This window comes from Paramormyrops kingsleyae, chromosome 2, assembly GCF_048594095.1.
Source record: "Paramormyrops kingsleyae isolate MSU_618 chromosome 2, PKINGS_0.4, whole genome shotgun sequence".
NCBI classification, from domain to species: Eukaryota; Metazoa; Chordata; class Actinopteri; order Osteoglossiformes; family Mormyridae; genus Paramormyrops; species Paramormyrops kingsleyae.
The window spans coordinates 33,933,924-34,006,012 of record NC_132798.1 but is presented as its reverse complement, the minus strand read 5'-3'; positions in this window follow the sequence as shown (position 1 = coordinate 34,006,012).

Sequence of the window (72,089 nt, the reverse complement as noted above, 5' to 3'; positions counted from 1 at the left end):
AGATGACGGGTCTGATAGTTAGCACAGTTCCTGGGTCATAGAGTCACTTCCAGTTCTGGCTTTACATGCATGCGGTGAGCTATGTTCCCCATTTCTGTATAGGCTTTGCCTGTGCCTGGATTACGTGGTTAGGGTGTGAGAAGGTTTTTGCCTTCTAGGGGACTGGTATTCCTGGGGGTCGTCCTTCAGACACCATCCCAGCTAGGTGGTTACGGAAAACGGATGGCAGAGAGTGTCAATGATGTGTCAGCATAGGGCCTCCAGTGGCTGCAAATGAATCTGCGAGACAGAATGGATAAGCGATTCTGAGCTAATCGCAAGGCACAATGTCTCATCCAACATGACTGCTAGCGGCCAATCTGCCTGGAGCAGTGGTGTGAAAAACAGGCCCAATCAAGCCAACAAACGCTCCCATCCATCTGACTGACTCAATTTTATTCCTTTTCTGAAAAATAACCTTTGAATAAAAGTCTGAATAGGATCCATTCGGACAAAAAGACTTACTCTATACAAACTGGCTATCTTCAGATCCTTTACCATGCATTAATTTCGATAGCAGAAATGTTACACCAATATGAATACCAATTAGCTTTTGTTAAATTTCTTTTCATCAATATGAGATTTAAACAGAGCAAGGCAGAGGTGTTATGTTAATATATACATGGATATTAATTCTCTTAAATATCTCTCCATTTCCGCTTACAAGATCTCCCCCTAATGCAGGGCTAATCCTTGGAGACATTGGGTGTCAAACAGGATACCACACTGGAGGGGATAAGAGAGTGAGGTACTGCAGTCACAAGCTAAACTGCTGGCTGGGAATAAAGCACACTCAACATAGTCACACACACTCACACCCAGTATAAATGCTTACGTTAGCTCAATAGGCAACATCCTGCTGACAATAAGAGCATCACATCAGCTCTGTCAAAGGTCCCTATATAACCGTGTTGTGTTATTATTTTTGCATGACTATTTCTCATTAGCAACAAAAGACGAGCCTCTACGAGGGTCATAGGTGACTCTGTAGCTGCCAGCCTTGCCGCAGGTCACAATCACAGAGTTAAAAAGAAAAAAGAAAAGAATATTTAACTTTCACCGTGGGTCACCCTAAGGATGGATTCGACACCTGCAAGTGTGTCTGGTGACTGGAAAAGAAAAAAATAAATGAAACAACATTTTTGCATTTAATTAAAGCCAGAGTAATGAAACATACGTTTCAGATCAATTACGCTACATTTTCCAGATGTGAAGATAATGAAATCATGTGCAGATGGCTAACTCTTATTCTCATAAAATAATATTTTTTAAAAAGAAAGCGTGATGTCAAAGGGTAAGCATAAAAAAGGATAATCTGTTACATAAAGAAAACACAATTAATTTGAGAAGGTGGTCAGTCCTGTGGTCTCAGAGCCAGCACTATGATTCAGTGCACATTACATAACCTGTCATCTGCTTGTTGGTATTAATTATCGCAGATTTATGAGGCCTGCCATAGCACTCCATATCTGGGCTATGATTCTGTATAAGTAGGTGATTAAAATAATGAGATTTGTAATCTGTTACTTAACTTGTGTTTCACTTCGTGTAAAATATTTTAAATGGCTTAAAATATTTAAAACAAAATGTGTTCATTTCTTAAAATTCTAATGTGCAGTTTTATGATTGCTTTTTGCATTCAGTTTGAATGAATTCATTTGCACCCGGCACTTCTGCTCATGGCCAGTGTCCATACTGGGTCTTAGCCCCCTGGTTTAAGAGAAGCTTCTAGTCCAACTGGCCTATTGTCACTGTATATATTCACAATTGATATCCACCCATTGTTACGTTACGCGGAGCAGGCGAGCAGGCGAGTTGAGCCGGACCGACAGGTAAACGGGTTTATTGGCAACATAAGGGCAGACATCCACAAACTTTACAACAATACAATGACTAATCTGGGAAGACTAACTCAGACGCGGACTAAATACACAGGACAATCCAAGAGGAACAGGTAACAGGTGATGACAATCGGGAATTAACACGAGGTAACGAGGTGGGCGTGGCACACACGAGGATCGGACGAGCTGGGTGTAACACCCATAATCAATGCATAAAATAAACTGCCAAAGAATGTTTTGACAAGCCATTTTCCACTGTGTCTGGGCAATATTTTTCAGATTCTACTAGTGTTTTAAATTCAAGACGTTTGGGCTTAGGCCAAAACAAACAACCAAACAAATAAATCACTGGAAAGCTGATGCAATTTAAAACAAATGTGTCTTTGCATTTTACAGGCAGATTATTGGTGTTGAAGGCTTTATGTGGATTTGCATGGATATTGTTTGGTTCCAAGTTTTCATTGTCACTGAACATATTGTTCTCCCTTGGAAAAAGACAGGAGCATTAACATGAATGCAATCAAATGCAGCAGATTCTGCAGTTAAGGCAATAAATGAAAACTGCCACTATCTCCTCTGCACTCATAGTTTGGCTGCTGTACCACATTTATAATTGAATGGTAATGTTATTGCAAAATCTGAGTTTCTTGGCTTCACTTTTTTTTATTATTTATTTATTTTTATTTATTTTTTTTGGGGGGTGATTTCCATGAAATATCTTCAAAATCCCTAAAAGGTTTTCCCATGTCATTCCATAACTTCCTGCTGGAATGTCTAAATTCAAAAGAAGAATTCAATTGACATGCTCGTGAATATTGTAACAAAGTTCATTCCAAATGAAAGTTTACAAACCCAATGTCTTATTTGACCCTTCAAGGTCCTTGCAACATTCATCCCTGCATAGATCCATCCATCCATCCATCCATCCATCCTCTAGAACTACTTTTCCATTTGGTTGTGGTGAGCTGGAGCCTATAACATTGATACTGGAATCAAAACGTAACATTCAGATTTTTAAAAACACTACAAGCATTAAATGTTTTCTTTGATGCTAATTTCCATCTGCTTTCATCATTTTGTGGTGGGATGCTGCCCACTCACAGCATTACTGGCACGCAGCCCACAGCAGTTCAGGAAATATACAACACTCACTGCCTTGGAAATGCAGACTGCATCATAAAGGATGCCTGTCACCCTAAGGAGTCACGTTTCACTCACTTCACTTGTGGTACAGTATGCAGTAATAGGAATTTGGACCACAACTTTCTGGCACAATTTTGACCCACAAGAAACTGCTAGAAACCGCTAATTGCATTCCAAACAATTAGCACACTGACGCTACTTTACATTTTCGATTCACAATCCTAAATGGGTTTAAATCCTGCTGATGAAATCCTTTGCTTCTGATCCCAGAATGGCTATACGAGAAAGGAAGGCTACAAGTACCAGATGCTTGGAATTCTGCAGGTGATTTGCCACCTGGGAATCCACTAGAAAATGAGTGTGAATCTGTTTCCTTTTCCAGTTTTGCTGCTCTCATATCATTCTTCAGATAAATACAGACAAATGTTCCATGTCCAGAGGCATTTTTCTAAGTAATGCTTTGCATTACCCTCTTTATTGACATACTGTGTACTGTTTTGCAAGCAATCAGAACAGAGGTAAATTGTTGACAGATCATCACCTACGTTAACTAAACCCTTATAGACTATAAATAACCTTTTTATGGGACATATATATCATACAGAAAGTAATGCATGACCATATAGGTTGTAAATACAACTCCCAGAAGAGCACCTACCTTTTTACTTGTAGGGTAGTGGAAGATAGATTAATCAAAAGCACTGAAGCTTCTGCAGAAATGTACAGTGTGAGGTTTGTAAGTGTAGTCACTTGGAACAAAAGTTCCTGCAAAGAAACCAGGCGATTTTCAATCCACAATAAATGACTTGAGGATATTCCAACGGAGTAAAGCCCTTTTCAAAGGCTGTGCCCCCTGTTTTGTAGAATATCTTTACGGATGGTTGAACATTAAAGAACTCTTGACAGGGAAGTCTTTTACTCTTCTTACAATTTCATCAGCAGTCCTTCCAGCTACTACACCACTCCAATTAATTGGACATCCTTTCTGCTGGCTCAAGAAAGGGCTGTAAAATATGGGGTTATTGACCATGGTGGACAGCAGGAAGATGGGATTTATGTAAAGGATGTGGAAGGCTGGACTGAACTTGTGGTTTTTATTTGTTTTTCCTTCTTAAATGTCTCCAGCTCAAAGTATCATTGATGGACATCAATGGCCGGAGTCTATGAAGAAAAATCTTCAGTTGTAACTCAGTTGTGTCTCAGGATGGCCTGTCTAATGTATTTGGGACTCTTGAAAGTCTTAGATGTCTTTGGTAGATTATGAGCTTTATTTGGTCCTTCGGAGGTTGATGAGGAATAATTTAAAGAGAATCTAGCTCTTCAAGGTTTACCTTCTCATCTTTTCTCATACTCTTTCTCTCTTTCTGACCAGCAAACGAAATGACCTTGCCTCAGCTGAACTACCTCTTCTGTGGTGGCAGGGGACGGCAGTTTTAGCATACCAAAGTTTTTGCTTTCATCAAATTCTTTATTTTTTATTCACCTACTTGGACGTAATGATGACAGTGTTCAACCAGCTTAAAACTAGCTTTGATCTCGCCTAGTCTGAATTGGCTGCCTACCTGCAGTTGGGGGTTGTCATTGTCATTTGGTCTTTGAATGTAGTAAAGATTATTGTGTGCGATGCCTGTAAAGGACCCTTTTCATGACAACACTTTTGAACATACATCTCAGCATCTGACATTTGTATTATGCAGACATAATACAATAATACATAAGTATATACTGTATGTATATCAATTAGAGTAGCGGAATTATCTTGCCTATTATTTTGAAAGGTTGAAACAAAGTTTAGGCTGTATACCACATGCCTGCACATTATTATTTTGTAATATATCCTCATAGTATATTTGCTCATCATTTCAGCACATTTTTAATGTGATGACAAACCTGCTGTGGATCATTAAGAGAATAAATGCAGATTCATTATATATATAAATAAGGCATAGTTATCCCTTAATTTCAATTGATTTTTAAAATTTTATTTTATTATTTTATTTTGCTACCCCAGCTTTTTTGAAGGGTCTCTGCCGTTTAAAATGAAGTAAAGTAAATGTAAGGTGATACAGTACCTTCAGGGAATAGTCGGCCATATTGAAATCTCATCTTGTAAAAACTCACCATTCCTAACACTGGGTATCGTACAGAATTATGTAGCGGAATAGTCAATGGCCTCTAAGTTAAAGCTAGCAAAAAACTGAACTGCAATTGAATTTGATCAAGCAGAGTGGGAAACAAAGTGGGAAATAAAATCTAGACTGAAAGGCCTAGACTAAAAGGCCTAGACTGAAAGCTCCAGAAAAAAAGACTCAGGATAACTAGGAAAAATTCCACCCATAGCAGTCCGACATGCTCATGGAGACATGAAAGTTTACCTCGCCGTGGGGACCCATAAGCAGGGTGGCTGCTGAAGCACTCACAAACATTCTGATATTCTTCTGTTAGTGGGAACAAGTAGCCACATATGGACGGTGTAACACAGGCCAAATGGAATACATGAGAACTCAAGAGTGCCAGATTAGGGGATCCAACTGAAAACAAAGCCAGAGTATTCTCAGGGAGCCTAAGGGAGCTGTAGATATGGCATCCTATCAATGAGGTCACAGGCAAAGCCTGATATTGTTAAGTGACTGCTTTACTGGTTTGGCATAGCAGTTAAAATACATTTTCCATACATAATCCAAACCCCTAACCTGGTCCCCAGCAAACAATATGACGTTGAAATGACGTCTTTTAGACGTCTTGGCCTACCGTAGAAAAGACGTCTTCAGAGGGTGCAGAATGAAAGTTTTTATGACGTCTTTTTTAGACGTCCTCTGGATGTTCAGTTATGACAACTATAAGACGTCTGTATAAGGTGAAAAAACAGTCCGGAAATGGTCGGTGTAGACGTCGTTTTAACGTCACACATAGACTTACTTTAGACGTAATTTATGTATTTACAGCTTTATTCATTACAAAATAATCCCCACTATATATTCTAATACCATATTATGTTTCACCCCAATAACCTAGTATCACTAAGCAAATTCAGTACAAAAAGTCTCACACAGCATTCTTAATACATTTTTATTGGGAGTATCAGATCAGATGATAACACACCTCCCCCTCTCCTTGTGTCTTACAACATCACAGCAAAAATAAATACATTTAAACCAAAAACTAAGTGAATTTAAACATCAATAATTCACTCAATACACATAGTTACTGTGATGTTGCGCTGCTTTATTTGGTTTAATCGTCCAGTCTGAGAAGGCATTCAAGTAAGAATTGTATTGTACTGAGTACATGACAATAGTAACTTTGAATCCTTGAAATACATGTATTTGATAATTTTCCTGGCAGCTATCTTTTTACACAGAGCCACAATACACAATAATTTTATTATTAATTTCACTGCTAACAGTTTGTATCAGGAGTTGGTTATTGTAAAAGAAGTAATGTGCGTGCAGGTGATTTTTGTATAGATTTATCTACACCCTTCTGGTAGTGCTGCCATTGCAGTCAGGTCTCGCAGACTACGAGGAGTATAAGTAGTCCGACTTGGCTGCAGTCAGTTTATATTCCACCCTTGCAGCCGCCGGCAGATCGCGTTCCACGTCGCGTCAGCTGCAGACAGACCTAAGCCCAAGTAGAATGCACCCATTGATTATTTTTTGGCTGTTTTGCTAGCGTTCAGTAAACCTCTGCTCGATAGGCCATCAAGTTGTCTGTCTCAGCGCATTCTATAAAACGGAGCCAACTTGGTTGATCGAGTTTTATAGTCTGTGTGTATCATCGTGATCATCCTCATTTTTTTATCGATAAAAAAAATCGAGATCGTTTTATCGCCTAGCACTACTTCTTATTGTGAAATATGTATATATATTTTTTCAAAATCAGTATTTATTTCATAATGCTGTTTTTCATCATTTCATGATGCCTTATTTCATCATTTCATGACGCTGAATGATGAAATACTTTACTTTTCCCGCTTTACTGCAAAATGGAAGTCGTTCTGTGCTCACAAGAGCGCTAAAAATATATGAAATCATATTTCACAATAAGTAAATTTATATAACAGAATGCAATATATTTCACAATAATGAGCTGTATTTCATAATACTTTTGAACACTTTGGAGTTCCATATGTACAGATGTGTCTTACCTTCAGATTAATTATGTGGACATATTGGTTTGCAAAAAAGTCAGCAATGCGATTATTAAACAATGTACACAACTAAACAATGCTAAATACTACTTACCTTAAACTTTAAACTTGTCCACAACGACGTGCAGTTTCTCACAACCGTTTTACTGCAAAAGACGGTGTCGGCTTTTTTTAAAAAAATTTTTAGCGCTACGGCAACAAAACTTGGCCAAACCACACACCGGACGTGCATCGGCAAATTGTGATTATGGGATTTGCTTACGTGTAGCAGTTTATTTTTGGACATTTTAAAACATTAAAATTACAACAGCATGAGCTACAATAGGCACCAGAATTGACGCTGACAATGTTTACATGGAATTGACGATCTGTCTACAAATTTCCAAAAGTCGCCTACCTAGACGTTCAGCTTGAACTACATATCTACGCCCAAGAGGGGTCAGAGTTAGACGTGCAGATACTGCACCTGATTTGCACGTTGTGTAGACGTCCAGATATGGTTCTGGACCGACCGACTCCATCTAGACATGATCTGCACGTCTGATGGACGTCTCATGTTTGGTGGGTCAGGGTTGGGGAGCTGGAGCCAATCCCAGCCCGCACAGGTTACAGTGCAGAGGTACACCCAGGATGGGATGGCAGTCCATGACAAGAAGCTTACACACAAATCATACTATATAGCCACACCAATTAGCTTCATGTCTTTGTATTGCAGGAGGAAACCCACATGACTTGGGGAGATTATGAAAACTTGACATAAACATTGGAGTATTCCAACCATGGAGGTGTGATGCAACAGTTATACGCAATGAGCCACTGTGCTGCTTCATGTAGCCCTCAGAGCTACACTGGGTTATCTCTATCCCTCAACAGAAACGAAAGATGTCAACTCTAGGTAAAATTTCTACAGCAGAGAACATACCTTTTTAACTGCTTTCAATATGTTGAAGCATTTAAGTCTCTAATGCTTTTTAAGCCAGGAACAATGGAAACAACTGCAGAATTTGTGCTAATGTGTAGAAACCTCCATAGAAACATGGGTGGCATCGGTGGTGTTGTGGAGAAAGGCAGAGAGAAGCTGACTCACCTTTGGGGTTTACATGTTATCTGGGCATACAACTCATTCACTAAACTCTCTTAAGCCAAACAAGTCTAAATAACCCAGAAATTGAATCATATCGATACCACACCTATTAGCAAGCATGTGGGCATATGACCAAAAATACAGTATTTCTTTTAAGAACTGAACCTGGGAAAGGTGCCACACAGACAATCTATGACCACACATGTGTTTTGTGGTCTGCAATAACATAGAAAACAAGCAACGAATTATCAGTCAATACTCTTCCCAAATTAAACCTAATTCTTCAACAATGTATCATTTAAACAACTTCTTTGATTATAACTACTCCTGGGAAAATTAGCCAATTTAAACTACTGGTGAGGAATATGTAAAACAAAAAGATTCTCACCTCATGGACAAGGACTGAGGTCGAAGGCAGGCGTGGGGAAAACCAAAGGGAGGTTTATTATCTGAAAAGACAGGTCAGGGCCAAAGGAAAATGAACCATGAGAGGGCAAAATGGGGTAGGGAAGATCAGGCGAGGGCACAGGACACAGGGCAAACTGGGGCGGGGGGGGGGAGGGAACGAATGAACACACACAGCAACATCAATGACTGGACTGGGGAGTTTGAGACACGGAGGCACTATATACATCACTGACGAGGGAGCAGACGAGAGACACCTGGGGTGATCCAGGTGAGGGCTGTAATGAGAGGAAGGATGAAACAAGTAAACAGAGCCATACAACGGAGAGAATGAGGGGAAAGGAATGCAGGGCGTGACACTCATTTCTGTTTGCCCTGTACAAAGTTAGCTTTCTGCATACCTCCAGATGGGAAAAATTGTCCAAATAATGTAAATTAATATTGTGATACTTTGCTAATAGATTAGAAACTTCGTAACTGAGAGGCACTATCAAATATGTTTAAAAACTTGAATGTAATTCTAAGGATTTGAATGAATACACACTCTTAGCTAGAGTGAACATTTATTTTATTGATAGGAGATAGCCGACAACTTTGAATGATCAACAAAGCCCTCAGAGACATTTCATAACCCCCTAATAAATTTTGTGTTTCTTTTTTTCATCTCTCGCACATCTTTTTGTTTTTGACAGACAGCAGATGCCAGAAATGTCCTTCCGGTTTGGTTTTCTGTCAGAATCAGTCAGGCTGGCTGGCGTGTGGTGAGTGCTCCGCTGAACCAGTCACAGACCCTTCGTATTAAATAACTCCTCGACAGACAGGCCAAGCATTAGGTCCCCGCAGAGCGGGAACGCTCCTGTTGGCAGTGGAACATTGCCGCTGAGAACCTGGCTGAAAGGAATGACTCCTCTCCTTTGAGGCGAGGAAATTGATTCCCCTCTACAGTACCAAACAGAGAAATAGAGGTGCAGATGGTTTGGAGGTGAGATGCTGTAAATGGATCAGATTTTTACTCTCTGGATGGCTGAGAATGAGGTCTTAAACTTCCATTCTGGAACTGAACTGAAAGTTCACATTGTACCGGTGATCTTTGCTCTTCTCGTTCTGCCATATTTCTGTAAATCTTGGTGCCACATGTAGTGATCAAATTGCAGCAGTTTGCTGACTTGTAATGTTTAATGCATTAGTATTTTAATTTTATGTTGCCAGTTTGTTGTGGTTTTATGGGACGCACTGTGGCCTCACATCTCCAAGTTCAGTGATTTGATTCCAGCCCCCAGCTATGGGTTTCCTCTGGTGCTGGCAATTGAAATCATTTTGTTCATTCATTAGCGCGAAACACCTGACGCCAACAGTTTCAAATTTGAATATCAAGAGAAATGCCAACTTGCTTCTGGAAAGACAGAATTGAAAAAGGATTATGTTTGGCACAAGACTATTTAAAAATATGTAAAAGTGACAAGTGGGGAGAGACAGATGCACTGTGGCCCAGTGATCCTGGTCCCTCCCTCGCTCTTTAAACAGGAGTCACTGCTATTACTATTGCTATTGCTATTATCTTTGCTGATTCTGATTCTGATTCTCTGATTCTGACATAGGGTGGACCCATCTGGAAGCAACGTGACTCTGAATCACACTCCCTGAATCAAAACGGATGTGGACTTCTGCGGGTTGTATACCTCCTGTTGTACTACTGTGAGTGTGCCATTTTGAGCTTAAACAGTTCTCTGAATATACTGTAATCTCAGTCATTTGATGTTCTCTTGAATCAATATTTGTCTGCAAGGAAAGTCACCAGGCAAGAAAATGTGAATGTAGAAATTCTATTGAAAAACAGAAAGAGACCTCTGTTGATCGCATCACTTTAGGAATGTTAACCTGGTATGGGTTTGATAGATCTGTGGCCCTTGACCAGAGCCACCACTGATGGTAATTGCAGCCCATGGAAAAACATTGGTAGAGATTAATGAGGCAGCTCAGGCTGCTGAGAGCAATCGATCTTCGCTGAGAACCCTGCCTTTGTCAATGGCCCTCTACTTACAAGAAAGAACCCTACTAATGTATTCAGCTCTGTCCAAAGAACCTGCTGTTCTGTCTTTTACCTAGAAGAACCTAAACACCATAATCTGCTACTTATTAAAGGATGTAATATATTTGTAAAAGATTCATTTTACTGTAATTTAATATGCTGCTGGGCAGCTATTAAATTTAAAGTGCTGTACAAGATTCATATTTTTTACATTTTGGAAAGGGATCTTTAATTTTGGAAAAAGGTGTCTATTTCCAGGAAGCTGAGTTGCTTATGCGACAAAACAGAGCCCATACAATAAGTGAAAATAGAAAGAGAATGTTTTTTTTCTTGTGATGTTTGTGTGACTCTGTCTATGGATGCAGGGGTGGATGGAGGAATTGATGGGAGAATGATACTTGGAGACACACATAATGGGCTTCCGCCAGGGAGACAGCACTGAATCCGCATTAACTGTGGTCTATCCCTCCATCCATTTTCTGAAACCACTTGACTTATTAAGGGTCGCGGGGGGTCTGGAGCCTATCCCAGAGGGTACAGGGTTAAGGCAGGGAACAACCCAGGATGGGGCGCCAACCCATCGCAGGACACGCTCACACACCATTCACACCTACAGACAACTTGGCAACTCCAATTCACCTCAGTATGTTTTTGGACTGTGATGGGAAACCGGAGTACCTGGAGGAAACCCCACGATGAGATGCTGACAGTGCTGTGCTAATCATTTTGGACCTTACCACAGCCTTTGACACGATTGACCATTTTACTCTACTACAAAGTCCTAAATTTGATGTCAGGTTGTGTGGAATAGTGTTGAGGTGGTTTAAATCCTATGTCACTAATCGATATCAATGTGTTCAAGTGGCGAATAACTGTCCCCTGGTGTCAATGTCACCTGTCAAATATGGAGTACCACAGGGATCAGTTCTTGGTCCATTATTGTTTTCTCTCTACATGCTGTCATTAGGTAACATAAAGAGAAAATATAATTTTAATTATCACTCATATGCCGACGATACCCAAATATTCATTGTAGTTACACCTAATGACACTGAATCTATTGTCACTTTAGATAATTGCTTTAATGATGTAAAGACCTGGGATGGCTGAAAACTTTTTTCATTAAATACTCAGAAAACTGAGGTCCTGTTGTTTGGAGGCAAATCAGTGGATAGGAATGCTATAATCTCCGCATTCAACTCCGAGGGGCTGAACTTTTCCCTCAGCAGGTCCGCCAGTAACCTAATTATCAACTTTTCAGTATTACTCACTCTAATGATGTTGTAATGTAAAGTGCCTTGGGACGACTGTTGTGGAAGGCTCTATATAGAAATTAACTGAATAGAATTGATTCCTTACTTTTCAAGACACTGGGAAATTAATACATGTCATAGTATATAGTAGGTTAGATTACCAGGAGCAGGAAGTTTGATCACATAGCCCCTGCTCTTAGTTCCCTGCATTGGCTTCCTGTTAGGTTCAGGACTGTTCTTCTACTTACATACAAGGTACTTGAAGGTCTAGCACCTGCCTATCTAACAGAATTTCTTCAAGTTTACAAGCTGCACAGAACATAGGTTTCCTTGTCGTTCCACATATAAATAAAATGACAGATCGTGGTAAAGCATTCTGCTACAGGCCTCTATATTGTGGAACAGTTTGCCAACTCATGTTTGGGATGCCAGTCTCAGCCTTTAAATCTCGACTGAAGACCTGTTACTTCAGTTTAACTTACTTGCAACTTAACACATAACACACCATAACTAAGGCTGCTGGTGCTGCTCTACATGCCAGTTTTATCTACTCTGCTTGTCCAGTGTCTCTGTCTATGCATGTTCTGACCATCCATGCTCCAGATGGTACCCTGGGTGGGCGCCACCTGAGGTGGAGTCCTACTTCGGTTCCATGGAAGGGTGACATTGTGGATGTGACCTTCGAACTGTAACATTGTGGATGCTGCCTTCAATCTGCCACCCTACACAGGTCATCAAGGAGAAATGACTCATTAATGGGACACTGGCTTTCACTTGGACCAAAGTCTGCACCTTGCTTTTAGAAACAAGCCCACTCTTTCTTTTTCTGTAATGTTAGCATGGCCAGGGGTAGTTTGGCAGCCAGTTGACGTTGGATCCCCAGAGTTTTTCTTTTTCTCCCTACTTGGGAGTTTTTGGTTCCTCTCCTCCGTTTAATCTGGCTCTCTTTCATTAATTTCTTTGTCCTCCCTTTTCCCTGTTTTTGTATTATTCTGTCTTAATTATGCTGTAATGTATCACATCACACATGTAAAGTGCCTTGGGTTGACTCTGTTGCGAAATGCGCTATATAAAAACGAATTGAATTGAATGGTGGCTGAAGGGATGGATGAAGACTCTTCTGCTTCTTGGGGCTGTTGGCTGCTGTGACTTTCATGTTACCAAGGGCCAAAGAAACAGCCTAATTCATACACTTAAGAGGGACTACAGGGCATGCAGAATTAATAGTGGAATTAATGGTAATGTTATGTCAATTGACTCCTCCCCAACAAACACACACAAAAATAAGACACATAATGGACTGTAACTGTCGAAAAAAATCCCCCAAACATAACAAACACAACATGATGTAATTGACAGAAATGTACTACAACTGAAATGAATCACAGAGCCCCAAAAGAAATTGAGCACTGAAAACATTCTAAATTTAAAGCCAAATTAAACTAACTACCCCGATTAAAAAGTCTTTCTGGTACAAAGTGGAGTGTAATTCCTCATGAGCTGCAAGGTTCTTGACAAAATTAAAACTCGTAATGTGAAAAATGGTCATCATAGTTCTTCTTTATTGCTGAATCTCCCCACAGTATTTGTTCCTCTAAGACACCATGAGCACAGTGTGAGTTTTCGGCCAAAGGAACGGCAGCAAAGAGCCAGGGAAACGGCTAGAGAGACGACTTGCCTGCGGCAAACAGGCACTTTAGAAAGGAATGGCATTTTGCTTGCTTCTGATGAAAGATGTTCGTTTAACAAGAAAGGCAAATAGAAACCACTTATAAATGCGCAATCTGTGCAGGCGCTCAGTGTTTATCAGAGGCACTGTGTCAACATGATGCCTCAAGCTAATTGTGGCTTTGAATATGTCAATTTCGTCATTTGAAACTCAAATCACAAGATCCCCAGCTTCAGTTGGTCACCCAGATGTACATTGTAATATGTGTTACTGATGTCATCTGTTTGATTGAGACAACTAAGACATGTTGCACTCCATCCCTTATTTGCCACCTACAAAAGATGGATGAATGGATGGATAAAATAGACATGGATTCTACATTATATATCTGCACCAGCAATCTTATCATGAGTAAACTAGGCCATACTTTCTTAAGGATTATTTGGACAGTGTTTCATTACAGTGAGGGCACCTAAATCCTCTCCCCCCAGACAGTTGTATCTTACATGGTACCCACTCTTCACTTAAATTTGCTACTCTCCACAGAGTCAAAGAAGTGAAACAAGGACAACCTGACAACAGCGCAGGAACCTAAGGAGAACATGTCATACACTTAAGGCCTTTCTCCCTTTCTCTTCCAGAGAGGCGTTACTGTGCCCCCCACTGTAACTCACCGAAGAGAAGTATTCTCCTCCAGGGGCTAATCTAGGCAAATTCCATCTCTATGTCCTCCTGTCCTCATTAGCTATTTCTGTCAGTAACATGGGCCCCAGTGCCAACGATTCACCTAAAAGCAACAAGTAAAAGAGAAGTGAGACAAAACCTCAAACAGACCATTTTCACAGAATGAAACCCTCTTCAGTTCTGAAAAATGTAAATGCACTGATTCTGTTTTCATTTACACGTAGTGACCTGAATAACAGTAGGTTTTATAGAGATAGAGTGGGATAGCAGACTGGACCAAACTCATTACATGAGTCCATATATGAAAATCAAAGATTATCCACATTTCTGTCTGCAAATACAAAAAAATTTAAATGGTTTCTGGTTAAATTTTAGTCTTTAGTAGGACATTGTAAAACGTCTCTTCTAAATCGTTTAACATTTTTATAGTAGCACCGAACTGTTCCCTGCTTCATGCCCTCTGCCGAGGTAACCCTGCACTACAAAAATGGCTGGAAGACCGATGGGTGAATGGATGTATGGATTAAAAAACAAGTAATTAATCTTCATGTTTCTGTCAATGTAACATGATCTTACACTTCAACTAATAAGGCGCCATAATGAGATACCTTATTATATTATCAGGTTTTAGTTGTTTCAATATTATTCTTGTCCACTGTGCACATATTAAAATATTCATTATGATTTATATTAAGCTGCACATTTGAAAGCTTATGAATTCTTCTTACAGTCCTGCTGCTTGGCACGGCCTCCAATCATTTCAGTCACTTCAGTCACTATTACGGACAGTCGCAAATGCTGTCATGTGTAATGCATTCGTGAATATCACTTTAGATGTTTAGTCCACACATTTCTGAAGCTATTATTCATATTCTTATTTTCATTTCCTCACACATTGCTGTTAGACACATCTTCAGTTGTTCGATTTGATTTTAGTGATGAATGTTTTCTGTATATAGAAATACATCATTTCATAATGACGAGTCCTGTTTGTAGAAATTCATTTAAAAACTGAAATAAGCCATCAGATTGCTAACTGAGAATGGTGGCTTTGGCTTAGCACCTCCAGCACTGGGCGTTCAATTCCTGCCCCACCTGTGACACTGTGGAGTTTGGAAGTTCTCCGCATGTCTAGGTAGTGTTCCTTTGATTGCTCTGACTCTCCATTCCATGGTCCAAACATATGGTCCCAAACTCTGGAACTCTCTATTAGAAACCCTGAGAGCTAATGAATGTCTTAGTACTTCCAAAACAAGGCTAAAAAAGCATCTTCCCATTGCATATAATCACTTTATTTATTTATTTTATGCATGTGTTTTATTATTTCTTTTGTACTTATTTTAATTTCTTGTGTTTCTATTTTTTTTCCTTTTAAAATGTCTGTAAAGCACTCTGTAAACCATGTGGTGCTATACAAATAAAGACTAGTTGATTGATGGATTGATTGATGAATGGCTTACATGGATGGACACATATTGTGTGTTTGTCCTTGGACAGATTCAGACATCTTGCCCAGGGTCATCCCTGCTTCATGGCCAGTTTCTCCTTGTAAAAGAGGGATTGATAAACAAATATATCACAGATCATAACAACCATTAACAATGTCTTGAAATTCTCTGCAGTATGTTTATTAGTTGACACTCTAAAAGTGGTTGATTTTAATATTCATATTATTTCACCTTCACATAATGGATTATTTATTGGTGTTGTATGATGCTAGTCTTTTAGATATACATTTTTACTCTTTGTAATAGATTTCTGAAACACCATTTCAAACACAAATTCAGAGCAGTTGATTAAACACGGGTCACCGCGCTGGTTTTCCTTCCAACAGATAGGTTTAAATTGCTGATGCATCATTTAAAGAGCGGCTTTCTGTGCCCATGCACTCTGGGGACCCGTATTCGTACTCGGTCGTGGAGCATCAGCTCACAAGTCATGTAATCTTAACACGTACCCTGTCACACTTCCGTGTGAGGTGTTAAATCCATGGCTATGTCTTCCTGTCAAAACTTCTTGAGAGGGAAACTCGCATGGGAGGTGATTGATGAGGAACCCATGCATCGGTGAAGAACGTAACTTAAACTATAATGCTCTGAGGTGGGCCGCTGCCTTTTCAACGTGCCTTACTACGCATGGCACAATACGGCATATTGGCTTTGGAAAGCTGAGGGAATCTTTATTGAAATGCTGAAAAGCACCTCTTGTATTTCTACAATGAATAGAGTTGCTAAACAATGGGACAGAGGAATGTTTACATTTTTCACAAATCTGCCAGTAGATGTGTATTTATTCATTGCTATAATTCTTTCTCAGCTCTTGCTGTAAAATCAGTTCAACTTATCTCCTTGAATTTGAATTGCTAAGTTGATATTCGTAAAAAAACAGCAGTTAGTTAAAGTTTAAGTATCAGACCTTTTAAATACAGCAAAAAACAGCATGTTGAATCACTTGACACCTAGACATCCCAAGTCACCATGCTTAAGTTTTGCGAATGATCGGTGTACTGAACCCCCCCAGGAAGTCCACTGGATGGTTCCCTCCTGACCTTCTCAGTCAACCTTGAAATGATATACAACAAAGAAACCAAATTTCCCCAAATTTTGTGGCACTGCTTTACTGTGCATAAGTGTGTATAAGATATAAGAAATTGTATGCAAAGAACATATCGGAGAAAGAATGTCAGCAGCAAATGGCAATGCATATGTTATTTTATATGCACAGATTCAGTATATGTTGTTTTATTTGCATAGATTTTACTGGAGTCAAAAATTTTAGGGAAATATAAGATCAATGTTTAAAATTAGCATGGCTAACAGTAGTCATGCATGCTAAAGCCATGGGTCCGGCACAACCAAAGCAACATCAGCGTTACAGGCTACAGAATACACCTGAAAAAATGCTTCTCTTTTTAGATCTACGTTCTCATTCATTTCACAGAAGTTGTTGTCTGTGATTAGTGTATTTGAAGATGTTACCAACATAAAAACAATTATTAAAAAGTCATTAAAGTTCTTCATCCAACATGCTCCTCTGGCACAGATTGACTTTTTCTGTTACATGAAAATGCAGCGTTTTAATAAAAATGAATTTCAGATTAATTCAAAATTTCTTACCACAAATTGGATCCTAAAGCATAAGCAGTCATTTTCTGAAATGACACCAGGACTTGCTGAGACCAAGTGACCAAATGGGGGTGGAGGGTATCATGATCAGGTGGGATCTGAAGCTCAAACCTCAGCTTGTCAAGCAGGACATGTGCGATTGGACAGCACTTCACTGAGGGATCTTCTTGCCAAACAGCTTTTGGATATAGTCACTGAAGCCATGGATCCCATCAATTTTTTTCAGATGGTGTATTTGGGAAAAAAAAAGATGAAGCACGTAATAACATTTCTCTTACCAAAAATGGCTTAATACAGTGAAATATCAGAGGATTCTCATAAGAGAACTTAAGAGAACTCATACATTTTGAGAAGACAAGTGTGAGCCAATTACCAAACCTGAAAGCCTTAAAGTGGTTTTATACATTGCCATTCAGACCCTGCACAGAGACCTCCAGCCTTCAAGGTCAAAAGAAGCTGTCCATACTGACCTGTCCAGTTAGGAGGGGTCGTTTCATACAGCTACATTGCTCTATGAACAAGACCTGCCATGAAAATGAATCATTCCTCAGAAAGAGCTAAGACACGTACAAAACCCTTGACTTAACATTAAATTAATTCTAGCATAGGATAGTCTTTATCATCTGGATGCTTGGCTAGAAATAGTACTATTAACTGTAAAACATATACATTTGTATCAGTCTCATTTGTCAAAGAGCTACATTAATATATTTTTCTGTGTCTCTTTAAAGAACATGAATGAAGTTTGTTTTTGTTTTACTAGTGCATGCAGGTCTGGTGCCATTATTCACATTATTTTTTATTTTGTGAAAGCACAAAAAGAAGCTAAATTTACTAAATAATTATTATTACCATAATTGTTGTTATTTTAGTCCTTGCACAGCACTATTTCTGAATGCATTCAGGTGTGCATTAATAAACATGCATGCTGTTAGTTTAGGGACAGAGGTGAGGCTGTCTGTTCTGCGCTGGTCTTCATCTGGTTGTCTGGTAACATTAAGCGGGATCATTAGCAGAACAGATTACTCACTACCTCCTCTTTTACTCTTCATTACTTCTAATTACTTTGAGTTTACTTCTGATATCTGCTGCTACTGCTTCAGTCCAGTGGAGGTGCTGTTAACTCCTTTTGAGTGAACAAAGGGTTAACGGTCATCCAAGTCGGCTGGTTCCTCTAAATCATGGGCGTCATTAGGTCCGATTAGTATTTTAAGCCTAGGCCCAAGTATTTTACCATTGATGCCACTCTTCCTTCAAAAAAAGGTCAAACCCCAGGTGAGCTTGACTTAGCCTGATTTGTTTCAATAGCTAGAAATGCCTCTGCTCTAAATATACTGACATCCATATTTATCAAACAATGTGTCTTAATAAAAAGTATAATGGATATATCAAGTATCAAAAAACAATACTCAAACATTTTTTTAATCATATATCTTGATCAGTTAGTGTTAAAGCATTATCTAATGGGCTCTTTTGGCATGTGTTGTAAATTCTTTCACATCAGGAGCAGAAAATATATAGCATTTACAACGAAACAAACAGAGGATATGTACAAACACATATAGAAGTTATGTGAGAGGGCTGGCAGTTTCAAGTTTGACATTCGCATGTTGTGCACCAATGCACTATAAAAATGCCATGATTTTCGGTTCACCTCCTCCCCCCCAAGGTGTGTAAAAATCCCTGTCCCATTTCTAAAGCACACCAGGTAAAAGTCGGAAATGTGTACAGTAATATATTACATGGCTCAGGGAATGGAATCATGTGACACAGGGATTGTCAAAGGAGCAGTTTTATTTTCACAGTTGCCCTTTTCAGGGATAGCCTTTGGGGGGAGGAGGTGGGGGAGGTCGGGGGGGGGCGCAGGACAACTGGAGACTGCTGGGTTCTTAGAAATTGCTGTTTCGATGGAGAGAGAAAAGAAGAAGAAGAAGAAAAAACGTGAACGATTTGCTGTTGTGGCAATCTGTGCCCATAACAAATGAGGCTCCGCTTTGGGTTTGGTGCCAGACAATAAAAGCACACGCAACAAAATAAACAGAGAGCAGCATGGGGGGGGGGGGTTTGTAAGGGAAGGCAGGGGGGCATCGCCTTACTAACTCCCCTCAGCATAACAATTTATACAATTTTATTAATTTCAATAACCACACATTTCTATAAATACTCAGCAAGATTAACACCTTGCTCAGCACTGTGACCCAATATGGTGACATTGTGACTATTTTTGACATCATTTGGACAGTGTTTCAAAGGCTGAACTGAGCAAAAAAAATCGCAGATTTAATGACATACATTTCAGCAAAAATGCTCTCCCTACTGAGAGCAAGTCATGGCCCAGAATCATTTCACAATAGAGTGTTTCCACTTTGTAAACCTTAAATCTTAGTCTTCTTCTCTTCTTTTTAAATGATTTTATTTCATTACTAACTGCATGACACATAAGTCACTGTCATAACTCTTGACCTTAAATGAATGCCTGCTATAGGTTCTTACCTAACCAAAAGAACCTGAATTAAGTTTGAAAGAGTTTCTTCTTCTCAAAAGCAAATTTGTCTTCCATTCAAGCATGTTCTAATAGGTTATGTTCATAAATGAAAATACTTTCTTTCTTATAAGGATTTATAAACTAGTGAACTAAAGACTTGAAGGTTTCTACAGATCCATAAAATCTGCATCCATGTGTTTCTTTTATATATAAAGATTATCACTATAAAATGTGCCAAGCCAAGGGAAAACAATTAATATAATTTTTCTCCTACCTTTTTCACATATATAAAAGAAAACTAATTTTGCCAGCTGTGAATTAACGGTCACAGCTAATGATAATGGCAGCCCTCTGGACAGAGCTAAATAATGGAAACTCGGTAGTGGAGTTAATTTCACTTCGTTTAAAGCCTGCCATGTAGGTGGACGCCAAAGCCCTTTATTTTTTTAACGCACCAAAGAAAGAGGCTTTAAAGCGAGTCATCGCACTGCTGACGCCTCTCACTTGCGTATCCTACCCTGTGTCTTTATAAAGAGTTAGGAAAATGTTAATGGACTTGTTGAGTTCATGATGATGCTGATTCTACAATCAGCTCTGACAGTTTTATGTTCTGCCCTTTTCAGGAGGCATTAAAACACATTGGCCCAAGCAGGCTTACGGACCCCATACTGCCTGCCACCATATACAGCTGATCACAAATTGTCGACCTGCTTCAGTGTAACCAGATGGGGGGCGTCCATTTTCAGGAAGTAGCCTCCTAGCTCCAGTGATTTATTGTGTAGCACAGGGGTCTCCAACTCCAGTCCTGGAGAGCTACTATCCAGTAGGTTTTCTATCCTACCTGGCTTCTGATGAGCCACACCTGCTCCTGGTATTTACCTGAGAACAGGTGTGGCTCATCAGAAGCCGGGTAGGATAGAAAACCTACTGGACGGTAGCTCTCCAGGACCGGAGTTGGAGACCCCTGGTGTAGCACAATCATGTGATCATGGAAAAAAGGGAAAACACAATACTTTTAAAGGCTTGAATCAAAGAAGATGGCGGCTGATTCATTTAGAACAAGGAAAGGTGTACTGGTTGGAGGATTTAACTGATGTATTTCCTGATTAAACGGTCAAAGGCTAACATGACAGACGTAACTTGATGTAACAATAAAAATTTCATATATTGTGGACACATTTTAATTTATTGTGGAAATGACAATGAACAATATATCAAAACATGGCCACATTTTACTAATTTGTTCTCTTCTTTTAATTAAATAATGGCCACTTTTATTCCTGGAACGAATCAATAAAACTTGGCCATGATTTAACTAAAACGAGGGAACAAGCTAATAAAATATTCCCACAATTTAACTAAGACAAGGGAACAAATTAGTAAAATGTGCCCACGATTTAATATATTGTGGGAACAAAAATGTGGCCACGATATATGTTATAATTTTTATCCCTATGTCATGACTGCATAAACCAAACCATAGACCAGAGTCCTGCATGGGTCTGATTTTGACAAACTGAACCCGCCCGTACCTGTCATACTTAAACCCGCATACGAACCGTTATCCGACAGAAATAAAATAAAATTCCACACCTGATCCGACCCACTATAATTAAATACCGACACCCGACCCACACCCGAATGAAAATCAGTCAGAGAGCCAAAATTAAAGACAAAAGTTTATTGCCACAACAAATGACCAGTGACATGTGCAACTTCAGTTGAAAAGGCATAGCCAAACGAAAACGCTGCTTAATAACTAACCCTAACCCTAAAAATAAGGAAAACAAACGGTAGCAGCCTACCTGTAATCTCAAATAATGTTTGATATTGCCATGCCCACACATAGCCTTACCAGCTTACAATCAAATGTGTTATTACAACTAAAATTATATAAAATGTACATTAGGCTACCCTGCACATTATTAGGTCTTACAGGCTACCTACGTGCACTGTCCATTTCCCTTTGATTACCCGATTGGAATTCCTAGACTAGTGTTTGGTTTGGTGCTTTATATTACTGTGTAAAAAAAGGATATTGTCCACAGTTCATGGCCTCAGTTGACTCCCTCGCTCCTGGATGACATATCCGGCGCATGAGAAATCTCACTCACTTGTAGCGCTGGATGCCGGGAAAGCGAGAATACAGTAGATATCGCAATATGAGCAATATTGGGAAACAAATGCTCATACTCTCTCCACCAAGACAAGATGTCAAAAGAGTCATCTTGAGGTGTTTTGTAATCCATATAAGCAGCCACTTACTCCTGATACTGCAGGGCCTCATCATTGGAATCTTCCACGTCTGACAATGTGTCAGCTGTCACTCAAGCTCGCTTCTCGGGTGGGGGGGTGGTGGTGGCACTGCTCAGGACTTCCACGCTTATCCTTGAGATCTGTGATGAATGCAAAATGAAATAAAATTATTTTGTGTTATGTAACACGTGCCTATGTGTTATAGAATGGACTGCGTTTCACCATACTAACCTTTCACAAGGCGCCGCATCTCATTACACACGTTTGCCACTTCACTACTGTCCACGAGTAACTTCATGCTTTTCAGTTTGGGGTGTAGGAACATTGCAAGTCTGTGTAATGGATGGATGTCGAATTTCTCCTGCAGAATGCTGAGGCGTATCTCCTTCGCTGAGGAAATGGTCATGCTATCAGTAGAGGAGGGTTGCAAGTGGCATCTGATGCACTCATACCAAACAATTGTTAGATGGAGGGTTGGGGTTTTCGATGCCTCCAAAGCTTTGGTGGCCTCCTTAAATCGATCCAGGAATGTGACAATGTCAGAGAGGGCCTCGTCATCTAAGTTGGTCATGCGGCCGACCTCACCTCGCTCCTCCAGAAGTCTGCGGATGTCTTCATATTGACTGGTATATCGACTCTACCATTGTGTGTAGGGAATTCCAGCAAGTCTCTACAGAGGCTTTGAGAGTCTTTTTCAGGCGAGCCTGGAGGTTGGTCTGCTTGAAATATGTCACTAGCAGCTTGGCCGAGTCAATCAGAGTGGCTAGCTCCTCTCCATACATATCCTCCTGGGGTAGTTTGGTGAAGCTAGTGGACAGAACAGTGTTTAATATGTGGGTAGCACAGCTCAGTCTTCTCACAGCACGCAGGGCTGCAACTATATTTGCGCCCCAGTCTGTCACGTTTGGAGTAGAATTCATCAATGCCAAATCTACGCAACACACTGTTGATGACAGGTTTAATATTGTCTGCAGTTTTACGCAGTGGACTGTCCCACTCTGAAGTACAGAGCACTCGTTCAATTAGTTCCCACTTCTTGTCAATGTACTGTAGTTCAGAGTGACACAGAGATAGCCGATTTTCCTATAGTCATCCGTCCACATGTCCAAGGTAACTGCCCCATTGTTTTGAGTGCCGGGATTGTTTGTTGACGAATCTCCTCCGCATATCTGGTCACTCCACAAGAAACTGTGGTAGGATCAGGCAGCAGTTGCTTAGCATCCGCACGCCCAGCCTGAGCACCAACATCTATCAACCCCTGTGCTAATGCAAAAAATCCCTCACCATGTACTGCTTCAAAAGGTCGAATATCGTTGCATACAAAATTCACACAGTCTGTTTATGGTGTCCTTGTCCTCTTTGTTTTCTTTTCAACTCCTCAGCATCCATTTCGAACAACTGCAGGAGATCGCATGCGTTTTTTGAAAGTGAAAGCGGGAGAGATTTCCGGGAATGCGCGTGCAGGCATAAACTGATATGGAATTTACGTTTTACCATCTTGAAAGCAGGGATTTTTTGTGTGTCACTAAAATACAGCCTTAGGGTATTTTTTGTCGGCACATGATGTTTTGAAAACCGCAACTTAGACTCACGCTCTCCTGCGTCCGACCCGAACCCGTATCTGACACAGTAGAATATTTTTCACCCATTTCATCAAAATTTGCGGGTCACCCATCGGGTACCCGAGCCCATGCAGGACTCTGCCATAGACCAACCTCTTGGCCATTGGGGGAGGTGTATGTGTGTGTGTGCTTGTGTGTTCATGTGTGTATTACTGTATATTTACATTACATTGCAGGGACCAAATGGTTCCCAAAATGTGATAAAAACCAATCTGTTATTTTAACATCGTGGGTACCACTTCCCAGGTCCCTACAAAGTTCTGTGAATGCGATCAAAACACTAAAAATGCCAAAAGTCTCGTATTTTGTTTGTTTACTTATGGTTAAGGTTAGGGCTGGGTAGGGGTTATGATCATCATGCTGGGCTTACAGTTTCCCCCATAGAATTTAATGGAGAGTCCCCCCAAAGATATAATTACAAACCTGTGTGTGTGTGGATTATGTTTATATTACTCAAATGTCCCACACAAGGAAATGAAAAACCTATTATTTTGACATTGTGGGGACAATTTTTCAGGTCCCCACAAAGATCTGTGAATGCAATCAAAAGACTAAAAATGCCAGAAGTCTCATATTTTGTTTGGTTTGGGCTGGGTAGGGGTTAAGATCGTCATGTTGGGATTAGAGTTTTCCCCATAGAAATGAATGGAGAGTCCCTACAAAGATATAATTACAAACCTGTGTATGTGTATGTGTGTGTGTGTGTGTGTGTGTGTGTTACACTGGACCCATAAGCAGCTTTCTAGAGTGTGGCCTGCTCCCGGGCTCCAGGCTCTTATTTATCATCCTTCCCTGGCTAGTTGCAGGAATGCATGAATCAATCACCTTCCCTGCAAAGGGCAGAAGGAGGCGCTAGTCCTTCCATGGAATCCCACATTATTTGGGATTGCCTACCTCATTTACACAGAATAATGATGATGATGATGATGATAATAATAATACAGTAATAGATATAGTTGAGTAAGTGATGATACTGGACATTCATCCCCAGATACCTGAAATGTCTCCCAACTGTTTTTAAATGTAACAATACTCATAGTTTTAACAATGCACATACAGTATGATTATACAATGATACTTCAGTTACTTCCTGACACTCGTTAAACTAGAAAACCTGGCCGAAAATTGGACTGTTTGGTCTGCATAGGGCTGATTGATCAGTCACACACATAGAAAAACCCAAAATGAGTTACGGTACTGCATTTTACAGTACTGCATTATGATTTTAATCGGAAGTGACACAAACATGAAAGGTCTGTATTTTAAACACAATAAATATATTACAAAATGGGCTACTTTGGAAAAAGAAGATCTTTTTGGAAATCTTGATTAAGATAATGGAAAAATGGGTGAGTGAATAGTGAATGAATTACAGACACAGATAATCATAGATAATTTTACAAAAAAATCCAAGTGCTTTCTTCAGCCTTCCAATGAGTATGAACAGATTTCTTTCTTCCTGTGAATCAGAGGAGGTGATCTCTAGTTTAAAGACCTAGTGTGTGATTCATATCTCATACGTTTTCATCTGTGTTTAATGCCGAATGATACATTTAAGCAAGTGTTATACAGCATGAGTGCTAGCGGGATTTCCTGAACTACAAAAGATCGCATTTTATTATTTTTTATTATTATGTGGGTGGATTTAATTAAGGCAACTGTGTTCGGCGATTAACAAATCTATTTCTGTGTAGAGTAGATGGCAAGAATTTATGTAATAATAAACTGGGGAAAAAATTAAAACTGCAAGACAAAAATCAGGAATGTCACCATTTGCAGGGTTGCTGTTTGCTTTTTTTGGACCCACAGCAGAAACATGGGTGGTGAGTCATATTAAACTGGGAATCTTCCCAATAACGCAAGAAGGCAGTATACAGCATTTGAAGCCACCATATTCAGAAGGATTAACTTGCTCTAAATGCTTTGTATGACCTTCCCTCATACTCATTTTCTCTAAACTTTACTGCCATTGGATACATAATAGAATGTTATTGAAGTCAAACTGTGTCCAGAAAATAGTTTTTTTTTATCATCCATCCATCATCCATCCATTCATACATACATACATACATACATACATACACATCTTCTAGCCACTTTTCCTAGAGTGGTGCAGTGGTACTTAAGGAACATACTTATTTAATATGCATGAGACATATAATGAAATCCAGCATTTGCCTTATTTAGTCTGATTATGTGAAAATGTCTTGATTGGAGACAGAAAAAAAATCATGTCACCCAAAGCTTGGCCAATGAATGCCAGGGCAGGGTTTTATCTGTTTAGGGATCTGGGTGGGGGTTAGGGTTATGGTAGGGCTAGGACAGACAAAACAATAAGAGTAACTCGGAAAAATGTATAGCAGGGATGCGGGTAGGGGTGGGACAGATAAGACAATAAGAGTAACTCGGAAAAATGCATAGCAGGCCTGGAGTTCAGGTCACTTGTCTGGGGCAGATTTACGGGAAGTCATCCAGAAAACAGGCAGGTTAACTAAGTCATCACCAAATTTCACCACCAAATATTCTCTACAAAGAATCACATAAAATTGTTAATATACTGTAGCTGGTACATGAAAATAATAATAAAAAACCTTGTAAAATCAAGTGATTAAGTTTCATTTCATAATTTTCTAGGAGAATATGTGTAAGAGTGTCTAGCCCATCTATCTATGTTTTTTTTATTTGTATTTTTTTTTTTGGGGGGGGGGGGGGGGGGTCTATGATTCTGAGGAATATTGACTAGGAGTGAAAAAAAGTATCTTTATCTACCCACCAGGGTTCTGTCTAAGGCATTAAAATGATTCATTTTACTGGATGATGTATTTTGGAATTTATGTCATTATTTATTTATACTTGTTAAAATTGTTATGCTTGCTGTGTTTTGTTTTTTCCTGTGTCATATTCTGCCAACAAAGGCTCAATGTCCCTTGGCGAGACCTTGAGAAGCTTTGTAACTCTTTTGTGTCTGTCTGCCAGGCAGAGATTGTATGGCTGAGGCCCTGTCATAATCTAGTGAGAGGCAGAACGGGGACCAGGGTGTGGATTCACGCATACCCCATTACGGATGCCCCGTCACTTTCATTTGTTTAACACCAGCAGGGGGGGCACTTGAAACAAACTTACTGACCTGGGTGGGGAGACCTGGACAGCAGCCAGATGCAGAGGACAGAGTCTCCTTCATGCTGGGGACTGAATCTCTGTCAGCGTGACAAAGATTCGGTTTCATTTACTTTCCACTTCAGTGTTTCAACTACAGACTTGATTCCTCAGTTATTTTCCTCGGTATCGCTCTTTCAGTTTATCTTTCTTAAAAGGCTATAGACCCATTCAGCCTTCTCCATAAAGACTTTTATAAATATAAAACAGTCACACGCTATATATGCATGCTTAACGGAACAAGTGATGTTGTTATATCAAACATAAGAAAACACAAAATTACATACAGCATTACATGTAATAGTAGTTTCCCCGGAATCACATTTACTGTATATACCCATATTATTAACCCTTTAATTGAGTGAGCTAATGGTTTTAGTTCCATAGTTGACAGGATTTGTTATTTTTCTTGCGGTTTGAACATGGTGTACAAGACCCCACCTACGGATAACGAGCCTCGTAGCAGCAACAGAACATCTCTGTGAAGCAGCAGTCCCTGTTCTGCTCCAGACAGCGCTTCAGTACCTCAGCGTGAGATTCGTCCGCCAGGCTGGAGCTCTTGTCAGTGAAATTGTGGTTTTGATCTGCGATGTGGCAGCATTTTCAGATCAGGAACTCGGGGAAATGTGTCACTGATTAAGGGAGGCTGTGACGTGACCGTTTGAGGGCAATGGCTCGTTTCTGACATAGTGCGTTAAGAGAGTATGACAGGGAGCAGAATGGCTGATTGCCCTCTGCAAATCCTCCGCGATTAAAATCAATCTTCTTCAATTTCAGGTCACCACAAGTCACAGCCTTCCACAGTAACAGATCCAAAACTCATCGGAGTCTTTTTTTTCTTTTTCTGTCTCTTTTGCTTGGTCAAATAATAAAGACAGTGGTATTGTGGTCTGACACTTTCAAAGTTAGCGAGCATTGAGCAGATTCCTGCCCCCTCTGTGTCTGGGGGGGGGGGGGTTTGCATTATCTCCCGCTTTGTACCTTTTCCTCCAGGTATTCTTGTTTCCTCCCCCAGCCCAGAAACATGCATTTTAGGTCAGTGTTTCCCAACCCGGTCCTCGGGGTCCTCAAGACAGCCAACGTTTTTGCTTCCGAGGGCCAGGATGGGAAGCACTGCTTTTGGTGCCCTGGTGCTTTTAAATTGCCCCATAGTGTCCCTCTCTCTCTCTCTCTCTCTCTCTCTCTCTCTGTGGTATACCTGACGCTGTGGGAACCAAATCTCACATTGTGATAAAAACCTGTTATTTTGTGTGGGGACCAGAAAAATTTTATCCCATAAGCATAACCTCAATTTTATTCAAATTTGTGACTGCAATCAAAAAACTAGAAATGCCAAAAGACTCGTATTTTTGGTTACTTATGGTGATTATGGGTAGGGGTTAAGGTCATAATTTTTGGATCTTGGTGAATGGAAGGTCTCTACAAATATATGAGTACAGGTTTATGTGTGTGTATGTGTGTGCGTGTGTGCGTGCGTGTGGATTGTTTATATTACATTGTGGGGACCATTTTTCAGGTCCCTACAAAGACCTGTGAATGCAATCGAAAAACTAAAAACGCCAGAAGTCTCATATTTTGTTTCGTTACTTATGGTTAAAGTTGGGTAGAGGTTAAGGTTGTCATGTTGGGATTAGAGTATTCCCCATAGAAATTAATGGAGAGTCCCCACAAACATATAATTACAAACCTATGTGTGTGCATGTGTCTGTGCGCCCTGCAATTAACTGGCATCCCATCCAAAGTGTCCCCAGCCTCATGCCATGTGCTTCCTGGGATAAATTCCAGGCTCACCATGACTCTGAATGAAAATAATAGCAGATGAACATGATTAGCGAAAAAGAAAAGAATATTTAGCAAATTTCTAAAACAGTAATAAGCAGCACAGAAGACATTATGAATCATTATATACCACAGCACTGTTAAATTCTCAAATCTGATTGGTTATAAGGGTGTTGATTAATTTTCTATGACCACACACATAGTGCCAACCCAATGAATCATAATAGTAAATCAATGTGCTATCCTAATCTTTAATTCTAAGTAGTGGATAATGCACAACAAGCCATCCATTATGCATTCTTAAGCACATGGCTACGGAGGGAAAGAAACACCTGATTGCACTGGAGTATGTGTAAAAATGTATAATGCACGGCTTGAAATGCATTAACCCTTACTTAGTGATGTACATTTTTATCTCAGTGGGGTCTTAGTGATGTCATAACTATGGTTGCATTGCAGTATGTCTTACTCCCCTCTGAGAAGCAATAGAGCTAGGGGCATTAATAGCGAACATACAGAATATCCAGGCTCCAACTAAATTAATTCAGTCCTTGTTTCTATACTGGAAGGGCTCGCAATGGTAAATGAAGACACATACTGGGAGTAAGTGGGACTGGAAGATGTCATTGAGGCTTTACTGTGGTGTTAAAAGAAGCCAAAACAGCAGCCAGCCAGTGGCTTAATGTGTTAAGTAGCAGCTTATACCCTAGAAGCTGTGGATTAAAATTCTGGGAGTGACTCTACTTTGATAGCCAAATGTGAGGGTCTTAACCTGGAGCCCAGAACTCAGCAATTGTGCCTATTGTTTTTGGTTTAATGTTATCATCCCTAGTTTGTTCAAATGCTAACATTTCACTTATGACACCTACTCAGTGGCTGTGGTCATGTTCGGAGCATGCAGACACACAGACACTGTCTCCTGACTCTTACGGACACGGAAAACAGGTATTTTTTGTGGGTTTCCTCAGCTCAGAAAGTCTAGCGAAACACGAGTGCCGGTCAGCCCAGTGCTCCTCTTCTAAAAGGCACAAGTGACAGAAGATCAGTGCCTAATCCGCCACCGGTGTGAATAACCCAGTTTCTGACCATATGCTGATGTCGTTGCTTTCAGCTATTCGGCATGAACATCCTTTAAATAGGATTTCTCTCAGGGGGTGCCCTCTAAAAAAGGGCAATTAAAAACAGGAGAAAGAAATGCTTTTCTGCATGCTGTTTCAAAACATGTAAAACGTGTGCGTCTTATGATGGCTGACATTAATTTATCTTGACAAGCTGTACTGTAGTGGAATATAAATTAAATCTTTGTTGAAACACACTGTGGATTGTGGTCATATGACTGTGTTTAGGACAATCGTTCCAAGGTGTATGAATGGATTATTAAGACAAGAGATGTCGACGGCGAGTGTCCCGGGGAGACGGCTCCCTTGTCGGGGGGGGGGGGGGGGGAGCTGGGCCATTCGCATCTCTGTTATGACGTGACACCCGATCCTGGCTATTAACTGCAAATCAAGGCTTTTATTAGTTAAATCAGGTGTGATGGTTGGGGAACATAACTCATTTGCTGAGTGACTGGGGCATGTCTGAGGAGAGGGTTGTGTGAAGTTAATTCCGAGAGCAGCTGTGGCGAACGCCAAGCATGAAACGTTCAATTTGTGCACAGCGCAGTGGGGGCTATCGACCATTTTTCTTCTTTACTTTTGACATTCGCACTTGGATATCAGTAGCTATTCCGGGGCCTCGGTGTGGGTCCCGGCTTCCTTTATGAACAAATCCTAATGCACTTGGTTGTTCCATGCTTGTGATTGGAAGGTTATGGGTTCGAATACTGGGACTGGCAGACTAATGCCACTGTCTGGCCCTTGAGCAAGGCCCTTAACCCCCAGCTCCGGGAACACGGTACACTGGCCAATCCTGAAACTCCCTCCGCCTGTACAAAGCAGTTTTAGCAATAGCAGCTTCATATGGATTCTTTATCTCTCCCCTTGTAAATGCAGCACTTCATACACCAGAAACTACTAAGGTTCAGTTTAATGCAGCAAAATGTAAATAGCATTGAAAACGGGTGGAATTGTGGCTCAGTGATTTAACACTCACTCATGCAGGGTTAGTGTAGGCGTTGGAGTCCCTGCCCCCACTCTGTGTGTGGAGTTGCTCCTCCCTTTACACAGGTTTCCTTCCACAGTCTAAGAATAAGCAGTTAGATGAAGTGTTATCTCAAATTGCCTTCAGCGTGTGATTGTGCATGTACCCTGCGCACAGCACCCTCTTCAGGGATATGCACTTAAGTGTTAAAAATAGTTTTGTTTCCTAGTTTTATTGTCACTGCCAAAAGACATTGTAAATAATTCACAATTTTCATGCGAATCTTATACACTGAAAATGTGTAATACACATGAATATAGATAAGGGCAGGTTAAACTCTGTGCTAAAAGGACTTATTTGTATCTGCAAAATTGCATTTTTTTCCCAAGACACTCAGAGACATGCATAGATTGGTAGATGCATCTGTATTTTAAGCTTAATTTAATTGCATCAACAAATATGATAAGATTAGTAAAAAAAATAAAAACAGTCCAATACATCTCCCGTTGTTTTCTTATAAAATGATTTTTTTCAGGGTCATGCAAGCAAGGCTAGATTTGCACATCAAAGGTATAGTCATATTGTATGTTCAGGCAGTCGGATAAATAAACAGTACTGACGTGACATGTTGTCTCATGAAGTTTCTTCTTTATTTCTAGTACAAGCATCAGCTTAAGCCCAGTCTGCTGGTTATCAGACTGGAGTGTCCTGACAGATGTTTGCGTCGTACTGCAGTGTAATCTTTCATTTTCTAAATAAACATTCTTCTCACTTTCCAGGTCACTGCGAGGCTCTATCCCACAATGCACTGCTCTATTCCCCAATAAGGAGGTAACAAGCAGAACTGAAACACCTCTGGTTAAATTATTGGCCTTTAAATGTCTTCAGGTTATTTACTGGTAAATCTGTCTGGGATCTTGTAAAACCTGGTAGGTTGCTAGGGCAAACACTAATAAATAAACCGACCTCTTTATTTGACTCTGAAACGTGAGGGAATTACCGCAACACAGTCATTCATGTCCACAAAGCAGTTATTTGCAACATATATTAAGTAATGGTTACTCATTCACAGTGCTAGAGTCAAAAGGGTTGAAACTCTGTGCTGAAACATTTCCCATTTTCTGAAAGTAATGGCTTGAGTGTCTGAGGAATCATATAAATTAACAATAAATAAAGGCTCCTCGATCTTCTTTCTGCCTTGAACGGTGTAAAATGCTTCATTAATGGCTTAATGAATCATACTATAAAAGCTTTGCCACTTTGCATCCGAAGCTCTACATGTGGATGTCACTTTTATCGATTTGCATGACCAGGTTTTGATGTATGGGCCCCATGTAATTGCGCTCAGTGAGAATTTTATGACATTTCCTGGGAAAGGCATTTTTTTTAGAGGATGAATTAGATACAGCCATGTTACCACCAGTCACATGTTTCCAGATGTCGTGGCCCTTGGGCCACAAAAATTAATGGTTTGGTATAAATAAATGACCTAGTTAATTAATTATCATATTGATTGTTTAATTGCTGGATCGTTTGATGAATTAGCAAGATGTAAATTAGCAACTAATTAGAAGCTGAAAGTTTTCTGTCTGTCCTTCCTTTCTGTACTGTCCTTCTTGAGTTTCCTGCTGTTTATTGATCTTTGACAGGGATTTGTACCCATTGAACATTAATAGGTAGTTGAAGGCATGACGTTTTGAGAAGAATTGTCTAATTCTTCATACACCAGACGTTAACATTAGTATGTTAATATTAGATAACAACAGAGCAAACACTGCATTTGCCAGATTTGAGTCGGTCAGTTTTGTGTCATGACACCCACACCGTACCTGTGCGCTGGTGTGTCTGTGTCACTCAACAATTACACCACCAAAACACTAGGTGTTACATAGTTTTGGATAATGCTTTTTTTGTCTTCCCATCCTATAATATATTCAATTGTTGAATCACACAATTTAAACAAAAAAAGAAATATACAAATTTGATAAAGTCCTGCTTATATTTGTACTTCTTCAAACTTCCCATAGACAAATTTGGAAAAATGCTGAGCTGTAAGTCACTTTTATAAATTTTTCCTTCTACAATTAGTATCTATTTAAGCAATAACAAAAGAGAAGGAGTGCAGTTGTATTCCAATATATCACAGCTGTGACATAGTCGTAGGCTTGAGGCCACATGCTGAGTGCCGAAGATAATCACAGCCATCACTGACTCCCAAGGGTTAAGTTTAAGTAACGGTTTTAGATTACAACTATAAAGCAGTATGATACGTCTGGTGTGAAATGTCTGAGTGCAGTTATACTCCGATAACAGCACTCACAGAACACCTCTTGTCCAATCGGATTTCTTGGTTGGAACTAACTAATATACATCAGCCTTTATACTGACTTTTAATGTCTTTAAACTGACTTTAAGTGAGTACTTTTAACATGGAAATGGAACAACTCATTTACAATTGCTGCTGGTGGTAATCCAGCAAAAGCCTTCAAATGTGTTTATTGATTTGTTTACATTTTATTGTTTTCTGAAGTAAAATCACCATATGTTGAACGGTGGGCAAAAATAAACATTGCACTTCACAAACCTTCAATATTTCTATCATGGGAACAGATTGCAGATTATACCTGTGCTGCTATCTATCAACCCTCCAGCTGCTAATCCAGCTCAGGGTCTAGGAGAGGGATCTGTCCAGGGTCTGTCCTGGTAAGCATAGGGCACAAGGCAGGGGGCACAGTAGTCATACCAAGTCTGGGCACAAATTCGCTAAATCACTGGAGGAATCTGAGACAATTAAAGGGAACACATGCAAACTCCACATACACACACATACACAGTTGTAGGAATTATTAGCTCAGGTAATTTTTAATATCTCCACCAATATGTTTGAAATTAATTGAAGTTTAATTAATTATTATTTAATGCTGATTATTAACCAATCGTTATGCCGAATGGTCGGCTCCTCCAAACTCAATTGCGGTATCCCTGTGAGTCTGTTAATGTAAGACTCAAGTGGGATTCACTAATTACCAGTATCGCTTGGTAACCTGGGTTAGAAGGCTCGTCCAGCGAGCTGCATCACCAGGTAATGTACACGATTGGTAGCGAAGCTCCCCTCACGGCCGATGAGAGAGAGTCTCGCGATGTTTCAGGCGAGTTTGAGGTTCAGAGCATGTAGCAAGATCGCACAGAGGCAGGAACTTAGTGTGAGTACTCAATGACGGAGGCTGACGTTGTGTAAAAGACATGCATTTATTCCTAGCTAACACTACAACTAACATAAGACAGACATTACACCTAACACAAACATCAAACACGAAATAACGGAATAAAACAAACGATGTAATTATGAAAATGCAATGACCGGATTTTAAATGAGTAACCTTAAATGGGAAATACTGTTCTGCAAAGCAAACACAGTTTGTGGAAACACGACCCTAAAGTCTTATAGCAGGTTAAACAGAACAGCTTAAGTTGTTAGAATGAAAGGAAGTTGGTTTACTTGGTTGAAGAGTGGGGGGGGGGGGGGGGGGGGTCTTGGCAGTTGATGGCAGAGCTGTCGAGCTGATGGCACTCAGGAAGGCGCGGCGTTTGGAGCAGTGGAGTGGAGTCCCTTTAGATTCTCTCTCCTGGTGAAGCTTTGTCTTGGGTGCTGTTCTCTGTTCAGCTGGGCCTTCACCGGAGGGCTTCTTGTGGGCTTCTCTTCTCCCGGGCTGATGGTCTTTCCTCGGGCTGATGGTTGTTCTCTGCGCTTGATGATCTGTTTGCCCCGGCTGATGTTGTTTTCTGCGCACCTTTGTTCTGAGGTCCTAGATTTTTATGGTCTAAAGTTCATGAATAGGGATGACCAGGAATTCGACTCCTGGCCCAATGGCTGGCCATCCATTTGGCGGGCTTTCGGAAGGGGGTCTGTATCAGTCCTTTTGGGATTTATAGCCCGACTGATTCTCCCTTTACTGATGATTTTCATTAAGCTGTTATAACTTTTGATACATCATCCACTTTTATGGTAATCACTGACCAGATTTGGAATCAGGGGTGATTAACAATCAGTTTGACACCAAACATGCCATACCAGCTTCACAGGTACATACCTCATACCATCTGTATTAATTGATTAAACAATTAATTATTGTATCTATGTGACTGATTCACATCAGTATGGGATACAGGTGTTTTGGGTTGCACCTCAACAGATGTTACACTTTGTGCAGACATTACATCAAATATTCATATTACAAACAGCACATCTTATCCATAGATAGGCGTGGTCATTAGTTTGTGGTAATATCAATATAAGTTGCACATCTGGGCACAACATATTTTGGTTGGTGTGGCTTATTCTAATTGATCTTCTCCAAAATGGAAAATGTACACCTTAATTCAACTCTTTTAACATAGTATGTTAGAACAACGAAACTTGGTAACGGTCCACCAAGATCAGATAAGGACCGCAAAGGAATGTTGGAAGAGAAGGGGGGGTTTTAACAAAGAAGACTCTCTAAAAGTTACGACACATTGGTTACACTAATTCTCCAGATTCTTCTGGTATACCATGAGAACATTTATACAATGGTAGCTCTACCTATCTATTTATTTAAATTTATATGTGTTTAAGTGCAAAGGGGTAAAATAGGTGATACTCCGTGAACATGGTTATAAGGGTGGCACACAAAACACTAAGATTGTCTAAGGACACATACAAACATAACCTATCTGTATATTGAGACTAGTAGTCGTGAGTAGATCAATATACAGGGTATACAAAAGCCAAACTTAAATGAAATTTCTTTTAGGGTGTTCATCTGTTGGGTGAGTGATATGTAAGGCAGAGTGTATGGGGAGGGGGTTGTGTGCCAAGTCGAGGGACCCCTGTCCATTAGGTCCACTCTGCTTGTCTGTAGGTCCCTAAATCTTTGGGCAATAAAAGTTGGAGTGCTAGCCTCCCTTGTTATCTGTGTGTGTGTGTTTGTGTGTGTAACCCCCCTTTGGTGCCTCTCGTACCAGGCTTGGCCTTGTCTCAGGCCACCTGGAATTTAGGCCCTGTGATATGTGCATGTGTGATCCTACACAGTCGTGTAATCATATCTTTTTGGGGACCGCTCATTCTAATGCTAACTATGACAACCTTAACGCCTACCCAGCCCTAACCATAACCATAGTTAACCAAACAAAATACAGGAAACTGGTCCCCATAAGGTAAAAGAAAGAATAAAAAAAAAAAACGGGTATTCATCACGTTCTGGGGACATTTGATCCCCACAAGGTAAGGTACACCTGGACCACACACACAGACAAACACTCAAATTAAGCGCATGATTCACTCTGTTAACCTTGGAGATTTGAGGCATCAGTGTTACTCATGAAGCAACCATGCTCCCTGACAGACAAGTTAATCAGTCAAAAACATCATACAGTATAAATCACTCTTAAGGCCTAAGGCATATAATAAAATTAATATTTGTTTTAACAATTTGCCTGTTCACCTATATCACCTTATTATCTCCTTGAAGAACAACACTCATATTACCTGTATCAGCTACTGTAAAAGTAAGGGTATATAGACAACTAATGCAACTTTGCCTCTAGATTTCTTATTTAGCTTTTTTCCTACAATAATTCCCAGGTGTCTGATATCCTTCCATATCGGCATTTTAACTATCAAACATTTTTGAGAACTGGACTGAACCAAGCCCAGATTCACAGGTATCTTTCAGTGTCTCTCAGTGTCTTGCTCATACCAGACTAACCACAACCACACCCAGCTTCTCCTGAACCACCCTGCCTACAACAATATCATCTTCCTTGGAGTTTTGAACAGCTGTGAGTGATTCTGCCTAATTACTGAATTAATTCAAAACGGCTGCACTCTTTGAGGGATATTGTTTGGTCCAGCTGCCTTGCTTGGGTTGAGTCTGCGTAGGATTTTCCTCACGTCGGCTAAGGTCAGACAAAGCAACTGGTTACTGGGCTGGGATGATCTTCCTCATCGACCTGCCGTTCTGCTATTCAAACCAAAACGTAAAAGTTGTTCAGCACATCTGGAAGGGAGGCATCACTATCACAGGCAGGTAGCGCTGTCCTGTAGCTGGTGACAGTCTGGATCCCCTGCCACATGCGGCGTGAGTCACCACTGTCCTGGAAGTAGCTGTGGATTTTCTGGGGGTGTGTGCACTTTGCTGGCTCAGGACAGTCTGGCCCTTGCTGTATTTAAGATATCCTTGTTGCCTGATTTATGTGCAGTATTCCCGGTCACCATCAGCGCACGCGGCTCCGTAGAAAACCACGGCTTCTGGTGAGGCTGTACGGCGGTACCTTGGAGACACTAACATCCTCAAAACACCTGCCCATGTAGCTGACCACTGGTGCTGTGTGCTCCTCTGGGTTGATGTGGTCGTCTATCAGTTGCAGCTTCTCTGAACATTTCCCAGTCAGTGCAATCAAAGCAGTCCTGGTGAGCAGAGGTGGGTCCTTCTGGCCACATTTTGACTTGCTTCTGAACCGGTTTGGTACATCTGACAAGCGGTCTGTATGCTGAAGTTAGCATAACAGACATGTGGTCTGAGTAGCCAAATGGGGGGTGGGACTGAGCCAGGAATGTTAGTGTAAACAAGATCCAGTGTGTTCTCCCCTCTCATTCCACATACTGGTGAAATTTAGCAAACACTGTCTTGAGATTTGCATGGTTAAAATCTCTGGCAGCAATACACAGTCCATCTGGGTGTTTATGCTGCAGTTCACTTATAGCTCCGTACAGTTTACAGAGCGCTTCTTTAGCATTAGCGCTGGGAGGGATGTATATTCTGTACTGAAAACAGTGTTCAATTCCCATGGCAAATGAAAATGTTTACAAGGTAAACACACACACCACCACCGCGAGTCTTACCGCACAGGGCTGCATTTTTGTCAGCCCAGAATGAGTCAAGCCTGTCTAGCTGAATGGCGGTGTCCGGTACTGTGTTCCTGAGCCATGTTTCAGTGAAAACAAAAACGCAGCAGTCTCTCAACTCACGCTGTGTAGTTTGCTGGAGTCGGATACAATCCAATTTATTGTTCAGGGAGCAGACGTTGGAGAGGAAGAGTGAAGGGACAGCAGGATGGCAAGGCTTTTTGCTTTTAGCCTAGCACGGATATCTGCTCTTTTGCCACGTTTCTGCTTCCAGACTGCCTGTGATGGTACCTCCTACCTGGTCAGAGGTGTCAGGTAATGCCGAGGACTGAGGGCCTGCTCCACACAGCAGTTCAAGGTCGTGCAGCACTTCATGCAGCTCATCTTTAATGTTGGTTTCTGGATGGTATCTGTACTGCAGGAATGTCTGATGATGATAAATATGCACACCGGTTGTTCCGACGTCCATGTACCGAGAAAAGTAGTGCAGAGAAAAAGAAACACACAGAAAGCACCGTTTAGGTCTCCAAGTGGCCACTGCATGGCTCACACCCACGCCGCCATCTTAGCTAAGAGCTCTAGTTCTTGGTGTTGCCTTCTCCTCGTGGCCTTGTGATAGTAGTATTTCCCCGGCTGTTGAAACACAATCCTGTCATTTCATGAGCCATGGGAGAGTTAGCAACTTGAGGTAAAAAGTGTTGGAAGGAGTGCCTGTCTGTTCCCTGTAAGGCAACTCAGATTGAGAGTCCTCCAGTCCTGAATGCGCCCTTGATTCCAGCTGAGTATATGCCTCTCCAAGACATGTTTAGTCTCACGCAAACCTTCTGTCTTCCACTCCATCAGACAAGGGACTGTGCCGTTGACTTCAAAAGGAAGGATCTACCCCTTACAGTATCTATCCTGGAAAGCAAAGCCATTGAGCAATATATATAAAGGATGGCCTCACTTTAGGCATAATCAGACCCTCAACCTCTCCAGGGTTTAGATATCCGGGGGGAGGGGGTCCAGATGGAAGATGGCAAGAACCAGGTGCTGCAAGATTAGCTGACCCCCGCCAAGTTAAAGAACTCCAGTGGTTCCTAGGGTTTGCTAATTTCAATAGAGAGTTTATTTAAAACTTAAGCTCTGTAGCGGCTCTGTTAACAGCACTAACCAAACTAAAGGATTGATGACTTCCCTGGTCAGAAGAAGCACAGACCACATTCCAGGAGTTAAAGAATCTGTTTGCCTCATCCCCAATCCTTAAGCAGCTAGATCCCACCTTGCCCTTCTTGGCAGAGGTAGATGCTTCTGAGCCAGGGGTTTGAGCTGTGCTCTCGCAGTGTCACAGTCCGCCCTACAAGCTTTTTCTTTGTGCATTCTTTTCCCGTAAGATGTCCCCTGCTGAACTTAATTATGATGTGGAAAAGAAAGTTACTGGCTATTAAACTTGCTTTGGAAGAATGGAGACATTAGTTATAGGGAACTACTTACCCTTTCCTAGTGTTAATGGATCACTGTGACCTTGAATATATTCATAAGGCAAAGCGTTTTAACACGTCTGGCTAAGTGGGCTTTATTCTTTACCTGATTCCACTTCACAGTCACTTTCCAGCCCAGTTCTGAGAATAGCAGCGCTGATGCCTTGCCCCGATTGTATGACCGTTCACATTTGACCACACTATCAGACACCAGCCTGCCACTCTCCATACTAGTGGCACCTGTACATTAGGGGCTCATGGATCCTGTACAGGCTACTCCCCAGACCGATCCAGGCCCATTAGATACCCCTGTCACAAAACAGTATGTACCTGCTGTTACTCATCCCTAGCCATGTCACATGTGCGCCCAAGTGAAGACCCCCAGGTCTTTGATAGCTGGGACCTTGGAGCTCTTGCCAGTGCCCCAGAGACCCAGGGCTTACATCGCTATGGATTTTATACTACTGAAATTAAGAATAAGGTCAGAAGGAAAAGGGCTTTGTTCCACAAATGGAAAATAACTAATGATGTCAGAATAAAACAGCAGTATCTAAGTCTACAGGTTGAGTTAAAAAATTATATTAGACTCGCTAAAAGGAATGTTGAACGGAAAATTACATTAGAGGCTGGCATTAAAAGGATGACATTAAAAGTTTCTTCCGATATTTTAACTCCAAGAGAGCTCTAAAAGCTGAAATCACTAATCTGCAAGATAGTAAGGGTCTTATAATTGAAAATGAAATTTATATAGTTAATGAGTTCAAGGATTGTTTTGCACAGGTATTCACTGTAGAGGACACGAGTAACATAAGCTGATGTGCTATAAAGGCTGACTAAGCTCAAAGTAAATAAATCGCAGGGCTCTGATGACATCTTCCCTATAGTTTTAAAAGAGATAAGGGATATTATTTGACATTTGCTCATATCAAGATGATAGAAGTAATCCATCAAACTATAGGCCAATTAGTTTAACTTGCATAACTGGAAAAGTAATGGAAGCTATAACCCAAGTGAAAATAGTAGATTACCTGGATTCAAATAACATTCTCAGGGATAGCTAACATGGATTTAGGAGAGGTAGATCATGTTTAACTAATCTACGATGTGATCTACTTAGATTTCAGGAAGGCCTTCGATTTTGTCCTCCACAAACTGCTCTTGCTTAAGCTCACAGGGATTTTAGATACCGTAGCAGCTTGGATTGAAAACTGATTAACTGACAGAAAGCAGCAGGTAGTGATTAGAGGCACTGTGGTCATAGTGGGACTGTGTTCATAGTGGGGTACCCCAGGGTTCAATTTTAGGATCACTATTATTCCTAATTTACATTAATGATATTGACTCTTATATACAGTAAACTGGTTACATTTACAGATGACACCAAGGTAGGTGGTGTAGCAGATACTGAACTAGTGGCACAGAGGCTACAGGGGGATCTTGATTTAATTAGTGACTGGGCTGATACCAGGCAGATGAAATTTAATATAGACCAATGTAAAGTAATATATGCAGCAAGCAGAAATGTAAAGTATAAATATTTTATTGGTTCCACTGAAATAAAGGTAGCTGATTATGAGAAAGACCTCGGTGTGTATGTTGATGCTTCCTGTGAGGAAGCAATTAAAAAGGCTGATAGGATGTTGGGTTATATCTCTAGGTGTGTGGAGTTTAAGTCAAGGGAGGTGATGCTAAGATTATGCAATTCCTTGGTAAGACCCCACCTAGCATATTGTATGCAGGTTTGGTCACCCTACGTTAAAAAGGACATTGCTGCCTTAGAAAGGATTTAGCGTAGGGCTACAAGAATGATTCCTGGTCATAGAGGAATGTCTTATAAGGAGAGGTTAGCTGAGCTGCATCTGTTCAGCCTTGAGGAAAGAAGACTAAAGAATGGTGATCCAGGTATACAAGATTCTAACAGGTCTGGATGCTGTTCAACCAAATAGTTACTTCAATACTATTTCAAATACAGGAGCTTCTGGCCATAGGTGGAAATTAGCAGGAGAACATTTTAGGTGGATCTGAGAAAGAACTTCTTTACACAGCATGTAGTTAGAGTATGGAATAGTCTTCCTGTTATTGTAGTGCAAGCTAAAACCTTGGGTTCCTTTAAATCAGAGCTAGATAAGATTTTAACAACTTTAAACTATTAGTTGAATTCTCCCCAAACGAGCTTGATGGGCCAAATGGCCTCATCTTCTTTGTAAATTTCTTATGTTCTTATAATGGACTTACCCTACCTGCAGGGGCATACTGTCGATCAGTTTTCCAATGTCACTTAATCCCTTTTACACCGTGACCTACTTTAGTGTCTCTGGCAGAGTGTCTTTTTTACCATGTTTGAGTCTTCAGAATCCCAGAAGATATTGAGAAGCATTGGGGCCCACAGTTCACGTCCAAGGTACGGGGAAGACCTTTTGTACCTGTATAGGGATTTCAATTTGTCTGCTGTCAGGATACCATCTCCAATCCAATGGTCAGATGGAGCACCTTGATCAGGAGATAGATCGGTTCCAAGGCAGTATTGCTCCTCTGATCAAGTGGACTGGAGAAATTTAGTCCTTTGGGCTGAATACTGACAAAATTCACTACATCATACTCAGTGTTAGGGAAGCTACTTTTAAATGGTTGCTTTTCAAGCTACAAGCTACTTGATGATTAATGGTAGCTAAGCAACAGCCAAGCTACTGTGTTAATGTAATAGTTAGCTACACTACAAGCTACAGAGAAAAACTAGCTAACTACATTGAAGCTATTTCATCCAGTAATACGCAATATCTCTGCTGTAGGATACAGGGAAATTAATTTTTAAAATGTGAAACATGATGTTAAAACAAATATGAATATATATATTCTTTTCAAACAACGTAATGTCAAATCACAATAAGGTTTCAAAGAAGTTTCTTTGTTTGGTGTAAACCAAGAGTACTTCACAATTGCTGTGTGAAAATTAGAAGGTTAAGAACAAAAAACAAGATAGATTTTGATAATCTGTCCAAGAACCAAAGTGCTCCAATGCATTTTAATGATAGTGTGTAAAATATTGTTTGCCGTGAAGTATTTTTCAACCGTTTAACACCCATCCCCAGAGTATTCAAGCAAAAAACACCAATCAGAAACACCTGGTAGCTGAAAATACCTGTCTTTGTAAAAAGTGAAAAATAACACAGGTTGTTATTGCAGTATTAATCACAAAGACATTATTAAACAAAAATTGACATACGACCATGATCTGTCACCCCTTTATTTTATATGGAAAAATGATCATATGTATAGTATACTGTATAACAAAATTATATCATCTTTAAGTCATATCATTTGGTGTTTTTTAATCTTTTTATCACCATTTTCTTAGTTCATTGTTGTTATAACTGTGACTGCTGCCAACAGTAGCCTGAGCACATGATGAATGAATGAGTGTCTGGCACAGATGCTCATGCTGCTGGCAGCGGGGGCAGAAACTGTCATAGACCTCATGCTGGGCAACACTCGCCCTGCCAGAGGCGGCGTTCTTGTGCCCACATATCTGTGGTCTTGGAACGGTCATAAACTCCAGTAGTCATAAGGTCGAAAGTCGACAGCAACCTGTAGTATTTTTTAACGATGTAGCATTTTGTCACACTACATTGCTGTGTGTAAAAAAAAATAATTACTGGAAAGGCTATAGCTTTTTAAATGTTGCTGTGCTATTAATAAGCTACAGTACTGAAAGAAGTTATTAGCGTCACTAATTATAGTTAGCTACTCCCCAACACTGATCAAACTTCCTTGAGATTCACGGCATTCCAGTGTGTCCTAGGTCACCATGTGAGGTTCCCGTCATGGACGCCTGGTTCAAATAGTGTGAACAGGTATGGGAGAAGGCACACACCCAGTTAAGGCAGTGTTGCAGATCGACACCAGCGCCTCGCACCACACTTCCTCCCATGTCAACAAGTATGGCTGTCAACGAGCGACATCAACTTGCAGTTGTCCCCCTTATATCGGCCATTTCAAGGTGCTATGATGCTTAAACCTTATTACTTACCGGTTACAACTTCCCCCTCACTACATCATTTCACCTACCTTTAATATGTCATTACTGAAGCCTGTTTTTCAGTCCCTTGATTTCTAACACCGACTCATCAACCTGCCTCCATCCTTGGATGTAAATGGAGAACCGGCATATTTGGTGCATGCCCTCCTAGACTCAAGGCACCACAAGGGACTCAACGAATACCTGGCTGCTGGGAGGGCTATCATCTGGAAGAGCAGTTGGTAACACTAGGAAAGGGTGATATTCTGGATCCCTCTCTGGTTGAAGATTTCCATCACATGCATCTAGACTGTCCTCATACCTGTCCACCTTGCCAGCATTCTCAAGCTTCTGGAGCCACCCATGGCGGGGGTGGGGTTACCGTCACACCTATGCAAGACCAACAGCGATCATGCCCAACTTCTCCTGAACAACCCTGCCTACAACGATCATCATCCCTGGAATATTCAACAGCTGTCAGTAATCCTGCCTAATCATTCCATTTATTTACATGGGTTGCTCCATGCACTTAATGCAATGTATTGAATGTTTTGCACTATTCCAAGCATACCGGGTGATTGTGTTTGTATTCTCATTTATGACCCAGAGTCTTCCGGGTTTTGGATTCTTGCCTTTGTGTCTCTCTGGTTACCTCGTGGATTGCCTCGATGTTACTGACCTTCAGCCTGCCCCTTCATTTTGCTGCTTGGATCCTGTTATTGAACTTGTTTACTTAACCGTCTTGTTGATGGTGACCAAGACTATGCTTAACAATGACTCCTGCCTTCTAATTAAACCAAGTTCCACTCTGCACTTGGGTCCTGTCTGTGTAGTCATTAAACTCAGATGACATCAGATATTAAAGACAAATTAGAGTCAATTAATTAGCTTCCTGCTCCTTCCGGGCCTTGGAACAGAAGGCATGAAGAAAATTGGTACTTTGTTAAGTGTCTGTCTGTGCTTGCGACAAAATGTGTATTTTCCAAAACAAACAGGATTCTGAGCACAAGCTAGTAAACAGAAGCACATTGAGCATCCTATCGGCTTCATCTCTGTGTCAGGTTTGTTCTGCTATCAGGTTGCACAAAACAGCAGTATGGAAGAGCACAGCTTGTAGAAAACAGGATGTCACAAAGTACTGCTAGTGTGTAGTTGCCTTTGTACTCTGGGAATAAATAATGAATGTGCTTATTAATATGAGAATGGTATTCCTGGAAGCACCACAGAAAGGTAGAAGATACCACACTGGAGGTGGGTGAGAAGATGGATAGCATGTCATCACCAGTCACCCTTTCTAATATAAACATATAAAAACATGTTTAGAAAAAAGGTCAGTATTCTATATGTAATATCTTAAATATAGCAGGTGTTTATCAAGGGACACAAGAGCAGTATTAGAGCGGGAACTTACACTCACCTAAAGGATTATTAGGAACACCTGTTCAATTTCTCATTAATGCAATTATCTAATCAACCAATCACATGGCAGTTGCTTCAATGCATTTATGGGTGTGGTAATGGTCAAGACAATCTCCTGAACTCCAAACTGAATGTCAGAATGGGAAAGAAAGGTGATTTAAGCAATTTTGAGCGTGGCATGGTTGTTGGTGCCAGACGGGCCGGTCTGAGTATTTCACAATCTGCTCAGTTACTGGGATTTTCACGCACAACCATTTCTAGGGTTTACAAAGAATGGTGTGCAAAGGGAAAAACATCCAGTATGCGGCAGTCCTGTGGGCAAAAATGCCTTGTTGATGCTAGAGGTCAGAGGAGAATGGCCCGACTGATTCAAGCTGATAGAAGAGCAACTTTGACTGAAATAACCACTCGTTACAACCGAGGTATGCAGCAAAGCATTTGTGAAGCCACAACACGCACAACCTTGAGGCGGATGGGCTACAACAGCAGAAGACCCCACCGGGTACCACTCATCTCCACTACAAATAGGAAAAAGAGGCTACAATTTGCACGAGCTCACCAAAATTGGACAGTTGAAGACTGGAAAAATGTTGCCTGGTCTGATGAGTCTCGATTTCTGTTGAGACATTCAAATGGTAGAGTCAGAATTTGGCGTAAACAGAATGAGAACATGGATCCATCATGCCTTGTTACCACTGTGCAGGCTGGTGGTGGTGGTGTAATGGTGTGGGGGATGTTTTCTTGGCACACTTTAGGCCCCTTAGTGCCAACTGGGCATCGTTTAAATGCCACGGCCTACCTGAGCATTGTTTCTGACCATGTCCATCCCTTTATGACCACCATGTACCCATCCTCTGATGGCTACTTCCAGCAGGATAATGCACCATGTCACAAAGCTCAAATCATTTCAAATTGGTTTCTTGAACATGACAATGAGTTCACTGTACTACAATGGCCCCCACAGTTATCAGATCTCAACCCAATAGAGCATCTTTGGGATGTGGTGGAACGGGAGCTTCGTGCCCTGGATGTGCATCCCACAAATCTCCATCAACTGCAAGATGCTATCCTATCAATATGGGCAAACATTTCTAAAGAATGCTTTCAGCACCTTGTTGAATCAATGCCACTTAGAATTAAGGCAGTTCTGAAGGCGAAAGGGGGTCAAACACCGTATTAGTATGGTGTTCCTAATAATCCTTTAGGTGAGTGTATAATGGAGCTTGAATTTACTTTGTCTATCAGTCTGGTGGGGGATATGAAAAATACCAAATGAAAGCATGTCAAATGTAAACTGAGATTTTAAAAGTATAAATGGAAGAGGAAGTGGGAAATGACAAAACTTTGTCCGGTCTTATGGGCTGGTCTTTTTCAGTCTATGGGGTATGACATCACAATGGACATACAAGGTTTTGCAGAATAACCTAAGACGACATGACAGAAGCCAGGCAAAGGGGGCCACATAAAGCTGCATATTTCTTATTGGTCAGATGCAAAAATAAATCAGTCTATGCAGGTGTGTATGCAGGTTTTTGGGATAACCTTTAGGTCAGCTGTTCAAACCCAGGTGTGTGGACTCTTCAGCCAATCAACCCTCTAATTTGTGATCTATTCAGGGAGTTGCAGCGAAAAGCCACATACACAGTGGCCCTTTCTGAATAAGATTGGTCACCCCTGGTCTAGATGCCCAAAAAGTAGGAAAATGGTGCCTTAGAGTTTGTTTCCTGTCATTTTAAGACCCAGATTTTATTTTATTTTTTAAGTTGTTAGCTAGCTAAATACAGTGTGGTTATGGACACTATTTGGCCATGTTGTGGACAGTAGCTTATCCACCATAATTCTGAAACCCATGGTGTTTTTGTCACACCCTGATAGTGCCGATCCTCCTGTGCCACGTCCCCCTCATTAACCTCATGTGGATTCCCAGTGTTCACCCGCTGTTTTGAGTTGTCCTTATTAGTTTGGTGTATTTAAGTCCACGTCAGAGTTTGTTTCCCTAGTTCTGTCATTGTATTGTTATGCTGTTTGTTCCTTATGCTCCTTCGTTTGCCCATTAAATCCCTTTATTTTACCTCAGTCCTTAACTCCTTTGCCTGCTTCCCTGGTCTGTGCCGCGTAACTCATGACAGTTATTATGAAGTCGGTCTGCCCTTTGTAACAATAGTAGACTTTCATTTACCTGGAATGCTTTCCATTAGATGCTTGAACATTGCTGGTGGGATTTGCTGCCATTCAGGTTAATTATTGGTTGTTGGGTGATCGGGTCCCTTTCTGTGAGTTTGTGCAGCAACCACTTTGAAGCTGAACTTGTTCCCAGACATTTCCACTTCACATTCACTTCACCTGCAATTGACCAGGGCAGCTCTAGCAGGGCAGAAATGTGCCAAACTGACTTGTTGGAAAGATTGAGTCCTATATGTTGCTGCCAAATTGAAAGTCATTAACCTCTCCTGTATGATTACCCATTCTGCTGCCAGTGTTCGTTGCTGGCAGTTTCTAGGCTGTGTTTAATTATACACCTGCGTTAGCAACGGGTGTGTCTTAATTAGCCAGTTCCTCTAATCAATAGGCCAGTTCCTCTAATCAATACAGGTGTAAACACACTTTTAGCCATACGGCGCATAACCAACAGTAATTTGTTATTCAGAAATAATAAGTAAATGGTAAGGATCACAAAAATAAGTTTGTGTCCGTGTTATTAAACTTGTCAATATTCATTTTCAGAACTAGGAAATCAATTTTATCTCTATTTACAGATCAAACATTTTTATTAGCTTAATACCTTTTTGATTTAAAGCTTAGCTAGCAATGGTTAGCCTGTGTTAGCATATAATTTTGAATAGGAAAGTGGTTTTCTTTATTATTGTGCCTGTTGAGAATTCTGCAGGCCACAGGATAATGTTTCAGTCATTATCTTTCAGGTCAACCCAAAGCAAAATTCGATTTTGCTAATTCAGCCCCACAAAAGTCAAAAATACGTGCTGCAGTTTTTTGATTTATCTTTTCTGCTTTTTCCTGCATTTTTCTTTGAAAACAATATTAACTTTATAAGATTTTATTTACTGTCAAACACTGTTAATGTTCTTTTTCTTTAATGTTTCTGACTTCTGTTAAGGATGCAGCACTGGGAGAATTTTCCTGTCTACTTTGATTCGCAGTGAATTTGTTATTCTAAATGATAATGCATTTACGATGTCCAAACACAATTGAAACTCTCATTCTTACAAGCATCTCATCACGAACACCCACCCCATATCTGATTACAGCCCATACATAATGCACACACCCCCTTCCCCCCGTATCCCAATGTACAGCATATGCACATTTATGATCCATAATAAAGAGCCAGATGATTGTCATAAAGCAAAACATAAGGAGAACAATCCAGAGGCCATTCAAAGCAGAGCATTTCCAGCAAAATCACATCACTTTGTTAAGAACAATTAAAACGGTTAAGAAATAAACACATTTGGGTTTCAATATAGCCATTGTCCAAGAATCACCTCTCCACTGCAGGGTCACACCAAGCCTGGAGGCTATTATGGCCATTATTATTCATCCGTCCTTTTTCGAAGGGCTTTTCCTGGATGGTGTGCTGGGGGCCTGGAGTGTATGTCAGGCAGCTCAGGGCAAATGGATGGGGGACAACCTGGGTCAGATGCCAGTCCATTGCATGGCTCATGCATGTGCATAATCACACACATCAAACTCAACTTAGAGACACCAATGATGTCTTTGGGCTGCTGGAAAAAAGGAGACAGACACAGAGGGCATAGAACCCCAACACACCAGGAGCAGGGTGGCACTTACTATCACTTATTTTTCGTAAATTGTAAATTAGGTATAACTGTAAATTTTAGGCAGCAGCTGTGCTTCTTATGCCTCATTATGAAAATAATTATGTTAATATTACTCAAGAAAATTAACCAGAGGGTGGCACTTTAGCTTCACGCCTGCAGGGCTGGAGGTTTGAATCCCACCTCTGGTCAATGTTGTGTATGTGTATGTTGTGTATGTTTGCTCCAGGATTCCGGATTCCTGCTGCAGTCCAAAGACAAATAGTTAGGCTAACTGGCATCTCTGAATTGTCTATATATAGTGTGTGTGTCGGAGTGTGTGTCTGCAATGGACTGGATCCCTCCCAGGGTGTATCCCTGCCTTGTGTCCTGTGCTGCCAGGGATAGACTCCAGGAATAACCCTGAGCGGAATAAGTGGTTAAAAATGGATGGAAAAATTAATTCACAGAGTGTAGGATTGTGTAAACCCAGATTCCATTCCATAAATTTGAATAATTCACATATATCAGTAGTGAATTAAATGCTTGTTTTGCAGGCTTCTAATGGCTGACATTTAGCCCCCGTGCTCCCACGCCCCCATCTCTGAGGGGCTTTAACACACTGTCACTGGGCCAGACTAACTGCCCCGGCTTCAATATTTCTGCACAATAGGACAAGACACTTAAATGCTATTAGTGGACTCGATTTTTAAAGTTAAGGCAATTTATACTCCACATATTCCTCAAAAGATATTTATTATGGCTTTGAATCCCATGGTGGAGGGACCTGATTTCCCCTGTCAGTCACCTAAAGCACCTTTCCTCACTGCTTACTATACCGCACCCGCTTGAGTTAAATCAGGCAGTGATTTGCTGCACATGGTCAATCCCACCACCTCACGTCTTATTTTACTATAGACCAGTATTTACAACCTGGCAAAGCACAGGAGAGGTGAACTGCAGAGTCAGCCTCCAGTCTGTACTCGGCTTGGCATTTCAGTGAGACAGTATAAAACACACCTAGTTAATTAAATCAGCTACAAGTGACATCCATCCAAATTTTATGTTATTTCCTGACTTAAGTCACTTTTCACCTCAATTTAGTGATAAAAATATCCAGATAGACTTTGTCTTTTCAGGGTATTCCCTCTATCAGTCTTCATGCATTTAACTTATCCAGTACAGACTGGGGAGGACTGGAGCACATCCCAGCGAGCAGGGGACCCTTGGATGGGGTTTCTGTCCATGGCAGGGTTTTTTGTTGTATATAAGAAAAGACTGGTGTAACTAGTCATTAAGCTCTGATGCACTGTAATTGCACATATTGGTTTTCTACTCAAGATATTGCTGAAGAATTTACTGTAACATGCGTAAGTGAATTTTGCATGGTAATTCCCGAATGCACCCACAGCCCGAATGGCATGATCCTTCACAAGGTTTGCTTTATCACCAAACATGTTACCAATCAGTCCCACAACTACAGATGTCTACACATAGCCTGGAGCGATTCAGATTTGCGACAAAGTGGTATTCGCTTACTGCGAGAGAGCCTTTAATGGCTAACCCAGGATGAATGATGACCTGGTCCCTAGCGCTCATAAATGGGAAAGGGATGCTGGATGTAAAATGATTGGGGGCGGGGGTGGTGAATTATTTAAAAGAGTTTTAAAAGGGAAAAAAGGGGGGAAAGTGATGCATCTTCGTGCTTCCAGGGTCACTCAGTTCTTTGTTACGTTTCCCTTTGAGCTGCTCTGGGCGTCTTCAGCTTTTAGGACGGTGCTACACCACAGCAAATTTCTCCCACAGCCCAGAATAACAGCAGACCCACCGATTCAGCTGGAGGAAGGGGAAGGAAGCGAATACCTCTGATGTGGCTTTGGATATATGTGATCGGCCGAGGAGGAGAGCTGTAGCCGACAGCGAGATGCAAGATGACACATGGAGCCCAGGGGAATGTACTCTAACGATGAAGGAATGTAAGCAATCCCCAGCAAGCTGGAGGGAGATCCAGCCACGAGCTGTTTGGACCTAAAGTCACAGGATGCGGCACCAAAAAAGCCAGCTGCTTTTAATGGTACTGAAGCGCGTTTACAAAAATATACATATGCTCCAATTTCTAGGGAAATCACCTTTCTTTGATGTGTTCAAGAATATTGGTGACTGTTTTCTATTCAGTCCACAAATGTATAGTATCTCTTTAATTTGGAGTCCCTGCTCACATATAAAAACTGATGGCTTCATGGAACCTAAATTTGTTTTTTTCCATTTCTAAGACTGAGCTACTGTATTGTGTGTCTGTGTCAAAGAAATGGAAGAATCGCGAATAAATATGGGGGTGACAGGTGGGGATTTCTTATTGTGGAGGAACGGGGGATTTTTGAGGTGAAAGAGTCAGCCAATACCATGACCTCATGCTATGATTTGAACAAAGTGCCTGTTTCCAGTTGTGTTCCTATGACAATGTGTGAGTGGCATTATGGGTAATTTTGCCTCAGAATGCTTAGCAGCTGCAATAAATGCCAAACCACCTGCCACTCATGCTTCCCAGAGTGGATATCCTTTCTAAGTCAATCAAATTTTAATAACCCATCAGCCAGCAGGAGGCACTGCAGTGCCACAGGGCAAGGTTTGGGTAATCACTGGATTTTCATGGCAACTGAAGGCCAACCATGTGTTTGTAGTTAATCTGTTATGTGAATCCCCTCTGACCCTGTTAGGGTTTTATAGGATTCAAATGGATGCAAAATAAGTATGTTAACAGGGTCATTTGAAAGTTAAGTCTGCAGGCTTTGGGTTTTTGCATCATGCTGCATTTTTTTGCATTTTAGGGGGTTTTAAGCTGCATTTTCCTGTTTCCTGTTCCCAAAGCATATGAGTTTTTAAGTCACATATATAATTAAACCATTTTATCCTGTTTCTCCATTGCACTTCACTGCAGCTGTCGACTACACAACCCACCATGTCTAACTTCTGACTAGTTAAAGTTGCAGAGATCTGGTAACTATCCTGGGTGATGTAGGGCATAATGCAGATTTGATCTCGCTCCAGATGTGAGAATGATCCACAGATTTACCTGAGATGCATGCAGAAACTAGGGGTCGAACAATCAATGAGAACACAGGTATACAGACTCAGGTCTGGGACATTTTATGAGCTGCACCCAGCTAGTACCAGGTAGAACCCACTATACTAGGTGCACCTAGTTAGTACAGGGTAAAACCCACTTTATTAGGTACACCTACTTAGTACCAAGTAGAACCCACTATACTAGGTGCACCTAGTTACAGTAGTACAGGGTAGAACCCACTTTATTAGGTACACCTACTTACTACCAGGTAGGACCCACTTTAATAGGTACACCTAGTTAGTACTGGGTAGAACCCAGTTTATTAGGTACATGTAGCTAGTACCAGATAAGAAACACTTTATGAGGTACACCTAACCTATTTATTAGGTCCCGGCAGTGGTGGAACGATTGTACACTAGGCAAAAATGGACCATGCCCACCCCCCCCTTTCCAAATTCATCCTATAGCCTGCCTATGCCAGTTCCAGCAGTTGCAGATGATGAAATTTAAGTAGCCTCAAAATATCATACCCATCATGCAATTGCTGCTTATCAAATTCCACAAACATGCTTTTTTCGTTAAATACACACCTCGAAAGCAGAGTTTTACTACAAAACATTACAAACTATAACATTTCAAAACTGTTTTGAGTATTGCACCAGATATTTTTTTGTGTTATGACTCCCACCCATAATGAGATTGTATACATAAAAATGAGAGAATGAAGTAGCATGTCACAAGGCTTTACAGTATGCATGATACCAGTGCCTTTATCCCTTCAAGTATTTTTTTAAACATGTGACATTTGCAGTGGGAGGGGGGCTTTCCTCATCACTTGGGGGGTCTGGGTCCTCACCTCCATCACCTACCAGTCTGCCCCTGAGTACCGGTTGGGCTGCACTGTATTAGTACTAGGTAGGGCCCACTCTGTGAAGTACACCCAGCTAGTACTGAGTAGGAATTACTTTATTAGGTACACCTAGTCAGTACCAAGTAGGGCCTTCTTTATGAGGTGCACCTAAATATTAGCCGCTTTATTTGATATAGTTTGCTAATAATGGGTAGGTCCCTGTTTTGCCTCTAGAACTACTTCAAGGACAGATGAACCATTCTGCACACGACTGTAGTACTGAGCTGGTATTTTTTAACAAGTCTGCACATTCTCCGTTGACCTTTCTCATTAACAAGACATTTTCGCCCACAGATTTTGTTTTTCACACCATAGACATGTGAAAATCCCAGGAGAGTAGCTGTTTCCGAGGTGCTGGAACTGACAAGTCTGACACCAACCATCACACCATGTTCGACATCACATAGATCAGGCATCTTAACTGTTCTGGTGCTTAACCACACAGTAACTGAAGCCCTGAACCCCGTCTGCATTCCATATGTATTCAGCTGCAGCCACATGATTGGCTGTTAGTAGGATCCCGCTGTTTGCATTAACGAGCAAGTGTACCTAACGAACTCGCCATTAAGTGTGCATTACTGTTATGAGTGCAGGTTGTGTGACTTCACATGATAGAGTGTGAGTAAGGAAGTGCTAGACTGGCACAATTTACACTTGAAATGTGGTTTACTGAAGCATAAACTCATTACCAGATGCAGAAATCCAGGGCTGTTTGTTCAGCATGGGGTTGCGGTGAAGCTGGAGCCGAGCCCAGGAAGCTGAGGGCAGGGCACACCCTAGACGGGATGCCAACAAACCCAAGTTCCCAGCAGAACATGGGGGAACTCACGCAAGCTCCAGCCACAGAACCAGGCGGAACTCAGACCCACAACCCAGCTGGCTTGCTCTCTGATGTACGCTCATTTACTAGCCACAAGCTCAGTACAATTTTCTACATTTCTTATAATAATCATAATGACTATTAGGGGAGAGACAAATACAGGACTATCTTGTTCAACCAACAGAATTATATGCATCTGTATCCATATAAGGAATGGATAGGGTTTAATATAGGGTGTGGGTGTGGTTAATGCAGAATTTGTCTTTAATTTTGTGGATTTGCACATATGAAAAAGTTTTGTGTGATGACTCTTGTTTTACATTCACTATGTGAGTTTAATATGTTTCACCAAGAATGCATATGCAATCCATATGTGGCCATATACTATAAATGTGACCACCAGCAGGATATGTTCCGTAGTACCCTAGTGGCTGCAGCGAGGGCTGTTTGGGGTTTAGGGTTCTGCAAAAATCCAGAAATCTGTAGACAGACATGGCTATTCACCAATAACAATTGGATGGCAACTGGCTTCAGAAAGAACATATTATTTGTTTCAACTGGCTCAACCCCCAGAGCCAGTCAGTCCTATTTGTGACATAGGCAGCCGCTTCTGGGGGAGTGAAGCTTTGCCAGCAGTGGCTGCTGATGATAACATTTTTTGAGGGGGCACAGTTTTGGGGAGACAAAGAAACTGAAGAGCACTTCATAGCTCAGAGAAAAAAACGAATCAAAAAACAATACTACACACCGCAATGTCACCTAAACACTGGCCAGCAGCAGCACACTTTAAACACGAATCCCAGGATGCAAGATCGTTCACGGTCATTTGCCGGCTGCTGGATTTGCAAATCAGGCTGGTCTGGCCAAAGCTTTTTCGTCCAGTGGATGCCTTGTGAAAAGGTGTTTTTGTAAGAACATAAGAAAATCTTCTTTCATTTCTGCAATTCCACTTGACGTTGCCATCTACTGAAAGTACTGGTCAAGAGCAGGAGTGACAATTTAAATCCAATACTATTTGGAACCGGTTTTTAATGAATGCTGACAGACTACCACCATATTGTATGAAGAATTTTGTTTCATGATTATTTCTCATTATGTACTTAATTTATGTTCAGCATGTTTCAGCAGACTTTCGTCTGTACATATTTGGAGGGAGCAGTGCCTGAGCACCCCACCCCACCTTAACAAACCACCAGTGACGCTTTGCTCAGGCGGCCACACCACTTAGTACCAGAACTGCTCACTTCTAAGGATTATGATTCCAAAAGCTGTATACATGCTATGCAACATTAGCAGATTAGCTATTACATTACATGAAAAACCATAAATATAAAACAAAAGCTGACTAACCCAAAAGGTAACTTGTTTTGAGTTTCCTTGCAGCTTAAATTTTCAGTTTCCTGCATCTCTTGAGTATAAGATTCACAGGAATTTTGGGGCAGCCACTTAAAAACATGTCCCTGATGCACAGGTGGCCTGCAGCAAATGTTCACATGTTTCTTTTATCTTTCTTTACATGGGGGTGATGGTTTCTTCCATTAACATGAGACACCAGGCGAAATGTGGGCAAAACATCTCCATGTTCATTCGTGTTCTTTGGTTTAGGCCTCCGTACCCAGCTACGTGCTGCTCTGTGTTGTCAATAATCCCTCAGAAAACAGAAAATCAACTTAAAAAATAGCTTTTGGATGTGCTGTGACTCTCAGTAGTTGACTTGAGATCCAAACATATAATTATGAACATAATTAGTGTGACACATGACAAAAGATTTCAATGGGGGGGCTGGAGCCTATCCAAGGCAGAGGTACCCCCTGAATGGGATGCCACTCTACCACAAGGAACACATTACTGCCAATTTGGATACACCCATTAGCATAGTTACACGCACACATGTAATATAGTGAGAGCATGCAACCCACAAACACACACACACATGTTTGCATTCATATCTTTGTGGGGACTGTCCATTCACTGCTATGGGAAAAACCTTAATCCCAACATTGACAACCATTTTGTTATTGGTTGCAGTCACTGGTTTTTAGAAAATTGAGTGTCCCCTTGTGGGGACCGAAAAAATGGTCCCCACAATATCAAAATAACAAGCCATTTGGTCCCCACAATGAAATATATACATGACCCCACACACACACACACACACACACACACGCACTCAGCCAAGGTGGGATTCAAACCTCCCCAGCCTCGGACATATATGGAGTAGCGGTACTGAGCCACACAGTAATAGATGAAATGTAATTCTTACTCAAGTAGCAATCGCACTGCCATTCTCTTCAGGGTGCCCAGTACCGCCTTCTGTACCAAATAAGCTGGTATGGATGGATGGATGGATGGATGGAAAGGATCAATCAAGGTGTTCACAAAATGAAACACAAACTGGTCCGTTTACAGAGAGAGCAACAAAATTGGGAAATATTCATATTAATAAAATCTGCACAAGAAGGGAGCAGTAAAATTTTTGCATATTACATAAAATGATGGGTGCAGAAGGTCCCCTGCATTAAACATAACTGGCTTTGATCTTCTGGGAAAGCCTAGTCTTCTCTCTTTCTTAGCCTCTGAGCACTTGGGTTTTCCATGAACTGAGTTCACATGGATAAAATTTACAGCCGCAAATATAGAAGGATTCCCTGAATTATTTATTAATTGGGTTTCTGAATGAATTAGGATGCAGTGAAAATGAGGTGAAGTGCCACAAAGGGGGACGGTTTGATTTTTTCTGTAATATGAAATATGCGTTTCGTTTCATCACCTGCTCCAGTTCACACATTTCTTTTTTCGCAAATGCGTCAGTAAACATTGGTATTTACGATGTCACTTTCGGGTTTTGTAACAGCGACACATAGCATTAATAATTGATGGAGTGTCTTTTCCTGAATGGTGGAAGAAAATGTCAGGCAGAGCTTTGCTTCAGGAAATCCTAGAGAAGGTGAAAGAGCCATCAGGGACGTTTAAGCCCAGGTGTACGTGAATCTGTCAGCTTTGTGATTGAGTTTGATGTGGCTTAATGATCCAAGAAAAGGAAAAATCATCTGCAGGATACTACCTGCAAATTGGACTGCCAATATAATATTGCAATATAATACAGCAGGATATTAACATTAAAGCCCACCTTTAAAAACATGTTTTCTACACCATAGATTGAGAGCTCAGAAATTCAGTTTAGACTCACTCTTTACTAAATGATACACATAAAGAAAAAAAATATATATTTTTTCTTGTTTGTTTGTCCGTATAAACTCTGTGATGTAGATGACAAGAAATTATTTTTTTGTTAGTTCCCAACATTCCCAGATAAAAATTATGAAGAGATTCTGCAAAGTATTCAAGTTTGACCATTCTTGAGGTATTTATGTTTGTGGTACATAATTTCTTTATCTAGATAAAGATTTAAATGGTTTAACAATTCAATGGATATATTTGTTATATATTTGAATCACCTATATATAGTACTTCTCAAGGCAATCAAAGCACTTGACAGAACCAATGGAGAACCACTTTGAACCACACCACTGTGTAACCCCCACCTGGATGAGGCAAAGGTAGCTATTCTGCGCCAGTACACTAAATGTAAATGTAAACACTGATAAAGGAACATTCTTTGTGTATCTGTACAATTGAAAGTTTAAATGCTTTCAGGATCTTGTTTCGGGTGGAGTGTCATCGTTAAGGACATACACCGCTCAGCCATAACATTATAACCATCTGCTTAATATTGTGTAGGTCCCCCTCATGTCAACAAAACAACTTAGACCTGTAAAGGCATGGACTCCACCAGACCTCTGAAGGTGTCCTGTTGTATCTGGCACCAAAATACTAGCAGCAGATCCATTAAGTCCTGTTGCAAGGTGGGCCCATCCCATAGTTGTTTGATTGGATTGAGATCTTCGGAATTTGAGTCAACATTAAAATTAACTTATTGCACCAATGAACCATAATATTAAAACCTCTGAGAGGTGAAGTGAATAACATTGATTGCCCTGTTACAATGGCACCTCTCATTATATATTAGGGAAGTGAACAGTAGTCAATTCTTGAAGCAAATGGGTTGGAAGCAGGAAAAAATGGGTAAGGAACAACTTTGAAAGGGCCAAATTGTGATGGCTATACGACTGGGTCAGAACATCTCTGACACGGTAGGTCTTGTGAGGTGTTCCCAGTATACAGTGGTCAGGCCCTACCAAAAGTGGTCCAAAAAGACCAAGCAGTGAACTAGAAATGGGGTCATGGGCACCCAAGTCTCACTGATGAACATGGGGAGCAAAGGCTAGCCCGTATGGTCTGATCTTACAGGAGAGCTAATGTAGCACAAGTCACTGAAAAAGTCAATGCTGGCTATGACAGAAAGGTGTTAGATCACACAGTGCATCACAGCTTGCTGCGTATGGGGCTGTATAGACTGTGTGCCCATACTGACCCCAGTCAACTGCTAAAAGTGCCTACAATGGGCACATGAGCCTGAGAACTGGACCATGGGGCAGTGGGAGAAGGAGGCCTGGTTTGGTGAGTCACGTTTTGTGTTACATCATGTGGACGACTGGGTGCGAATGTGCCATTAACCTGGGGAAGAGATGGTGCCAGGAGCTACTATGGGAAAAAGGCAGTGGAGGCAGTGTGATACTCTGTTCTGCTGGGAAACCTTGGGTCCTGGCATTCATGTGGATGTTACTTTGACATGTATCACCTACCTAAACATTGTTGCAGAGCAGGTACATCCCTTCATGGCAATGGTACTCCAGGGTGGCAGTAGCCTCTTTCAGTGGGATAATGCGCCCTGCCACACTGCAAAAATCATTCAGGAACAGTTTGAGGAACACGAAAAAGAGTTCAACGTGTTGATTTGGCCTCCATATTTCACTTCAATCGAGCATCAGTGGGATGTGTTGGGCAAACAAGTCATGGAGGCCCCTCCTCACCACTTAAAGGATCTGCTGCTAACATCTTGGTGCTAGATACCATAGGACACCTTCAGAGGTCTTGTGCAGTCCATGCCTCTATGGGTCAGAGCTGTTATGGGGGCATGAGGGGGACCTACGCAATATAATGGTTATAATGTTACGGCTGATCGGAGTATGTGTTGGTTCATTTAAAGCATTTCCTTAACTGCAGCCTTTAATCTTTGTGTGTGGAATCAATCACCACAGTGTAAATGTATTAATTGGTTTTATTATTGTTATTATAGTTTGCTTAATGATTTACTAAGCTGCCCCCCGTGGAAATTACAGCATGACAAGGCAGTAATAAATGGCACCTCCTCAGCCACTGCGCTCATGCAGTAGGGGGCTATTTCAAAGCACAAAACAGGGGCTGTCTGACAGGATGAATGTAGCTGCCGCCAAGGTTGCAGATCTGGCCGGGACTGGTATCGTCACTTAGACGCACACAGGAAGGCAGGACACACTTTAAAATCAACAGCAGACTTTACCCATGAAGTAAATCACTGTTGTTCATTGGAAGCACACTGGCATTCGCTACAGCAATTTATCATGCAGACGCTGCAAGAATGACTCCTATGCCAGGTCCTAAAAATTAATAAATGTAGTGAGGCCAAGTCTTTAATGGTGTAAATGCGTTCTGCGAGTCGTTCATTCCACTGACCGATACCTTTGATGGCTCCCGTTTTTATTTCTTGGGTCACTGCTTCCTATCACATTTTTGTGCTGCTTGTTAGCTATCTAACGACTTGTGACATTGTGACAGCAGCAGTCGTTTATATATTTTCATTGATTTATCTACTTAATATTCTAGAGAAGAAGCCTGTTTAAGAAGCCATGCTTTGTTCAAAAAAGGTCAACATGGATTCTCCCATCTATAATGGTTTGCCTTTAGCCTTTCTGTAGGCTCTCAATTATTCACTTTCAAAGGGATACACAGAAAAAGACAAGCTTTAGTTCGATTCCTGCCCTTGGCTCAGCATGAGGAGTTTATCTTCCTGTTGCTTGTACATGTTGTGTTTCCTCTGGGCTCCTCCCACAATGAATAAAATGCAGTGAGGTAAGCTCACTGCATTTTATGTGATTCCTGGGATGGGGGGGGGATCTGTCGAACCCTGACCCTGTTCTGGATGGGAAGTAATAGGAAAATGGATGGAGGTACTCAAGTCACTCCACATAACTGACATGGGGTTAACATGGGAGCTCAGCAATTACAGGCCGTCCTCTGGGGGGTGGGTGTGATTGGCTGTGGGATACATGATGGCCTGCTGACACCCCTAAGTGAAAGGACCAGAGGATGTTTTTTATAGTCCAACAGCATGAAGTGACTTTGCCATGAATGTTTTTTTAATATACAACCATCTGTACACATTATCACACCCAGTTCAGTCCTTGCATCACATCTAACATATTTTGCAGCAATAAGTTATCACTTGAAGTGCAAGTTTGTATCTGTAATCATGTCATGATACTTTATTTTCACTTTTCTTTTTCGAGAAATTATGATAATGTGATAAAAACAGACTATTCAAGGGACTTGAAATGATCTTTTCTGTAAGGCTTACTAGAGTGCTTCATTAGTATATATTCTCTTTTTATCCCTTCCCACTTGCTGTTGGGTGGGTTTGTTTGAATATTCTTTTTTGTTTTGCTGATTTCCATTAATTATTTTCACAGATCTTTCTCTTCCTGGCATCTCTATTCATATTCCATAACAATGGACACCGTGACTATCTTTGGCACCATTTCGCCTGACTGCGGGTTTTTTAGACTGTAGGAGTAGATGCCACACTCAGGTTTGTGGGGTGTGAGGCCTCAGTGCTACCTACTGAGCCACTGTGCTGCTCGGTCCCATGTATCTAAAGCAGTGTTTCCTAACCCGATCCTCTAGGAGCTCCGGACGGTCCACGTTTTTGCTCTCTCCCAGCTCCCTGCCAGACAGCACACATTTAGGGAGCTGGGAGGGAGCAAAAACGTGGACCGTCTCAGGTCCCCGAGGACCTGGTTGGGACTCACTGCTCTATAGAACTTCAACTGCGTGTCATGTAAGTCAGCATGACTCCTCCTGGGACTTTTCCCACCATCCTACAGGTGAAATTTCATGCCTTTATCCCATCTACTCTCTTTTTGTTAAAGTAAAAACTGGCACGCTTCATAAATAATTCAGCGGTTCCAGATAATGGATTTAGCAGCACCATACTTTGGGTTTCTGTGTAAGTATGAGGGGAACCTTTTCTTTGATATCTGGCATCGAGAGGCTTACGTGTAAATGCAAAATAAGCAGATTTTTGCAAACATTTACAGAACTGTGTAGCTACACACATTACAGAGCCCCCCTGAGATCCAGTTAACATTTTTAGTAATATTATTAATGACAGAACACATATTGTTGGAACAACATGTATTGCTTGGTGCAAAAAGACAACAAGGCGAATGTAAGTAAATCCTGTGACCCTGACCAGGATAAATGGTTGGAAAGTGGATGGATGGATGGATGTTAGTGCATGTCAAAATGTCATTTTTATTCATATTATCAGAATTTATATCAAATCACGTGTGTTTGGAGAAAAGACATAATTATGAGTTTACTCAGATACGCTTTGATAAGCACTAAAACATATTTCAAAAATGCAAATATGATATAGCTTTAATGTTTAGTTAATGCCTTATTTTTCCCATATTTGAGTCCACATTTTTACAGGTGCAGTTTCCTGTCATCTTCTTTTTATTAATATACACGCATCTCCTGCATGTAAATTACCCTAGAATCCAGAACTGATTTCCCCATATCACAAAACCCACTCCCCTACAGACAACAGTTGTGTCGTTTAGCTCAATTATTGCAGGGATTTGTCAGAGGAGTGCATTGCAGCACAGTAATGAATCAGCTGCAGGTAAGCCTTCCCTTGGGTAAGCTCATTTTCCATGGGGCAGCATCCATTCCCCAAAATCTAGACAAATCACATGTGCTTGGAGAAAGGACAACAACCAGTTTCAGAGCATCTGCCTGGCAGAATTGGGATCTCCCAGTTCAGGGAGGGCCTCTCTTGGGTTTTGCATGATAACATTTCTTTTGGCCCAGAGTGACAAAGAGAGGTGGAAAGTGGTCCCTCTTGGAATTGTGAGATCTCAGAAGATGTCAACTGTACTTTTAGTAAAGCACCTTAACATGGGAATTTATGGAACTATGAAAATGAATCATAATGCACAGACCTTGTCCTTTTTGAAAGGCAATATGTTGATGTTCTTTTTAACATAACTGCAATTTTTGTACATAAAATAATTTAAATGTGTAATATGTTTTTTAAACAATTAATTATTCATTTTAGCATAATAATTTAATTGATTGGTGAAAGATTTAAAAAGCCTTAAAATGAAATTGGCATTGGGTGTTTAATGGACAGCATACTGTACAATTATGCCTGGAAAATATGATAAAGAGCCGTGTTAACAATAAGAACACAGATTATCCAGCTTATTCTTGTAGCAGGAGGGGTGGAAGGAAACTGGTTGCCGTAGTTATTGGACTTAATCTGCTAACCTTGGGAAATCTGGGCTCAACACTATAAGCAATCAACCAAATAAAAAGAAATGGGGCATGTTGAGGGACACATACTGACATCATCCATCCAAATTCTGTACCTGCTTGTCCTATTCAGGGTCAATCCCAGAAGCCACAGGCACAAGACGGGCGTACACACACACACACACACGCACATGTAGGGTAAACATATCCTTATGGGGACCGCTCATTCATTTCAATGGGAAAAATGCTAACGCTAACTATGACAACCTTAACCCCTACCCTGCCCTAACCATAACCATAAGTAACCTAACAAAATACAAGAGTTTTTGCATTTTTAGTTTTTTCATAGCAGTCACCGATTTTTCTAAAATAGAGTTTTCCCTTATGGGGACCAGGAAACCGGTCCCCATAAACACACGCACGCACAAACACACACATGCACGCACACACACACACGCGCGCACATGTAGGGTAAACATATCCTTATGGGGACTGCTCATTCATTTCAATGCACACACACACACATGCACGCACATCCACATACACACACACACACGTACACATGGGGAAAACTCTAATCTCAGCACGACGATCTTAACCCCTACCCAGCCCTAACCTTAACTATAAGTAATCAAACCAAATCAAACATTTGGTTCCCACAATGTAATATAAACATTATCCACGTGCACACAATCTGGTAACTCCAATTCACCTCCACATGTTTTTGGATTGTGGGGGGGAACCTGGAGTACAGCCCACAGCAGCAGGAGAAGAACATGCAGACACCACACATATGGTCCCATGGCTGAGACTCAAACTCCAGTCTCAGAGGTGTGAGGCAACAGTGCTGATCACTGTGCCACCTCACGTTAATGTCCAAGTGCATTTTATTGATTTATTTATTAAAAATATGAAACAATGAAAGACATACACAGTTCCCCCAGCAACTACTGTAGCAACTACCCACCATCTTGATTAAGGCAAAAAGGGCTAAAATATCTGCTCCATGACAACAAGGTATTTTAAGATCCTCTGGCTTTAAGAGGTGTAATTAAGAGACACTGTGGTCATGATGATGCTGACCGAACACTTCTATTACTAAAGGTTCGAAAGAAAGCTGATGGGCGCAGCTGGTATGATTCTTCAATGTTCATACACACCTGCATTTATCTAGAAACATTACCCCAAAAAAACCCTAATTATGGGCCACGTGTCCAACATTAATGACACGTGTACTTTACTGAAATGAAAGATTATATAAAGGCTGCTGAAAAGAAAAAAAAATAGAATGAAACAGCCCCCTTACTGAGTAGGTAAAAGCTGACAGCGACTATGTTCATAAAATCAACCTGAAGCCCAAATCATGATACTAAAGAGAATCTAGGGCATAAGCAGCCATATTTCAGCTGTTCTGGGCCACACTGTATCACACTATTATTGCAAACAGTTTTATGTTCAGAAGCTCCATCTAAAAATGCCAGGAACTTCCTGAACCACCAGCTGGTCTGCACCCTGCCAGACCCAAAGCTTGTCCTTTCTCCCTGGTGCTTGGGAAAAGACCCAGGAGGCCACTGACCAGGCTGGGGAAATTCTCTTCTCCATAGTAGATGGTTCAGTTTGTGGCTAAGTATGACAGATAAATCAGCAAAATAAACTCCATGGGTGTCTCATAAAACGTTGTCAAAGTCTCACTCAGATTCATGTCAGCCATTAGCTGTGTGTGGGATCCCAGACAGACCCCTTCCCTGAAGTGATCTTACACAGCCCCCGATGCATCCTCACAGATGTCTTTGCTGCTCTAGAAGGACACGCAATTAACGTCAGCCTGGTATACAGTGGTGATGACATGGCCGATCACACCCTATAAAGTCACCCTAACATTGAGTTTGGAGTTTACTAAAATAAAACTCGACTTTGTGCTGTCAAGAGGCAGTGGAGTGCAGATGTATCTCATGAGGTAAATGTGTAGGTACAGCTTGAGTCGCTCTGAAGACCTTTATCTTGCCGGAGATGCCCCAAACTCCTGGGCGTGTTCTTTTTTTGGCCTTCCTCTGGGACATTATATAAGCGCATCCTGTTGGAAGGCCACGTCGCTCAGTCTCGCAGCATCTTTGACTCAAAAAGTCCCGGCATTCACGTTATGGCTTTCCTTCTCACCCTCTCCAGTTACTTGCCTTGCCCTTTTCTCGGTTCTTGATCCATCTCTGGCCTCCTCTTTGTCTATCGGCGCCTCCCATGATCTTTCATCCACAGCTGGCCTTCCTGGTGACCTGGTTTTCATTTCCTTTAAGTGAACACTCTCACACCTTTCACACACCTTTCACACCAATTCACCCAAGATCTATATAAGGGGCTGTTGTTTTAGGCAGAACACTAAGCATCTGGTTTATTTAAGTGACTCCAATTGGAAGCATTTATACTGGTACCTCATACAGTTAGAAAAAAAATACTGTAGATACAATCATGTTGCATATGAACTGGCATAGGTTCCAAGCCCACTCATGAATAAATAAGGGATGAAATGTTCAAAAAGGGTTGGAGGGCTGTTGAAGAACAAGGTGGATGTTTCATTGCAAATAATGTTGGCTTACTAAACAGTTGGGAAAATAATGAATTCATTGTTTATAGAAAATTAAAGTCTTCAGTTTGAATGAATGGATGCTACTATTTGAAATCATTTCATTTAGATTATGAATGTATCTTCTAAGTTTTCCAGCACATAAATTACTTTACTTATGCTGTCCATTTAATACACTAATTTAGGATTCCACTGCAATTTAATTGGCTCCGTATTTCTGAACAACAAGCATTATCTAATTATAAAAAATGGGATTCCACATTTTGCAGAAGCAATCTCTACAAACTCTCCGCATGTAATTATAAGCGGAATATGCTGCCCTTTTCAAAGTCATATAAATTGCTTGTGGGTCATTTCATTTGAGACTATGTGGACAAATGGATTTTCAGTGCACAGAAAAATTACAATAACTAGGATACTGGCTACTCTTATGTGCACCTGAAAAGCTAAGAAAACATGCCTGGATTTTTAAATGATTAATGAATTTATTTTCTTCAGCAATCCCTTAAAACGTTATCTGGTTACTTTGTGGCTGACTATTTCTTGTTTTATATGGCAAACTTAATAGGCATGAGTACTCCTTAATGGAGTAATGGATTCTTATAGTGTAAAGAATGTGCTTAACACTGCATATATGCCATACCTTAACTTTACTACACTTTTCACTGTTGCCAGTATCTTCAGCCCCCCCACCCCCCGTGAAAGTTTTGATCACACCAAAAAAATGAAACAGCATCCTCACAAAAGCAGAAATATCCTAAACCTCAGTTAGCCAGTGTCATTTGCATACATTAATAAAGAATTAATAAAGAAATCAAAATTGTGCAGAACACAGGCATATTGTGAACTTTTGTGTTTTCATTGTAGTTTCTTGTTTTGTACTTATTTAAAATTACTATATGCACTATGAACAAGCCACTGTACATCATATGCATGATTGAAACACCTAATTAACCAATCAGTGATAAGAACAGTATCTGTTTCACACTTCATACATTTTTACAATGAACTGTAACTAGACAACACAAAGTTTAAGAGAAGAGGCCAAATTCCTTGCAGCAAAACACACTGAGAGTGACTTTATCTATGGGCAATGAAAGCATGTTATGGTTTATGTAAATGATAAATGGTGCACATACAGTAGAGAGCCTGTGAAGCCCGATACAGCACTCAAAGGCAGCATTTTTGCATGGGTAGACAGCTAGAAAGAAATGTGCCATTTTGTTTGCCAGTGACCTGCCGTACAGTTTTTCTACTGCCCTTCGCTTCGCTGAAAAGCCCCATTGGGCCATCACTCACCTGCAGGTCTTGACTGCTTTAATTTCCACATTGTGATAGGTGTTTACATTGACAGGCATTTTCCACAATGAACTTCACTTTGTAACTGACGGTTGCTAAAAGTCGACAAAGTCTGAAATAAAGGGGCCTGACCACAATGTTCTTTACTTTTGATGCAACAATTTACACTGCACCACTCTGCCAGTCTTTTAATGGTACTTAAAGGGCCATATGTGACACCTGGATAAAAAATATGATAAAATATTATTTATGCCATTACACTGCTGTGTAAGTGCAATGATTTTTTTGACTGTTTGCAAGCTACATTAGCCAAGCAAATTTGTGCAATTGAGTATTAAATGATAAAATCAATGAAGTCTTTTAGATTCCCTTAGCAGAAACAATTTCACTTTTTTCTCCAGTAAATCTGGAGTGTACTGTCATAATAAATATGCAGTCAGTAATAATCATTAGACTTACATAATCCTTTATTAAGTGAAAGACCCTTTACAAAGTGAAAAATAAATGCGTAATTTTGCACATTTGTTTTGCAGTGCTTCCTTTTTGTGAATCTGTCAGGGACCCTTGAATGACCTCATTAAATTTCGGTTATGTCACGATTTCCTTTCAGCATGCGGTTATTAAGAACTCCAAGGGTCGTTCGCAATTTTGTCTCCTTCCTGTCAAAATCAATGCCAGTTTTCTTCTGGAAGTTACGGTGGCGCTTTGGGACATCAGGGCGTGATAATCTGAAGGGATGGTGCTTTTGCACTTAATTTTTGTAGTTAGCTTCACAGCAATGCAAACGGGCAGAGGTGCCTCTAAATCTCATTGATTTCTGATAGCTTTCTGACTCAGACGTGCTTTAAGATTCAGTGGCTCAACGACAAACATGTGACTTGCACAAAATGTAACCATTTTCAACCTAAATAATACAACAGGAAAAATTGCCTGCTACCTATTTTTATTGATTTTTTGGTAATTATTGTAATATGTCATTATTGTAACGCTTCCTGATTGTACTGTGACGACGACGATGATGATGATGATTATTATTATTATTAATAATAATAATGATAATAATAATCTTCCTGCTATGAAGCTGTGAATTGAAATCCATAAATTCCATTTTTGTTGGCCATGTTTTATTTATTTTATTAAAAGTAGTTTCATTCATCAAACAAATTTACTTTTTTCTGCTTGAGTTAACCTGGTAAACACATTGTTCTTAATTAAAGTCCATACACACCTTAATTTTCCAGTTCATATGTTTTTTTTCCTCCCTGATTTCATAAACACATTTTTTTCCCTTTAGCAAACTGTAACTTTAATTAAACAATATATATTATAAATGAATACCAGAATGAAATGGACACATGAGGTAATAAAGATAAAGAAACACTGGTTCTTCCCAGGCCCAAAAGCCTACCCACATAAAACTTGCAGCACATTTAAAATGATTCATATTGATTAATTTTAGGTTATATCCAGGACTGCTGATGAAAACAGACTCTAAGGGAAATGTGACAGAAGGTGACGAGGCAGAGCTGGATGGGAAGCTTTTGAGGACTGTGAGTGGTGAGATTCCATTTCTGTTTCCACACACTGAGTTAATGGCTTGTTGCTTTTCCCTGCAGGAGGTCAGCTTCCCAACAAAAGCATTTGACCTTCTTTGTATCCTCAGGTCCCCTTAACAACACCACAGACAATTTCCCCCTGCTGTCCCTGAGATTGTGGCTGACAGACTGGCGGAGAATGAACGTTTTTCAATCAGGGCCTCGTCAGCCGGTTTGCGAGCCCAGAAATGGGAGGAACGAGGGCGGTTGGCGGATCTCCCACATCGAGCTACAGTCATGAGGAGAGCCCCGCGAGCTTGTGTTATCTGTCAGGCAGATTGCAAAGGACTGACCAAGAATGGAACACATGCCACAGAAGTTCATAGAGCTGTCAGAGGGCTTGGTAGATCTCTCTGTGCTGCTGGATGTTTCATGTCAGTGATAGTGGCAGGTCGTCCTTCAGGTTCAGGCGCGATGAACGCTAATGTGATTCTCTGCCACCAGGCCTTCGGAGTGCATGACTTTGGTGGGGTTGAGGCTTATAGGGAGGCAATAAGAAGCTCCTACAGTTCTTTTGTTGGTGATGTACAATAAACAGGCAACCAGCTTCACCTCTGATTGGTTCAGATGTCTCCCGAAGGTCATCCATGACCATTTCTTCATAATTGGAAGTGGAAGAGGACCACAGCTGTGGCTTGCAGTAGCTTTAAAGCACGGTCACCAAGGATGTGGTCAAGAAATCGGGAAGGTTAAAGAGCAAAAGCTTTTAAGGCAGTTCCTACCCCTGCCACTAGCTGTTCCTTTCTGCCATAGTCTATGTGACTCTCAGAAAGCAAATTGCTTATTTGTGTGAATATTTCAGAGATTTCATCACCACTACATGAAAAAGTGAACAATGAAGGGAAATGAGAACTCTTATGTTAAATTATTGTAAGCTCATTTTAATTATACCTATCTTCTAAGCACTTTTTCTGGTTATTGAGTGGCCTGGAGCCCATCCCAGGAAACAGAGGCTGGGGTTCTGTAATGAATCAGGCAGCAGTCCATGCGCAGAATGTTCTATGACCATTTAATAACTAAAGCCAAGACGGGATCCAAACTCATAATAATTAGCAAGCAGTTAGTCAGAAGAACCATAACAATACCAGAATCGGAAAGTCAAGAAACAGGCAGTCAGTTGACAAATAGAACATCAATGGTAACTGATCAACGGTCAATGGTAACTGATAGTAACAAGGAGAACCACAAAGCATAGAGCAATACTGACAATAACTTGGCACAAACAACCAATACTGAACTGTTTGGTTCAGGAAATGTGACTCAAGTGGACTTAATAAACTGGATAGGATGATCGGGAAAGGGTAACTGGCTTTGTTAAAAATCCAGGTTAGATGCCAGATCTGGGCTTGGACTGGGGCGCTAACAAGTGCACTCTGGATGATTTTACAGAATCAATGGAACCACTTTACTCACCACCACTGTATAGTACCCACCTGGGTGATGCTACAGCAACCTATCTGCTCCAGTACGCTCACCACACAGGAGCTAAGGTGGTGAAGGGGCAGGAGAGGTTTCTCCACATAGATATAGCAGATGATTAGGAGGCCAGATTTGATAGGGCCACAGTGAGCATTATTAGCAAGGACATCAGAGTACCACCCTTAGTCTTTCAAAAGATGCCCAGGGATTTCTTATGACCTCAAATACACCAGAAACTCAGTTTTACATCTCATCCAAAGGATGGCACCATTTTTACAGCACAGGGTCCCCATCACTGCACTTGGGCAGTGGGATCCACAGAGACCCCAGGATGGGCAAACTTCTCGGCCACACCTACACCTCTTACTGTATAGCAGCACTGCACCTTTCCTAGCTTGTCTCCCATTCAAGGACTGGCTAAGCCCAAACATGCATAGTTTCAGGTGGATTAGCTACTGTGAATAGCGACAGATAAGATGCCAGTCTATCACAGAACACACACATGCATCATCATGCTACAGTATATGGGCAATTTAGAGATGTCAGTTAGCCTAATTGCATGTCTTTGCACTGCGGGGGGGGGGGGGACCCACGAAACAGGTGGGAAAATGCAAACTCCACACACAAAACACAGTTAGCATTTTAAATGGACATGAAATCATTTTAAAGGTAATCAATGGTATGATGGGTGCAGTGACTAGTACTGTTGCTTGAAACCTCCAAAGGGTTGTGGGTTTACATTCCAATCCTGGACTGTATATATGTTGCATGTGTTCCTGTAAGTTATATCAATGGCGTTACGTTATTTGTATGTACTGTCGTGTCCGTCCAGGGATTGGCTCCCAGCAATCCTGTACCGGACAAGCATTTATGGAAGATAGATGTTATTATGGAACACGGATGGGTGAAAATCAGCATGCCCATGATGCAATGCAAAACATCTATATACATACCCTGTCAATACAGTTGAAAAATATTCATTGCTTTTTATGTTTCTGCTAAATCTAATATGTCCTCTTCCTGAGCATCATAAATCAGCCAGTTATAAATACTAGCTGCAGACATGTGAATGTTAATGAAATAACTTACACGGCCGTACCTATCGAGCCAATGGAAATATCAATGAAATGAGCTTTTCTGACAAAGCTCATCATGTTCAATGGCAGCTCCTCATAGATGAACAGCTCAGGCCTGCTAATCATCTTTACAACCTACTCTGATGAATCACTTACGATCCAATGGATCTTGACACACTGTCCCTCAATTCAGGCGCTATGGACTCAATGAACCTGATTCTACCACCCTCTTTATTGAGTCCCATGTTTGTATAACTCAGATAAGTCCTTAACTTGTTCCCAGTATTTTCCCAGTATGAGTGCAGCAAGCGTAGCTCAGTCTGTAACAGCAATGCCAGTCCATGTGGCATCCAAGGCAAGCATCACCACTGGCGGCTGCTTGTGGGATTGACCATCCCTGCATAGTGTGAGGTCAGTTCCCACCCTCGATTTGCGGTCGTGTTCATGTGTAGGACACTTTTTCCTTGTTTGCCTGGGTTTCTGTCGAAATACACGATGTCTCCAAATTGCCTATGCCCCGTGCTTAATCCAACCGCTTGATTTTGTGTTAGCATCTGCATTTTAACTCTCCTTATCTAATGGGTAAAGAGCTATTAACATTCACAGCAGCAAAACAAAGCAGTTATTGCAAGTACCCATTGGGTCAGATTACATCTGCTGCGTGAATAGCCGATTTGTAATGGCTTCATTTATTCCCGTATCAGTGGCTTTAAAAACAAAGTAACTGTGCAATGTACAGGGATTCCTTCAGCATTACATGGCAGTGAAACAGCCCATTTTCACATACATTCCTACTCTCGATGGTCTGCAACATCAGACAGGCATTACACCAGTATCCCTGGTCGTTTTGAGACTTGCACGAGAGATGGACTCTTACCCCCCCCCCCCCCCCCCCCTTCAAATCAGTTCAAGCAGCTGCAGAATAATCCAGAAGAGCGGCATGCTGTCATCTAACCCCAGCTCAAGTGCCCCCGCTGTTCCATTAGAAACGCGCTCGAGTGAATCGTAAAGGGGGCCATAAAATTTTGCAGTCCTACTAACTTCACGAGCGCTCATAAAACCTCTGCAGGCTTTATTGTTCCTACAGAAAACCCTGGGCTTTTGCCCTTAATTGCGAAGCCATAGCAGAGACATATTCCCCTCGTTTCAGGCAAGCTCAGCACTAAACGCCGCTGTTCGCTTTCAAAGCCGGACGCTGAGTGAGCCCCAAGACATCATCTCGGTTAATGCACATAATTTAACCGTTGACAACATCCACAAATGGCTTTATTTATGCTCTTAAAATTACGTTCAGCTTTAAGACTCTGGAGCTGACAGGGTGGCTTAGATATTGATTTCTTTTACTTTTCTTCAATTCAACGGTGTCAAAAATGTTTTGATAAAGACAATCCTGAAGTCTCGCTATATTACATCATTAAATTCACCTCATCAAAATATTATAACGGCAGTGTGCGGTCACATCTTAGGGACCTTTTGGTTGTTGCCTGCAATAACAGACGTGGGTTTCGTCCAATCAGTAGCCGTCTACTTCCTGGACTTGAAAACACCCTGCAGAGATAAGATGAATATTGAGGCTATGCTGTGATGTTGAAGTGGACACCTTGTACCGAAGTCAGAATGCTTAAATAAAACAGAACTGACACAGTTAAAATTGCTGATATGTTATGGCTACCTATGGCCACCATAACGTCAGCACTCCGTGTAATGTGTTGTCCATCTCCTCATTCCATCCATCCATCTTCTGTAACCACTTATCACATAAAGGGTACAGGGCAGGAGAAGCCCATGATGGAGTGCCAGTCCATCACAAGGCAAACATTCACACACAATCACAGTCTAAGGGCAGTTCAGGATCGCAAATTCACTTAACAGGGTGTCTTTTGGAGTGAGGAAGCCAGAGCAGCTGGAGGAAATGTGCCATCTCCCAGTCCTGAAGGCGTGAGGTGGCCACTGGGAGACACTGTCATCTCCATGCTCCATCATGAATAATTTACTGCTCCTATGCACTACCAGGCTAGGCTGGATCTTCTGTTACTGATACATGCAGCGATTCCAATCATCTGATAACTAAAACCCATTAGAATAAAGTGGCTTGAGAATAAATGCTCTTCTCCACATCTTCAATGGGAGGCAGGAAATGTTTACAATATTTCCAGGATTCCTCTACTGAAATGCCAGAATGATATGTAAATCCCAGGTATACTGAAGTGGCTGTTCATATGGAAATCCAGCATCCTCTGTGCACTGATGTACTGCCATTATTTATTTTCCTGATGCAAGTATTTGGCAAGTATGAATATAGGCAGGATGACTCTAGATTGAACTCTTTTTATGAATAAATGCATGTGTGTTTGAACTGTGGGTTTCAAAGGCTCATTTCTCCCTACCCATAATCCATTGCCAGGAGTGATACAGTGAAACAGCAACAATAACAATGTTGGAAAATACAAACAATTAAAACAGACTAGTATATTAGTCAAGAAACTATA